This window comes from Stegostoma tigrinum, chromosome 1 (assembly GCF_030684315.1).
Source record: "Stegostoma tigrinum isolate sSteTig4 chromosome 1, sSteTig4.hap1, whole genome shotgun sequence".
In the NCBI taxonomy this organism is placed as follows: Eukaryota; Metazoa; Chordata; class Chondrichthyes; order Orectolobiformes; family Stegostomatidae; genus Stegostoma; species Stegostoma tigrinum.
In genome coordinates this window covers 38,408,639-38,480,727 of record NC_081354.1, presented here as the reverse complement: position 1 = coordinate 38,480,727, position 72,089 = coordinate 38,408,639, and the positions used below count along the sequence as shown (strand labels likewise).

At 42.7% G+C, this 72,089-nt stretch overlaps 1 protein-coding gene across 1 annotated transcript; it reads right to left on the bottom strand.

Annotated features, from left to right (window-relative positions):
* Positions 1 to 16,559: 16,559 nt before the first annotated feature.
* On the bottom strand, positions 16,560 to 45,406 carry LOC125460055 (uncharacterized protein C4orf45). The gene is made up of 5 exons (XM_048547136.2): positions 45,301 to 45,406; positions 39,587 to 39,819; positions 28,033 to 28,091; positions 23,247 to 23,406; positions 16,560 to 16,674 (listed from the first exon to the last, which is right to left on the bottom strand). The coding sequence occupies exons 1-5, from the start codon at positions 45,371 to 45,373 to the stop codon at positions 16,588 to 16,590; spliced, it is 612 nt and encodes a 203-aa protein (XP_048403093.1). The 5' UTR covers positions 45,374 to 45,406; the 3' UTR covers positions 16,560 to 16,587.
* Between the last annotated feature and the right edge of the window lie 26,683 nt (positions 45,407 to 72,089).

Below are 72,089 nucleotides of genomic sequence, written 5' to 3'. Positions count from 1 at the left end.
GTTCAATAGTGAAACAGTATAAATGCCCTCGTATTGAATATTATAGATGTTGAAATATTGCCTTTAGAGCCAGACTAAATTCCATTTGGTCACCAATTTAACTGTCTCCTCATCACTAACTGAGGCTGGCCTTGCAACTCATTGAACTTGAGCTCAATTTCTGATTTTTGTGCCCTTTTTCATCACCAGGGTCACCTGCCTTGACTATAGTAACATTACCTGATACTGTTTATCTGCTGAAACTTTTTTTTTGATGCCCTTTTCACCCCCTTGACTGTCATGATCCTGGACCCAACCACCAAATTTGTTCAGGTCTAACTAAACCAGTGTCTTTTCCAAAAGTGGACAAAGTTTGAAATCCCAGGTACCTAAGAGAATAAAGCCACAGTGTTTTAAGTTTTGAAACCAGCAGTAATGAACTTCCTAAATTTTTAACAGTAATGCAATCTATAACTTGTATGGAATTTTTATACTAGCAGCTCATTAAAATTAACCGTAGGAAAACGTAATAGACAAACTGCTTGAACAACACACATAATAATAGAAGCATTCTTAACAGATCCCATGGATTTTCCAGCAATCATTTTTTGCCCAAGTTAGTAACATGGTGCACTGTCAAATATTAAAACTTCAGGGGATTTCAGTTCGTGTTTGATCATTCGTTTGTTCTTGAAGCTTCCTCCAAAAGGCACTTTATCCTTGCTGATTTGTGTTCTGCCATTTTGCCTTCCTTCTCTGCATTTATATTTTCCTGAAAATTGGGCTCTAACATACATTTAGAGATATGGCTGTAGCTTTTCAGAATGCTGGCTGTACCAAGCTAGTTTTTCTGCTGTCTTTTCCTGAATTATGACCTTGCTCACCTGTACCAACTGTCTACTCAATCTTTCCAAAATATTGGATCAGATCAGACCAAACCACCACAAATTATTTTAAGAAGGTAACTTATATCCTGACTTTTCTTATTTTAAAGGTAGATGTGAAGTGAATGTTCCAAATGTGATGTCATTGGTCAAACTACTCAATGTTAAGCAAAACACATTTAACTGCTATTCTTAAAATACAAACAAAAAGTGAAATGTAGAATAACTATTGGAAAAATTAACTGAATGATTAACTTTTCTAATATTGCAGCATTCCATAAACACACCCCTTGGTAAAAGGTAAATTTGGACACAAATTCTTACAGGTACTTCTCTTCCAGAATGAAACAGCATTGAGAGATTTCAGAGCAAAGAGCAGTTACTGAATCGTTTACTGAAGCTGTAACCCTTCTGAGACCCAAACAACTTCTGACTGCTACAGCTTTTAAAAAAAATAGAAAGCTTGATCTGAGAGAGCTGATTAATCCCTTTCCATCGTTATAAATGTTTCAAAATTAAACTTAAAAGGCCTTCTAAACTATTGACTAAGGCTGTGTTGGTAGCTACATCTGTACCTCTGCCTTTCAACTCTCTTCCAAAAGACCCAGGACAAAATAATCTTTTTAAATTGACAGCATCATCTCTCTCACCTTCTGTTTTTAAAAAAAACATCAATAAACAAAGATGTGTCAATTTTACCATCCTTAGCCCAACTGTATTAGAGTATTACATTACATATACATTACATTGACGCTAAGCATGCAAACATTTACCATTCCCTTCTATTCCAGTTCACTTACTCCTGCCATTGAATGCCGCCGTCTTTCTTCATCCAAGTTGTGTTACTGTGTTGGCAATTATATTTATATCATTCTGCCGCATGTATAATTTTCAAATTGAATGGCAATAATAAGGTCCATTGAAACAGTAGAATTTTTGATCCTAACTTTCACAACCTTAATTAGTTATGATTAGTATATACAATTGTCTCAGACATTACTGGCAATATAAAAGTTGTAATGTTGTAACGTGAACACCAAGCTCAATGTCTCCTTCCCAATCGTGGAATATTTCTGTTGATTGAGTATGCGGTTTTCTGCAGAAAAGCAGCACAGTGGCTCAGTGGTTAGCACTGCATTCTCACAGCACCAGGCACCCGGTTTCAATTCCAGCCTCGGGCAACTGTCTGCGGAGTTTTCACATTCTCCCAGTGTCTGTGTGGGTTTCCTCCATGTGTTCCGGTTTCCTCCCACAGTCTAAAGATGTGCAGGCTAGGTGAATCGACCATGCTAAATCACCCGTAGTGTTCAGGGGTGTGTGAATTTAAGCAGCTGTTAGATAGGCATATGGGTGATAGTAGACGGTAGAGATTAGATAGACCTGAGGATTAGGATAAAAGTTTGGCACAACATCGTGGGCCGAAAGGCCTGCACTGTGTTGTACTGTTCTATGTTTTATCTTCAATGAATGGGTTTGCATTATTAGGTGTAAATAATACTGGGGAAGTGGTTAAGACTGTCAGGCTGTCAAATGCCTTCTGACGGTCTGCCATTCACTAAAATATTCTGCTCTTCTTCAGTAAGTCAGTCAGAGGAGCAACCATACTGCGAAAATTTGACACAGACTGCTGATAACACCCACTCAACCCCAGGAATTGTAGAATTGCTCTCTTTGTCGATGGTGTGGGAATCTCCCTAATAACCTTTGTTTTCACATTGAATGGGGTCTCTGATAACAGGGCCCAGGAATGTGAATTGGCATTTTGTGAATTCACTGTTAGTCAGATTTATCACCAAGCCTGTTTCCCCACCAAAATCAATCAAATAATTCCAATAAATACTGCAAATGTTCCTTTTCTGTATGACAAATCAGCAGTCGTCAATGTGTAATCCACACAATGGGTTCATTGGTTAGTTTGAAATGTGGCTGGTGTATTTCTCATACCAAGTAGCACGACTTAAAATTGATATTTTGACACCATGCGGTATCATGAAAGGCAAAATTGTCTTGTCCTTTCAAATAAAGGTACCTGCCAAGATTCCTGAGCATGTTCAACTTAGAAATATAATTTGCTTGTCCCAGCTTCTCCATACAATCTTCCAAATGTGGACCAGAATATGAATCAGTCTTTGTAACTGCATTGACTTTGTGGGAGTCCATACAATCTTTGGGTACCATCTGGTTTTGGCACCATTACTATGGGTGAGTTCCAGTTGCTGCAACTTACTTAATTACTTCAAATTTGCTTCAACTTTAGAGGGTCAAATTCTACTGTTTTCAATTCATGACGTATTAAAATGAATTTTAAATTCCACTAGCTGCTGCAGTGGGATTTCAACCAGTGTCCTGAAGCATTACCTGAGATGTTTTGATTTAGTCATCCAGTGACGTTATCACTACGCTACTGTCTGCAGTCTAGAGGTCTTGGCATTTCTTTGTCAGCTGTGGCTCAGCAGTAACTCTCTCTTCCTCTGAGTCAGAAAGTTTGTGAATTTTATTTCCACTTCATGTCTTAACATATTTAGGCTGACACTCCTGGCGATCTGAGGAAGTATTGCACTGGAGGTGGTGTTTTGGATGTGTTGTTCATTCACCATTTTATAAAGCATTCACTTCCCTCACCAGCTGTAGTACTTACCACCTGCAAAATGCACTACAGCAATTTGACTTGGCTCTTTTAACAGCACCCACTGGTGGAAAGATTGTTAGCAAGTGGTTTCAGACTTGAGGTTTCTGAACAAGGGTCCTGACCCGAAATGTCAGCTTTCCTGCTCCTTTGATGCTGCCTGTGTTCCTCCAGCTCCACACTGTTATCACAGGCTTGAGGTAGTTTGCAAAAGTAGAAGTGAACTCTTTCAAACGTAGCAAGGGTTTGTGAATGTTCTGTCTGAGTGAGTGGTGGAGGCAGATATAATTGAGGTATTAATGTTGGATTATTATCTAAGAAGGCACTAGGTGAGAAGCAGTACAAACACAATGACTGCCTTCTGTAATGTAACCATTTTTGATTCTGACCTCTATCATCTAGAAGCACCGTGATGTAAAGATGATGGTGTTGCACTTGGGTGGACAAGGTCCAAATTCTCGTGACACCAGGTTATAATCCTATAGGAACCTGAGGAAGGAGTTAAGCTTTAAAGCTTGCATTTTCAAATAAACCTGTTGGACAATAACCTGGTGTTGTGATTTTTAGATCTAGAAGTACAAGAACCAACAGGTTCTAGGGAACACCACAATCCTTAGGTTACCCCAACTTTCTCAATCACTTGATCAAAATCCAGGAGCACACATCTAATAACGCAATGGAGTATCTTCACTGCACAGACCAAAGCGATTTAAGAAAATCCAATTAAAATGCTGTAATGTGCAAGGACTACTTATCAAGAACCAAAGGTGGGATTAACCAGTACTACATAGCTCTTTTTATTTGAACAGAGGTTGCATATTTAACTAAATGGCCTCCCCCTTTGATGTAAATCTTTGTGAGGTTGACCCACTACCAGTCAGTGATAACTCGGAATGAACATTGATGCCAAGCTTGCTAGGGCACTTGTTTCCCGTAAATAGATATTTTAACAAATGATTATATTCTTATGACTAATCGGTTGGTGTTAGAGTGCAAACTGTCAGAAGTTAAAGCAATTGGATATAGGTTGAAAGAGGCCTTAAACCCTTGGGACAATTATAGTTTCTAATTGACTTTGATAAACTATTAACATATCCACACAATGATAAACCAGAGTTGGTATGTTTGTTTAAACATAAACTCAAAACAAAAATAAAATCTCTCACAGGTAGTTTGGGATTAAGAATGCAATTGTGATGTTTACTTTGTTTTCATTCCAAGTTAAACAATGCAAGGGATGTAGAATTTTTAAAAGTACTTTTTAATTGTGTGTTTAGCTATTTAATATTTCAAGGGATCTGGCAAGCTGTGAAAGCCCGTGAATCATTATTTCCTTCCTGGATCAGTGAGTATGTATCTATAACTGGTTGTTCGCAGGCCTTCTGATCTGCCTTTTAATATATGAAAACTTGTTTTTCATCACCTATGTTGCAGTAGGGATCCTGAAAAACAGAATATTAATTTTTTTCCACTTTAGTTCTCCGCACGGACATAAGACTATAGACGTTACTTTCCAGCTCCTAACTGAAGATCAGACAACAGACTTAACAATGTGAAAATAAAATTGCCCCTCAAAAATTAGAAGTTACTTTATGATACAATCATGCTGAGTGGTTGTAATCTGTGTTGATATGAAGGAGTCAATTATTTAGATTATTAACCTTATCTATGCCTTTCTAATGTCAGGTTTTGACATTTTTAAGATCCAGCAAAATAATGAATAGCAATGCAATCAAAAATAGTGACACTTGTGTATTCTGAATTTGATAAATTCTTTGGATTGAGTTGTGATGTGATGTTGGATGACTGATCAGTATTGTCTAATGTTCTGCTCTATGCTTTGCATAGCATCATGGGACCTTTTTTGATTCACCTGATGAGGCAGATGGACCTGAAAAAAACCATCAATTCAATCATTTAGTAGAACTGTACAGTTTGAAGCGTTGTCCTGCAGAATCAGATGTTCTCCTAGGCCCTAAACTACTGTTCTGTTGAAAGCATTAAATAAAGTCAATTCTCAGTGAAGAATCTCAATTAAGTATTAACTTGAGCTCAATCTTTCTTAAAAAAGGAAAAAAACCTAATAGAGCATGTCTGCGTATTTTGATCTTACTGACAATGTGGTCTGCAGGTTATTTAATTATCAGTCTCCAGAAGATTATTTTTTTTACACCTTTTATTAAACTTGCCATAAAGAGAAGTTACAGAAAGAGTGCAATCAACCCTTAGGAGATGCCCTTCATAATCATTATGCCCTCCTGGTATTATTGCAAGCATTTCCAGAATTGAATGCCCAGAGCAAAGTGTTAAATATCAAGATCTATATAAACATGACTGAGTTCTGAAAAAGTCCCTTGCTCACCCTTTGCCTCCATCATGCTACATGACCTTGTATAATGCTTCCGTGGCGTTGAACCATCAAATTTCAAGGTGGGGTCAGCAATGGGTACAAAACAGGCAGCCAGCCAGTGAAATTCTCAGTGAGACTGAGATGTGAGATGGGGGCAGGTGGAGATTTCTGCAGCCAGTGCAAGTTTTTGAATTCCCAAAGTGTAAGGAAAATTTGCCAATGTTTAAAATGGGCCTCAGGCCACAATTCCCTGTGTCCCTGCCTGTTTGCCTCCAGATCTGTAGAGTACAATTTAGAATGGAGTTTGTCTGAAAACTACACGAGGCCCATTCATTTGAATATACAGGTAAGAACACACAATTACTTCTGTAGACTGCTGATATTTATCCAGAGTGATATCTACAAGTCTTCCCTTTTTCTCAGTAGTGTACAAAAAGGCACCATTGTATTCTAACCACAGCCCCTCTTGGATAATACTGACATTTTCCACCTCAAAGACTTGGAATCCCTTTTTGATATGGTGTTATGTTCAAGATCTACAAGACTATCCCCACAACCTTGCCTATGGTCCCCTTGCAATTTTTGTTAAACCTTACCTTAGTCAGTTGTTATAATTGACAATTTGAAATATTGGGGTGCCTCTCCTTGCATTTCTGTCTGTGCAGAACTCCCACCAGTCACCCGTGGTGTATGTGCTTAGGTAGCAATAACCACCACTTCACTTGTCTTCCTATGCACAACCTGCTGGTTGTTATACCCAAACATCATGGATTTGTTGGGATGGACCCACGAAACATCAACATCACGTTCACCTGCTTCCAACGGGACAAACCAGGATATTTGTATTCTTGTTTAATTAATACTTCCGGTGATGGCATTCTGGCAATCCTCCTGGTGATGGAAACCAACAGGCTGTGCATCATCATCCTGGCAAGAGTATCAAGGTGGCATTTCTTTCTCACTGTCTACTCTTGACAATGCTTGGCTAAACTTCTCCCAAAATTTGTTTTAATTCCTCCAATTTCCTTTTTGTCAGTCAAGTGTGTGTCTCTCAGGCCTCACTTTAAGTCTTACACTTGTTAATCTAAATTAAAGGTCAGAAGCATATTGGCACTGTCAGATGTCTGGATGATTCAAATTTAAACTATCATACTGTATGGTCCTGTAGCTTCATATGATCAGAATAGACTGGTAGGTTCAGGTTAGTGTTAGCAGAGGTTTATGACAATGTTCTTCAATGGCCAGGATAGACTAGAGGAGCACCAGATTCGTGGTGGTGGCAGGGGTGCCTGTGTGTGTGTGTGTGTGTGTGTGTGTGTGTGTGTGTGTGTGTGTGTGTGTGTGTGTGAGAGAGAGGGAGGAAGTGAGAGAGAAAGAATCATGCTCCCTGCATAAGTGGGAGAGCTCTGCCAGCCAGGGATTTGCTTTTCCACAATGTCTGGGTGGAAGTATCTGCCTTTGTAAACAGATTGCTTCTGTCTCTGAGCTAGACCACCGTTAGGACACTTCCTTGGGTGGACTATCTCTAACTATCCTTTTCATTTCAGGGCTGCTGTTCACCAAGCTCTGCTTCTTCTGACTGGATTTGGTGAGGCTGGCTGTGGTTCAGTTCCTGAGGTTGAAGCCTCAGGAGGGATAATGTCTAGGGGTGGTCTAGGATCCTAGCTTGGATCAGTGACTGGGACTGGTCCTGGATCAATATTCGGAGCTTGGATTGGGTCTGGATCAACGACTCCTCCCAGGGTCTGCATCAGGACTCCAGTTAGGGCCTGTTTACCCCAGCTCCCCTGAAAGCTCGTGGAGTTGGAGCTTGTTGTTTTAGGCTCACAATCATACAACAGAGAAACTGACCTTGCAGACCAACTCATCTATGTTGACCAAGTATCCCAAACTAAACCAGTCCAACTTACCTGTGTTTAGCTAAAACTCCTCAAAACCATTCCTATTTACATACCTGTCCAAATGTGTTTTAAATGTTGTAACTGTACTTCCAACTACCGCTATTTCTGGCAGTTCATTCCACATATGAACAACTGCCTGTGTGATAAGGTTGCCCCACACATCCCTTTTTAAATCTTTCTCCTCTCACCTTAAAAATATGCTCCCTAGTTTTGAACTTTCCCACCCTAGGGAAAAGACTTTTGGTATTCACTTTATCTATGCATCTCTTGTTTCTATAAACCTCTAAGGTTACCCCTCTACCTCCTATGCTCCGGTGAAAAGAAATAAGTCCCTTATAACTCAAACCCTCCAGTGCTGGCCACATCCTAGTAAATCTTTTCTGAACCATCTCCAATAAATAATATCCTTCCTACAGCAATGTGAACAGAGCTGTACTCAGCACTCCAAAAGTGACCTCACCAGTCTTCTGTACAACCTCAACATGACATCCCAACTCCTATATTCAATGGTTTGAGCAATAAAAGCAAGCATGTTAAATACCTTAACTATCTTGACTACCTGTGATTCAACTTCCAAAGAACTATGGACCTGAACCCCCAGGTTCCTCTGTTTTCCAACATTCCCCAGAGCCCCCTACTATGTAAGTCTATAACTATACAAGCCCTGCCTTTGTTTGTTTTACCAAAATACAACAAGTTGCATTTATCCAAATTAAAGTCCTTAGGCCTGTCCTCAGCATATTGGCCCAATTGATCAAGATTCCCTTTGTAATCTTAGCCTTCTTTACTGTTGACTATACGCTGAAAACTCTTTTGAGGATGTGACAAAGTTGATTGAGGGAAACGCTGTAGACGTCATATGCATGGACGTCAGTAACGCATTTGATAAGGTTCCCCATGGCAGGCTGATGGAGAAAGTGAAGTCACATGGGGTCCAGGGTGTGCTAGCTAGATGGATAAAAAAACTGGCTAGGCAACAAGAGACAGTAGTAGTAGTAGAAGGATGCTTCTCAAATTGGAGACCTGTGACCAGTGGTGTTTCACAGGGATCTGTGCTGGGACCACTGTTGTTTGTGATATATGTAAATGAGTTGGAGGGAGGTGTAGGTGGTCTGATCAGCAAGTTTGCAGATGACACTAAGATTGGTGGAGTAGCTGATAGTGAAGGGGATTGTCAGATTACAGCAGAATATAGACAGACTGGGGAGTTGGGCGAATAAATGGCAGATGGAGTTCAATCTGGGCAAATGCACGGTGATGCATTTTGGAAGATCAAATTCAAGGGCGAACTATACAATAAATGGAAAAGTCCTAGGTAAAATTGATGAACAGAGAGATCTGGGTGTTCAGGTCCATTGTTCCCTGAAGGTGACAATGCAGGTCAATAGGGTGGTCAAGAAGGCATATGGCATGCTTTCCTTCATTGGATGAGATTGGCAAGAGTTGGCAGGTCATGTTGCAGTTGTATAGGACTTTGGTTTGGCCACATTTGGAGTACTGTGTACAGTTCTGGTCACCACATTACCAAAAAGATGTGGATGCTTTGGAGAGGGTGCAGAGGTGGTTCACCAGGATGTTGCCTGGTATGGAGGGTGCTAGCTATGAAGAGAGGTTGAGTAGATTAGGATTATTTTCATTAGAAAGACTGAGATTGAGGGGGGCGCCTGATTGAGGTCTACAAAATCATGAGGGGTATAGACAGGGTGGATAGCAAGAAGCTTTTTCCCAGAATAGGGGCTCAATTATTAGGGGTCATGAGCTCAAAGTGAGAGGAGGAAAGTTTAAGGGAGATATGCGTGGAAAGTTCTTTACACAGAGAGGGTGGTGGGTGCCTGGAACGCATTGCCAGCGGAGGTGGTAGACGCAGACACGTTAGCGTCTTTTAAAATATATTTGGGCAGGGAGCAAACGGACACAGATCCTTAGAAAATAGATGACAGGTTAGACAGAGGATCTCAATCGGTGCAAGCTTGGAGGCCGAAGGGCCTGTTCCTGTGCTGTAATTTTCTTTGTTCTTTGTTATACCATCAGTTTTGGTGTTATCTGCAAACCTACCAACAATGCCTCTTAAATTCTCATTCGAATCGTTTAAATAAATGACAAATAACAGTGGATCCAGCACAAATCCCTGTGGAGCACTTTTGGTCACATGCTTGCAGACTGAAAAACATCTCTCTACACTAGTGTGGCACAATGGCTCAGTGGTTAGCACTGTAGCCTCACAGTGCCAGGGACCCAGGTTCAATTCCAGCCTTGGGCAACTGTCTGTGTGGAGTTTGCACACTTTTCCTGTGTCTGCATGGGTTTCCTCTGGGTTGTCCAGTTTCCTCCCACAGTCCAAAGATGTGCAGGCTAGGTGGATTGGCCATGCTATATTGCCTGTAGTGTTCAGGGATGTGTTATCAGGGGATGGGTCTGGGTGGGATGCTTAGAGGGGCGGTGTGGACTTGTTGGGCAGAAGGACCTGTCCCCACACTGTAGGGAATCTAATCTAATCATGTGATCTAACTTTACTCATCAGTACCGACGTCAAACCTTATCAAGGGCTTTACTAAAATGCAAGTAAACAATGTCCAGTACTCTGCCCTCATCAATCTTTTTGACTGTATCCTCAAATCAAGTTTGTGAGACATGGTTTCCTGTGCACAAAGCCATGCTGACTATCCCTATTCAGTCCTTGCCTCTTCAAATGCAGGTAAATCCTATCTCCCAGAATCCCCTCCAACAAGTCACCCACCAATGATGTCAGACTCACTGGTCTATAGACCCCAGACTTCTTGTAGCCTTTCTTAAATAAAGGCACAATTTTAACCACTCGCTAGTCCTCTGCCACCTCACCAATGGCTGTAAATGATACAAATATCTGTGCAAGGGGGCCTTGTAATTTCCTTAGGCCTTGAACTGATTATCATGAAACCACCCACATTTTCCTGTAATTTGTAAGATTCTATACATGGATGGGCTGGCCTTGTTTACCACTAAGTGGGAACCTGAGTAAATCCAGGACAGGAATGTTCCTCTGATGAAGGGTCTAGGCCCGAAACGTCAGCTTTTGTGCTCCTGAGATGCTGCTGGGCCTGCTGTGTTCATCCAGCCTCATTTTATTATCCAGGAATGTTCCTGGCTGGAAAGACCTGCTGCCATATCTCATACTCTACTGGGTTCACATTCCCATCAAGGTAAACCTTACTCTGCTTTTTCTTTTTTGCCATTCTGATGGTGGCTGCTTTGTGTGCAGTTGGTACATCTTCTAATAGAATTTTCTCACTTTTTCGTGGCCTCGGTTCTCCTTCATGGGCACCCTGCTTAGCCAATTGATCTTAGGGATTCGTCTCTGTGGTTTTACATAAACCCCAACCTCTCTTTGAATGACCATCCCCTACTGTCAGTATTCTGCTCACTAAGTTCCCTTGAATCTTCCCCATTTATTCTGGATCAAATAGTCCAATAGTGACATTTGTTGCTGCTACATGACAGTCATAGCTCAAATTGCTGGGCCAAAAGCTGGGCACGTTGGTACATTTGACCACAATGTAACGACCCTGTAAAATTAGAGTCCAGCACACTGCAGCTTTGGCTGACCATCCTGACTTTAATCCTGCCATTCAGCAGAAGTTGAAAGGGGGCGTGCTCCCTCAGAATGCTTAGCGGATTGAAGCCGACAATACAGGCAAAATGTTGTACTGCCCAGAACACGGCAAACAAGTGTTTTTCATGTGTAAACAAATTCCACCATACTGGTGAAAGAGATCAGGAGGCATAGGCTGCTTGTACGCATTTTATTGTGTCATTCTTGGAGAAAGGAGGTAAATGGGCAAGTGTCATGCCCTTGCCGGTTGCAGAGGAAGATGCTGTGGGGATGTCAGGGGTGTTAGGAGTGAAGGAAGAGTGGACTAGGGTGTCCTGGAAGAATGGTCCCTGAGAAAGGCAGACAAGGGAGGGGAGGGGAATGTGTCTCGTCGTGGTATCTTGCTGGAGGTGGCGGAAATAGTGGCTGATTATCTTCTGGATATGGATGTTGGTGGGATGGTAGGTGAGGATAATGGGAACCCTATTGCTGTTGCAGGAGTGAAGAGAGGCGTTCAGGGCAGAAGTGTGGGGAATGGGTTGGACCTGATGAGGGCCCTGTCAACAAAAGCATTGGGGAATCCTCAGCTGAGGAAGATGATGGACATTTCAGAGGCCCCCTTTTCGAAGTTGGCCTCACTGGGATATTTGCAATGGAGTTGGATGAACTGAGATAATGGAATGGAGTATTTGCAGGAAGCAGGGTGTGAGGATGTATAGTCCAGTTAGCTGTGAGAATCAGTGGGTTTATAGGGGATATTAGTGGCCAGTCTATCCTCGGAAATTGAAACAGAGATGTCAAGGAAGGGAAGGGAGGAATCAGAGATGGACGTGGTGAAGGTGAGGGCTGTGTGGAAATTGGAAGTACAATCGATGAACTTTTAAAATTCCAGATGAGAGAAGTAAGCAGCACCAATGATATCACCCATATGTTGGAGAGAGAATTGGGGGTTGATGTTGGAATAGGACTCAAACAAGGAATGTTCCATGTATCCAATGAAGACTCGGGTATAACTGGGGCCCATGCGGGTACCCATGGCCACCTCTCTGACTGGAAGAAAATGAGAGGCGTTAAAAGAGAATTTGTTGAGGGTGAGGATGAGCTCAGCCAAGCAGAGGAGGGTGGTGGTGGTGCATGGGGACATTTAAGGCCTTTGCTTCAGGAAGAAGCAGACAGCCCTGAGATCATCCTGTTGGGGGATGGACATGTAAAGGGATTGCACGTCTATGGTTAGGAGGAGGCACCTGGAGCCTACAAACTAGAAAGTTTGAAACTGGCGTAAAGTGTCAGAGGAATCACAGATGTAATTGGGCAGGAACTGAACCAGGTGAGGGGGGAAAAAATACTGAGTCTTTAGGAAGAGATGAGTTCTGTGAGGTAGGAGCAGGCTGTGAATTTTCAGAAGGATGTAGAAGCGCAGTATGCGACACTGGGGGTGATCTACTTCGAGGCAGTGGGGAGGAGATCACCAGATGAAATAAGTTAGCAACTGTAGTTGATACAATGGCCTGAAGTGCCATGGTGGGGTCAATCTGAGGGCTGGTGCTCAGCTTCCGCAATGCAGACGTCAGTATGCCAGATTACAACAGCACCACCCTTGTCGGAAGGCTTCATAACAAAGTGATGGTTGGATCTGAGCGCACAGAGTGCACTCAGTTCAGAGGGCGATTAGGCTGGATTGGGTGAATTGAGCAGAGAAATTGAGCCAACCAATGTCACATGCATAGTTCTCAATCTGTTCATTGAGACCAGGTAAAAGGCCAGGTCTAAAAGAGTGTTAGACTTGGCTGAAGGGCTCTGTGGGGTGGGGTAAGGACTCCAAAGAAATGGAGACAGAGGCAAAGACAACAGAAGGAGAATTCAAAGTCATGTCATGCCTGAGGCAGGGGCCCAGAGGGATAAGGTTGAGACCTTTGCTGAGTACAGAATGTTTAGCATCTGGAAGTGTAAGGCTAGGAGGGATAGTGAATACATGACAGGAGGTGGAGTTGGGGGAGGATATGGAGTCAGAGCTAAGGGAAAGGGAGGAAAGTTCCAGAGGGCTATGTGTATCTCTGAGTTGTTGCATCTTGTGTGCCTTGATATGTGAAAGGAAAAGAAAAAGTTTCTTGTTAGCACAGCAAAATAGCTGAAGGATGAAATGGAACTGTAGGATGGTGCAACCCTGAACCAGCATGAAACTACTGTTGTAGAAAGAGGTCAAGAGTACTCATATGGTGCCGCATGGCACTGAGTGTGGATCTGAGGATGGGATGAAATCAGCTGTCTGTGGAACATTAAACAATGCGGAGATACCTGCGACCCTGAGTGGATTCAAAGCATGAGATGAAAATTGAGTTGGAATCATGTGGAGTGAGTCCAAGCAGTTGGGTTGGGAAAATCTCAGTTGTCCTTTAACAACCTCTGACAAAACATTGATGGGATTGTGAAAGCCCTGGGGCAAGTGGGACCATGTGTATTGCTGATTCTGAAATGGGAAGGTGTTTTTATATTGGCAATGTTGGTGGGGAGCAAGGGTGGACAAAAGTCCATGACTACTGTCTACTATGGTGAAATGTACTGCCTGTGTGGCCTGCCTCATCATGGTTTCAGGGCTAGCTGCTACTGTTGGTATCATGATTGGAGCAGTTTTATTTAGTTCCCTGTAATCGATGGTGAGCAGCCACATCAGTAAGTTATTGGTAAATACTACAGGGTACAGGACTCCTTGCTTTAACAAGCTGCCAGTAATCTTGGCTACCTCTCCCTCTGTTGGATTATGGAAAATGTACTTTTCTTTATGGTTTTTGGTCATGTCTATCCATCGCTACCCTACCCTCTATACAACTGCAGTCAAGTCTGTGACTGGCAAACACACTTCTTCTGTGCTCTGTGAGAATTGCCTGTGCTGCTGAGTCCTCAGTCATTTGGGTGGGTCTAATCCAGATCTCCCCTGCGATAAAAATTCTGAGTGCGCCTGTCACATTCTCCACTGGGGCCTCATTGACATCAGGCATTTGCCAAATACAGCAATTGGCCAGGTCAAAAGATAAATAACACTTCCTCATAAGGTTGGATCTGAAAATGTGCTTGGCATTTGTTTGGAGACTAACTGACACTGCTGGGTGCAGACTGTCTCCCAGTTTAAATTCTACAGGCTCTGTCTCCCCCAACTCCTATAGGCATCCATCCCATAGGAATCTGCTCAGAAGAATTTCCTATGGGTGTGCCATTTGTTATAAAAAAAAAACTCAATGTGTTAAGTTTCGTTGTGGAACACACACCACCCCCCCCCCCCCACTATCCACACCCCTCCCCCTGCCCCTCCATGTTCCATAAAAACTCAGTCAGGCAGCCTTCAACCTTGTCATCTACCAGTGGTTATCTCAGACTGTCCCATCTGATGCTGCACACCCACAGAGGAGGGACACGGTTCAATCACACTTTGGGGACTGTATCCAACGAATGGGGGAGAGGAAGGATACAAGGAGTTAGATGGTGGAATTTTCTCCATTAAATTTGGCTGTGTGATCTCCCCCACCAAATTATCTGCTGCTTGTCTCTCCAGACCTTCCAGCAGCATGGATCAGGGCATTGAGCCTGGTTCCTGCCAGCACAGTCTGATCTAACTTATGGAGCAATTCCATGTAGATGCCTGGCAAAGCAGTTGGCCCCACTCTCTTTCATTGCCTTTTCTTATTTAATCTCTCCATGGGGTCTCCCCTATTGTATCCTGCAGCAATTAGATTTGCCAATTTCATAGCCTGCAGGTTCCCCCTTGTTCTTCCATTTCCTCCCAGTCTCTCCATATTTACTGTCCCTTTCTGATTCTATTTTCCCAAATACACATCATTCCATTTCCTACCAAAAGTTGGGACTTTAATTTTTCAATCTAGTGCTGGTATTTCAAATGGTCCACAGCACAGGCTGTTGTTTTTTTTGTCTGTTTGGTGTTGGAATCTGAGTGCAACCTGTGAGTTTTGTATTTCTCGGTCAGTTTGTCCACAGCTTTTTGGGCCATGTCCCAAGTACTGACTGCATGCTACACCTTCCTGATCTCTTTATCACACACAAGTTCTCTTGTTGTGAGGCAGACAAAGGGACTTGGAATTTGGTTTGTGGTTCAACTCAATTTTATAAACAAAATATTCCTCATTAAAAATACCAAGTGTGCATTTCCCAAATTCTTTGAAACTCTTTAACTCTGCCTGTCTGAGAAAGGACATTATCCGCCATGATCCATGTGTTTGAGCTGGGCTGTTGGAATTGCCTTCCCCTTCAAGATAGGGCTGGCTCTCTTCCACAAAGGTGGATCTTGCAAATCAGGACAGATCATCTCCTGGGTGTTCTTTGGATGCTGCACAGTCTTCTGCTATGAGTCTTGCTCCAAGTCCTCATTGAGCAAGTGGCTTTGTCACCCCAAAATTTCCTGAATGTTCTGTGGCCTTGGCCAATGGGATCATGACTTGGGTTCAAAGCATCCAATGGGGTTGTGCCAACATCCTTCACTGTTGCCATGCTGGGGAGGTGTAAAGTGCATGTTCTCAAGTACTCGCTGGAAGTCAAGGTACCAGAAAGTTTGTTTGCTATTTCCCCAATACACAACTCTCGGACTGATTGTAGCTGGCTCCCCCTGAATCTTTCTGATCACTTTGACCATGGTATCCATTGTTCTCTGTAACTAATAACTGCTGGCTTCAAAATTTGCTATCATACCCAACTTCTCGTGCTGTGGGTCAATTTAGAATGTTCAACATTGGGCCCATGGTTATTTGTTCTTAAGTTGATTTAGTTCAGTTTGAATCTTGTGCCGGAGGAACTTTGTAAAGAACTGTTACCTCATTGGATTGATTTTGAATGTTAATATTTGCCACTTGTGTTGTTTAAGAATTAATGGAATTGTTGATTTAAACTTAGTGTTTAGCTTACAAGGCACTTATGTACACCTCAGAGAAAAAGAACCTGAGCGCTCTTGACCTGCCTGCAACTGTGAATAATGCAAGCTTATTAACCTTAGCAATGGAAAAAAAAATTCTACCACTGAAGATTTGATAAACCTAGCTTTATTGTTTTTGCCAGAAATGACTCACCTCTGATAATTTTCTAGTGGAATTTGAGATACAAATTTGCTTCCAACAAGATTTCTAAATACCAATGACTTCAAATTAAATCATTTCAAAATTTACATAAGCTAACTTCCACTTGAATCAAAATGAAGTCATTAATGTTGCGGAACATAGAATTTGGCTGGATTTCCAGCCATATTTGTGGAAAGAAATAATGAGGTGGGAAATCCTGAATTAAATATCATCAGAGATGAATCCTTGTTCTTCAAGATCAAGTGGATCTTTGTCTTCTTTTTTACAGATGTCTTGTTTCTCACCATCCTGATGAGAGAAAATTTTTAAATGTATTTGGTTACAAAAAAGTGAATTTAAAATGCAAAATAACATTTGAACATGGTCTGGCAATCATATGCAGATTGTCACTCCATTCCTTTTTAATGCAACAAAAGAACTCCACATTTTTGACGGGTGCTTCTGAGCAGGCTTTTTCAGAAATGCAGACCTCACTTTCATTCTGACAGGTCCCTCATTGCATGGAACAATCGGGTAAAGATAACCCCACCCTTTCCCACAGCAGTCAGTTGCCTTGTTCTATCATTGAAAGGTCCATTTCACACAGCCCGTTTTAAAGGTGCTGTGAAAAGCTAAGTACATAAAACAAGTGTGTAGTCAGGCTGCCAGGAGCGTAAGATGCCAGCTTAGCATGGTGACAATAGAGTAGGGAGTAATTACCATGTAGGTAAAATGCTTGGTGGAAAGGGATAGGATGCCAGGTCAGTAGGTTGCCATATAAGCAGCATTTCTTCTAGGCTGCACATGTGCCCACTGCTCCAGTATTCCACACATGGTAATTAGTGTTGGCAATCACAGCAGTCACTCCTGGTTCTAAGCATTGCTGCTGAATTAAAGGAAAAGTTGCAATTAAGTAGCAGTCATGGGGGAAGGATGCCAGAGATGGAGGCTGCATAGGGGTTGAGGATGTCAGGCGGGTAGGATCCCAAGTGGGTAGGGTACGAGGTAAATATGCTGCCAGTGGCAAGAGGGCTAGGTCAGTAATGGAATGTTTAGGGTAAGGTCAGAAGTCACATGACACCAGGTATAGTCCAATGGATTTATTTGAAATCACAAGCTTTGAGTGCTGCTTCTTTGTCAGGTGAAGCGATGGGTGGACAAGTCTAGTGAGGTAAGATGTGTTGGATCCCTGGGGTTATGGGAGAAGGCGGGAGCGAGGTTGGGGGGTGGGTGGGGGCGGTGTTGGGTGAGAGTCCCAGGGAATTGGAATTGAAGTGGTGAGCGTTAAACTCTTGAATTGTCATTCAGGATTTGGACCAGGTTTTTAATAGTCTAACATTTCCTGAGTAACTATTTAACTGCAGAGAAAACCTCCAAGTTCTCTGATTTAAATGGATACTTTCAGAGAGTTGCATGTAGAGGGGAAGTGCCGAGCAGAATCTTCAATTTCCAGAGCAATCTTTTTGGAGTCTTCCATAATGGAAATTCTGTGGATTGCCCATATGCCACTGCCATCTACCCTTCAGAAACTATTACCTGGGCATCAGAAAATCTGTGTCAATATTTCTTTTCACTTCTGCACACATATTTGCAAAATAATTGGTTGAGGGACAACAAACAGAGAACGAATGGTAAAGGATAACTTGTCGGTGGAAATTTTATCAGAGAAATGCGCAACATAACGCACAGTAAGAATAAAATTAACCATAGAAATATTGGAACTTCCCATCCGGATTCTAAGAAAACAATCCATCCAGTTTTTTGATAACTTTAAATTACTGTTTTGCATATTTCTCAAGCTTTTAACAAACTTCAGTTGTTACGTATTGATGTTCAGAAATAATCTTAACATATATCAAGCTGTGGTGAATACTTCCAATAAGGCTTTGGAATACAGAGTTTTTGTTGTGTGCCATTTTGATTCTTAGCCTCAACAAAAATTGTTCTTGCACAGGTCAAGGTACATAAGTTTGTTATAACAAGGTGTAGAGTTGGATGAACACAGCAGGCCAAGCAGCATCAGAGGAGCAGGAAAGCTGACGTTTCGGCCTAGACCCCCCCCCCCCCCCCTTCAGCAATGGGGGAGGAGAAGGGGATTCTGAAATAAATAGGGAGAGAGGGGGAGGCGGATAGAAAGTGGATAGAGGAGACAGACAAGTCAAAGAGGCAGGGGTGGAGCCAGTAAAGGTGAGTTTAGGTGGGCAGTTAGAGAGGGGGGTCAGTCCCAAGGGGGTGGGATGAGGCTAGTAGGTAAGAGATGGGAGTGGGGCTTGAGGTGGGAGGAGGGGATAGGCGGGAAGAAGGGCAGGTTAGGGAGGTGGGGACAAGCTGGGCTGGTTTTGGGATACAGTTGGGGGAGGGGAGATTTTGCAGCTTGTGAAGTCCACATTGATACCTTCGGGCTACAGGGTTCCCAAGCAAAATATGAGGTGATGTTCCTGCAATCTTTGGGTGGCATCGTGGTGCTGCAGGAGGCCCAGGATGGACATGTCGTCTAAGGAGTGGGAGAGGGAGTTGAAATGGTTAGTGACTGGGAGGTGCAGTTGCTTGTTGTGAACCGAGCGTAGGTGTTCCACAAAGCGGTCCCCAAGCCTCTGCTTGGTTTCCCTGAAGTAGAGCGGGTCATATATGGAACAGCAGATACAGTATACCACATTAGCAGATGTGCAAGTGAACATCTGCTTGATGTGGAAGGTCTTCCTGGGGCCTGGGATGGGGGTGAGGGGGAGCTATAGAGCCAGGTGTAGCACTTCCTGCTGTTGCAGGGAAAAGTGCCAGGACTGGTGGGGCTGGAGGGGAGTGTGGCGTGGACAAGGGAGTCAGGGAGACAGTGGTCCCTCTGGAAAGCAGATAAGAGTGGGAAGGGAAAAATGTCTTTGGGGTCAGATTGCAGATGGCAGAAGTGTTGGGAGATGATGCGTTGGATCCTGAGGTTGGTGGGGTGGTACGTGAGGACGAGGGGGGATCCTGTTTTGGTTGCTATTGCGGGGAGGGGGTGTGAGGGATGAGTTGCGGGAAATGTGAGAGACACAGTTAAGGGCATTCTTGGCCACTGAGGGAGGATGTTGCGGTCCTTGAAAAACGAGGACATCTGAGAGGTTCGGGAGTGGAATGCCTCACCCTGGGAGCAGGTGCGGCGGAGGCAAAGCTATTGGGAATAGGGGATGTCATTTTTGCAGGAAAGTGGGTGGGAGGAGGTGTATTCTAGGTAGCTTTGGGAGTCAGTGAGCTTGAAATGGATTTCGGTTTCCAAGTGCTTGCCAGAGATGGAAACAGAGGGGTCCAGGAACAAGACAGAGGTATCACAGATGGTCCAGGTGAACTTGAGATTGGGGTGGAAGGTGTTGAAGTGGATGAACTGTTTGAGCTCCTCATGGGAGCACACAGCGGCGCCTATACAGGCATCGATATAACGGAGGAAGAGGTGGGGTTTAGAGCCAGTGTAGCTACTGAAGAGGGATTATTCCACATAGCCTACAAAGAGGCAGGCATAGCTTGGGCCCATGCGGGTACCCATGGCCACCCCCTTTGTCTGTAGGAAGTGGGAGGAATTGAAAGAGAAGTTGTTGAGGGTGAGGACGAGTTCAGCTAAGCGGATGAGATTGTCAGTGGAGGGGGGCTGGTCGGGCCTGCGGGACAGGAAGAAGCGGAGGGCCTTTAGGCCATCTGCATGGGAAACATGTGGATAAGGACTGGACGTCCATGGTAAAGATGAAGTGTTGCGGACTGTGGAATCAAAAGTTTTAGAGGAGGTGGAAGGCATGGGTCCATGACACCACCCACTTGTATTCCCCATGCAGTACAGAAAGTGAGAAGAACTGCTTTCAGCGATTCAATTACTTTCCCAACCAGGATCAAATGATCACACCTCAGCAAATATTTTGGAAAGCTAATAGAATATTGTTACTTACTGAGAGAAGAATTAAATGTCAAAGTAGGAAGGTCATATTTCATTTATAGTGGATATGATGAAACTATATCTGGAAATCTCTATGGTACTGGTCTCTGACTTAAGAAGGAAGGATGTAAATAAGTTGGAAGTAGTTTGAAGAATATCTTTTAGATTACTATCTGAAATGAACAGTTTGTCTTATGCAAAAATATTGGACAGGTGGTCATACATCCACTAGAGTTTGAACGAATAAGAGTCAATATGATTTGAAACAAAAAAAGTCCAGACTGGTCCTGACAAGCTGCAAGTGGAAAAGGATCTTCCTCTTGCAAGAGAATCTAAATGAGGGTCACTGTTTAGAAAAAAAAATTCTCCTTGTAAGATTTAGGATAAGGAGAATATTTTTTCACTGTCACTTGTCTTTAGAACTCAAAAGACTTTGGGAACAGAGTCTTTGAATATTTTTAAGGGAGAGTTAGGCAGATTTTTGAGAAACGATACGTCAAATTGTTATCAGAAATCTGAAGTTATTGAATTGCACAGTATACTTGAGAGACCAAGTGGCCTAATCACACTGCTATTTTGTATGTTCATAGGTTTATTTATATGCTTTTGTGTTTCCTGATCAGCCTGGAGTTTAAGTGATACATTCTTTAGGCTTGATTTAGTGCATTGCACTGCAGCAGGAAACACGGCAACTAGGCCAGCTAAATTATGGGAGAATTGCTAAATCAGTCCCCATTGGTAGCAAAATGTCCCCAGCACAGTAGAAGGATGCAAGGGTCAGATGCAGGTTTCCAACTGTTAGTGGTAGGGTGTTAATTATTCTTGTTTAATGAACCGATTCATAACCATTATTTCAAAGTACACATCAGTTTAGTGGTGGTTCAGATATACAATAGGGATTGCATGGCTTTCCTTTGAGGACCATCTAACAAACTCCATCATTTGTCATGACCCCCTAGGAATGGGAGAGGGCATGCCTGGCTATCGGGGAGCCTGTGTGCAATTGGTGGTTCTGACATTGGAACGCAGGTCACGTTGCACTAGAGATGATCGGGGCTGAGGATCTCCTGCAGAGGTGTCCTGGCACCAAGGTGAATGACCTACAACAACTCAACCATCTCCCTTTGTGTCAGTTATGATTCCAACTAAGAGAATCAGAAGCAGTACACGCATGGAAAAATAAAAGTTGAATCAGCAAGACTGATAATGATGTACACCTTGACTACAGACATGTAGATCTTTGTGATGAGATCTTTGCACACTTTAGTAATCACAAACAAATACTAAATGGGTATAGTACAATAAGCATAGTCAAGAATACTGGATCGACCACTTCGATTTTTGTAAGTGAGCAGGTTAATTGAGGGTAAAGAGTTCATTAAATGTGCTTATAATGTTGAATCCTGTTCATTACATAATCCACATAGATTAAGGCAAAAGTCTCCTGAGATTCTCTGCCTTGATCATGCAATATTCCTTGACTAAGAAAGGGTATAAGCAACCTATTTATAGACTATTGCCTATTTATTTATTTATTATAGACAATTACCATCATTAGTGTTGACAATGGATCAGACCTCAAAATATTTGTGGGCAGTTTCTTGCTTGTATTTCCAAAATGTATTGTTTTTAGTGGGTGGACTGCGACAGAAATACTGCAGATTTAAACTCAGTGTCTGGCAAATCCTGTATGAAGCCAACACGTAAGTTGACAGGGAATCACCAAACAAGAAGAGAAAACAAGGGTGGCAGTGCTGACTATCTCTGTCTTCTCAACTGAAAACCACCATGTCTATTTTATGCTCCAGGGATAAACAAAGATATTGGTGAAAAAGCCAGTTTAAACTCTAGTAGTGGACTAGTGGGGCTGGAAGCTACCAAGTGTACCATCCTGGGTCTGAGCATTAACTTTAGCATGCTGTGAAGATCACAATCAATGAATTATGTCCTCGTTACCCCTGTGTTGCAGGTAAAGGAAGACCTCTCACTCCATGCTACAAACAGTTAGGAAATTGGAACTAGGTTAAAGGACAGTCAATTATCATACAGTATCAGGAATCACAAAAAAACTGTTCAACTATCAACATCACAGTGCTGGTCACCTTCATTTCAACAGGTGCAAAGTTCAACTACTTACTCTGCACCAATGTTTCAGAGACTGGTCCATATATCTGTTTATTTTTAAATATTTTGGAGTGACTTCTTAATTCTACTCTTGATATGTTGTGTTGCTATTTTTTCTAATGCTAATTATTAAAATCATTCTTTGGTAACTCAAAAAGCCTGGTTGGAACATAACTCTGGTTAGAACATCCTCTCTGATGAAGGGTCTAGGCCCGAAACGTCAGCTTTTGTGCTCCTGAGATGCTGCTTGGCCTGCTGTGTTCATCCAGCTTCACACTTTATTATCTTGGTTAGAACATAAGTTAATTTGGGTCTAAAAGAAAGGTATCCATGAGTGAAAGGAACTTTTCTAAATTAATGTGTTCCAACCGACCTAGGGAATGAGTGAATAAAGAAGAGGAGGCAATTTATCCCTCCTCACCTAGGAGCTTAAGCATTTTGGAAAACCCATCCTGAATCATAATGAATGGGGGAAATCACCATTATAATGCCAGAAGCAAAAAATTATACTACTTTTCTCACTGACCTACTTCCCTGTCCCCATAATCTTTTCTCTCCTTTCTTCTTTCTTTATCAGTCTAGCTGTCACAATACTAATGAAATACTTCTGGTCAGTGAATAACTGATAAATTCTTTTACTCTTTTCAAGCAAAATCAGGGTCATAGATTAATGGTGATTAAATTAATCAATTCTTTTTTATTTTAAAGGTATTTGGGGTGTTTTGCCACGTATTTTGTGATCATGTACTGAAATTCCATCCAACACAATCAGAAATAAATCAAACATTATATATTAATTACAGTCATAAATTAACAGATTTGATAAGCAATTGGTAAATTAAATTTAACCGATACATACTTGACTTGCATAAAGTGTATCGATGCCACTCTCGCAAAATGGGCTCACTGCAGCTTTTTTAGGCCGTGTGCATTCTCCAGGCTTTCTAAATTTCTTAAGTGGCCATGCCAGAAAAGCTCTGCCAAGACTTTGCTGATCAAGAACAGCTGGAGGTTGTTGCCTGACAATGTAGAGAATAAGTTAGTTTGTTAAACTAACAGTTAAATCAAAAAGAATTGGCAACCCAATCTCAAACTGGATCTTCTACACCAAAATTAGATCATGACATATTATTGTAAGTTAGACAATTGTCAATTTTCATTTTATTTAATGGGATATCATGTATAGTGCACACTGAAGATTTGGGTTTTGATTATGCACATTTAAAATGTGAAGGGAGGTGAGTAATTATAATAGCACTGATTTTATGCATATACATAAATGAACGTGTGAAGGATAGATATGCATTTCTTCAGATGTTCCTAAAGCAATGAAATTGCTGAGTCATAGACATGTAGGTTGCACTTGATATATGTGAAAGTGTCCATTTAATCTTCCCACGTGCACTCCATCCTAATTGAAAGATGTAACCAATTTTAATTATTTATTATTTTTCACTTGAGCATTGATTTAATAATGAACAAAAGTGACAGCTTAAAGTTTTTAACGTGTTATGCTCTGGAAAAGTTATCATCAAACTCCTGATAAACAGCATATGAGCAAGGAGGAAAAGAGGATTTCTCTTCTGTCAATGTCTTTCTTGGATGTCAAAGCCATGAGCCACCCAACCCTGCCAAGTCCTAGGTTATCATTTCACTGGATGGATCCAAGATCCCTTTGGATGAAGGTTAGGATCCTGGCAGTAGGATCCTGTTGGCCAAATAAGAGACTCTGATAGGACTGTCATTTTTAAATTTCATTCCCAGGATGTGGGCATTGTTGGCTAGAAACATTTATCTGGGTTTCTGGATTAACAGTGTGGGGATTAATACCACTATGTCATCGCCATCTCTGTTTGTAGCAAGAAAAAGTATACACTCAGGTGAGGAAACACACAACTGGACATAAAGGACAAGAAGCCATGACATGTATGGAACCCTACAGAATAAAGACCCAGTTCCATATGGTTTGACATCATTGTGACATGCCTCCTCAAACATGTTCAATAGCTACTAGAGTAAAGGTATAATTAACCCTTGACTCCACATCTCATTTCTCATCTCCTCCTCATTTCTGCCTTAAATAGGCAACTTCTTACTCCAACATTATGTCCTCTGGTCTTCAATATCAAAACTTTTACCCTGTAAATCCCCCTAAAAGTATTCGGTCTCCACTCACTCTCCTGAAGTCTCACTACACCAAGTTATAGTCCATCAAGTTTATTTAAGAAAACAAGCTTTTGGAGCCTCACTCCTTTTTCAGGTGTTAGAGAGAGAGGTAATCAAACACACAATTTATAATTTAAAGATCAAAGGCTCTACTCCACTGATGAGGATGCATTAAACAAACCTAAGCTGCTGTTAAATCTTTAATCAGTTAGAAGGTTTTGATTGATTAATGTGTATGTAAATCCCCAAATTCCTTTCAAATCATGACCTGATAGAACTATCACTGATATTTTAGGTCAGACAATGTATGTTAAGTGTGTGGCCTTGTTTAAAATCTGTGTGTTTTAGTTTGGAGTCAGACACTAGTTTATTTATAAAGTAGGAATTTATAAAACACCGCATTGACTGTCTATAAATTGTGTGCTTTTTGAACATAATAAAATGTATCTGCAAATACAAATTCTTTTGAACAAAATAAAATGTAGATTTAACAGCATCTTTAGGTTTGTTTACTCCATCCTCATCAATGGTGTCAACCTTTGAACATTTATTTATAAATTGTGTCTGATAACACTTCTCTCGCCAGCACATGAATGGACTGCCTCCAACACCAGTATATCTTTCCTTAGATAAGGGGCTAAAAACGGTTCACAGTATTCTAGCTGTGGTCGGGCCTCTGTCTTTGTATATGTTTAGCAAAACCCCTTACTTTTATATTCCACTCCCTGTGAAATAAAGACCAATATTCTATTTGCCTTCTCTATAAATCTGTGTGCTGCAACTTTTTGCAATCGTTTCACATTTAAATAATATTTATACTTTCTATTCTGCCTGCAATAGTGCAAACCTCATTTTCTGACATTATATACTCCATATGCCAACTTTAAGCTCTTTCACTTAACTATGTGGCTCTATAGACTATTTGTGTCATCCTCACTACTTGCCTTCTCACCTATTTTTATGCTATTCTCAAAGTTAGCAATAGTACATTCACTACCATCATTCCAGGTCATTAGTATATATTGTAAATAGTTGTGGTCACAGCACTAATTTGTGTGGCAGTTAACTCAGCCACATGAGGGGCATTTAAACAGCCCTTGGATAAGCATATGGTTGGTGATGGGATAGCGCAGGGGAATGGGCTTAGATTAGTTCACAGCTCGGCGCAACATCGAGGGCCGAAGGGCCTGTTTTGTGCTGTGTTGTTCTATGTTCTATTTCACTTATTGCAGTTTACCATCCTAAAGATATCCTCTTTATCCCATCTCTCAGATTTCCATTAGTTAGCAATCCTATCTGTGCTAATATGCTACCCCCAACAGCATAGGCTTTTACAAACACAGGAACAAAAACAAAGTTTTGAGCTTCTGGGAAAGGGTCACCAGACCCGAAATGTTAACTCTATTTTCCTTCACAGATGCTACAAGACCTGCTGAGCTTTTCCAGCAACTTTGTTTTTGTTCCCGATTTACAGCATCTGCAGTTCTTTCGGTGTTTATTTGGCATAGGGTCTTACCTTATTAAGTAACCTTATGTGCCGTATCTTATCAAATGCCTTTTCAAATTCCAAATACAAAATTCTTCTATTGGTTCCCCTTTATCTAACCCACTTATTACTTCCTCAATATACTTTAATAAATTTCTAAGGGATGATGTCACATTCTTGAAGCTATGCTGACACTGTTTGATTATAGAATGTTTCAAAATGCTCTGCAATGACACCCTTTATGATAGACTCTTCCATTTTCTCAATCTCCGGTATTAAGCTAGCTGGCCTATGGTTACCTATTTTTTCTCTCCATCTGTTATATTGACAGTTTTCTGATCCTCTGGGAATTTTCCAGAAGCGAAGGATTATTGGGAGACTACTAACAGTGCATCAACTATATCTGCAGCCAATGTTCTCTCTGAAACACACAGCTGCTCCAGTGTTCAGCACATGCGAATGGAATCACTACATCAATTGCTGTTTTGACATCCCATTCCAGAACCTGCTGCCACACACAAGACTCGGGGGCCTGAGTCAGTAAGAAAATTAGAGGGTAAGCTAACGGTATCTTCTTCCTTCGAGATCCTGGGATGCGACATATTAGGCCCAGGGGACTTACTGCTTTTTAGTTACATCAGTTTCCCTTGTACTTTTTCTCTAGTGATAGCCATTGTTTTTCTCACCAACTCCCTTCCCCTGAGTCCCTTGATGTAATGCTATTAGTAGCCTCTACTGTGAAGACCTTTCAAATGCCTTCTGTAAATCTGAGTAATGTTAGCTGCTGGTTTGGCTTTAAACACACTGCATGTTAAGTTCTTTGGGCAACAGCGATCTTTCCCTGTGCATTTGCACAAATAAAATCGATGCTTCCTTACTTGTGTACATTCTAGAGTAATTTTTTTTACTGCATTAGAGTTAAAGGTTCCACTTTCCCCAGATAGCTTTTCATCAGCTTCTGGCAGTGTTGGTGTATCTCATCGGTGGGCTCAGTGGAGCAGCAGCTAAATTTACCAATCATATTATTCAACGTAGGATTTAATTTTTATTCCCTGAATATGGGCATTGCAAGCTGGCCAGCAACTTTATTGCCCATCTGCAGTCCTCCATGAGAAGGTGGTGGTGAGCTGCTTTCTTGAACCATTGCGGTCCATATTCTATAGGTAGACCCACAATACCATTAGGGAAGGAATTCCAGGATGTTGACTCAGTGACAGTAAATTAATGGAAATATATTTTTCAAGTCATGACTATGGTGAGCTGCTTGGAGGGAAACTTGACTGGTGGTTTTCCCATGTATCTCTCCCCTATCTCACTAGATCAAAGTGGTCGCAGGCTTTGAAGGTTCCGTCTGAGGATCTTTGGTGAATTTCTACAGTGCAGCTTGTTGATAGCTCACACTGCTGCTACTGAGCATCAGTGGTGGAGGGAGTGGATGCTTGTGGATATAGAGCCAATCAAGAAGGTTGGTTTGAGGGCCAGGATCTGGATGAGATGCTCTTTGTAGTATCAGAGCAGGCTGAATGGGCCAAATGGCTTCATTGCACACTGTAGGGATACTAATAAGTCTAATAACAAGCCTTAACTGGTTGGATTGACAATCCATCTCTAATTAGGGCAAAGGTTTGCCACCAATCCCTCCACTGAAAATGTAATGTGGTTGTTCCACTCGTCTCTTGTTACCATTTTGCAAGGCTTCCCACCTCCAGCCAGTCTCCAGGACAGCTCAAAATAAGTTTATAAATTTAGTGAATTATTTCCTGCAGTTTCCTTAACAAATAGCTACAATTGATGGGAATATTTGACTCTGTCAATGCAAAATGAGTGATATTCACAGACATTATAAAAGCAAACATTTTCCCTGAGAAAGTGATTAGAACACAGATTGTGTGATGCAAGTCACGAGCATCAAAATCATTCCAGTAATACCTGATTTTAAAATTACCTCATTCAAGTTCCTAGGTATTTTTATGTCTTGTCCACAATTACATACCATGGATTTTGATAGCGATGAGTTATTTTGTCTGCAGCCCGCTGTCGGAACTCTCCTTGCTATAAATCAAAAATATAAAGAAAATTGATGAAAGCTGAGCTAATAATTATTATATTTTCAAACTGATTGGAGTCAGCAATAGCTATCTCACAAATATAAAACAAAAATAAAGTTCTGAGAACGTTTTCATTAGAACTATCTCTTGTTTCTAATCTAATTATAATGCAAGTCATATAGGGGCAGTATTTTCATCTCTGCCACCAGAAGAGTTGGCAGGAAGACAATTCTCAGCAATAACACTCTGTGCTGTCTTGATCAGTTGGAAACAGGACATGTAATCTGTAATCACCCTGCCCTAGAGAGAAGCCAGCTAATCTGAATGGGCAGCAGTTCTATAGCTGCAGCTAGATTCTCAAATTGGTCATTGCTGGGACGACAGTAGGTTCCAGAAGATGAACCAGTTTATTCTCAGTCATCAGTTAAGTGATGGAAAGTGATGGCGACAGTGCTATCAAGCAGCACCTGCTCAGCCATAACTTTGACCAGTAACACCCAGATTGAATTCTGCCAGGGCCACTCAGCTCCTGACCTGATTGCAGCCTTGGCTCAAACATGAACAAAGGAGCCGAATTCCAGAGGTAAAGTGAAATTGACAGCCCTTGACCTCAAAGTTGTATTTGGTTGACTGTGGCATCAAGGAACCCTAGCAAAACAAACTCTCTATTGGTTGGAATCATACCTGGTACATAGGGGAGGCCAGTTATCTCAGCTCCAAGACATTTCTGCAGGAGTTCCTCAGGGTAGTGCCCTATTCTCAACAATCTTCAGCTGCTTCACCAATGACCTTCCCTTCATTATAAGGTCAGAAGTAGGGATGTTTGCTGATGACTGCATGATGTTCAGCATCATTCACAACTCTTCAGATTCTGAAAAGGTCCGTGTTCAAATGCAACAAGATCTGGGCAATATCCAGGACTGGTCTGACAAATAGCAAGTAAGATTTGTACCACACAAATGCCAGACAACGACCATCGCCAATAGCAGACAATCTGACCACCACCCTTGACATTCAATGGCGTTACCATCACTGATTCTCCCACTATCAACATCCTTGAGGTTACCATTGACGAGAAATTCGGTTTGACTCATCACATAAACACAGTGGCTCCAACAGCAGACCAGAAGCTAGGAATACTGTAGTGGGTAACTCACCTCTTAACTCCCTAAAGCCTCCCCACCATCTACAAGGCACAAGTCAGGAGTGTGATGGAATACTCTCCACTTGCTTGGATGGGTGCAGCTCCAACTGCACTCAAGAAGCTTGACACCATTGGTTCAAAGCAACCCGCTTGATTGGCACTATATCCACAAGTATCCACTCCCTCCCATACTGAAGCTGAGGAGCAGCAGTGTGTGCTATCAACAAGATGCATTGTAGAAATTCATCAAAGATCCTCAGAAAGCCCCTTCAAAACCCCCAACCACAACTTCTGACCTGCTCTTGCAGCCACTGTGTTTATGTGATGAGTCAAATTGAGTTCCTCAATGGTAACCCCAAGGATGTTGATATTGAGGGATTTAGTGATGCTAACACCATTGAATGTCAAGGGGTGGTGGTTAGATTGTCTGTTATTGGTGACGGTCATTGCCTGGCATGAGGATGAGGGCAGCAGATACATGGCAACAACACCACCTTCAAGTTCCTTGACAAGTAACTCACCATCTTGATTTGAAAAATGTATCTCCATTCATTCACTATCATTGAGTCAACATCCCCTCCGGTGACTTTATGGGTCCACCTGCAAAATATGGTCTGCAGCAATTTAAGAAGACAGATCACCACTGCCATTTTGAGAGCAACTGGGATGGACAATAAATGCAGGCAAGCCAGCATCACCTACTTCGCACAATTGGGAAAAAAAAATTGAGCATTGCCTACTTCCTGGCCTGAACCGGGAAAGATCCCCTGATGGTAATTGTTCACAATGAATGACTGACAGTGGCCAAGTCCCTGGACTGTACCCCTGACTGACGGCCACGACCTCGCACCACCCCCAACAACCCCACCCCCACCACTGCACAGGAAGTGAGGGCATCCTTAATGAGTACTTTGTATTGGTGTTCACCAGGGAGAAGGACATGACTGATAATAGGAACACCAATACAAAGTACTCACTAAGAATGCCCTCACTGCCTGTGCGTCCACGTATAACTTCCCTCCTTTGTGCTTCAGCAGGCCTACTCTTTCACTTGCTACCCTCTTGTTCTAAAATATGCATAACAAGCTTCAGGATTCTTCTTGATTCTGTTTGCTAAAGACATTTCATAGTCCCTTTTAGCCTTCCTAATTCTGTGTTTAAGTTCCTTCCCAATTTCTCTATGCTCCTCAATGCCTTTGTCACTTTGTAGCTGCTTAGGCCTATCATATGCTTCCCTTTTTCTTTGGACTAGCCTTATAATTTCCCCTGTCATCCATGGTTCCCGAATCCTGCCATTCCTATCCTCCAGTTTTGTAGTAACGTGCATGTCCTGCACTTTAATTAACCGGCCTTTAAAAAGCCTCCCACATCAAGCAGATGTTCACCTACACATCTGTTAATGTGGTATACTGCATCTGCTGTTCCCATTGTGGCCTCCTCTACATCAGGGAAACCAAGCAGAGGCTTGGGGACCGCTTTGCAGAACACCTATGCTTTGTTTGCAATAACCAACTGCACCTCCCAGTCACGAAAAATTTCACTTGCCCCGCCCCATTCCTCAGATGACATGCCCATCCTGGGCCTCCTGCAGTGCCACAACGATGCCACCCGAAGGTTGCAGGAACGGCAACTCATATTCTGCTTGGGAACCCTGCAGCCCAATGGTATCAATGTCGATTTCACAAGCTTCAAAATCTCTCGCTCCCCCACTGCATCCCAACACCACCCCGGCTCATCCCCACCTCCCTAACCTGTTCTTCTTCTCACCCATCCCCTCCTCCCACCTCAAGCAGCACCCCCATTTTCTACCTACTAACCTCATCCTGCCCCCTTTGACCTGTCCATCCTCCCTGGACTGACCTATCTCCTCCTTACCTCCCCACTTACACTCACCTTTACTGACTCCATCCCTCCCTCTTTAACTTGCCTGTCTCCTCTCCACCTATCTTCTCCTCTATCCATCTTCAATCCACCTTCCCTTCTCTCCCTATTTATTTCAGAACCCTCTTCCCCTCCCTCATTTCTGATCAAGGGTCTAGGCCTGAAACGTCAGCTTTCCTGCTCCTAAGATGCTGCTTGGCCTGCTGTGTTCATCCAGCTCTACACCTTGTCATCTAGAACGTGACTGATGTTGAGGTCAGGGATGAGTGTGTGAATACTCTAAAGAATGTCAATATATTGAAGGAGGAAGTTTTGGGTATCCTAAGTTGTACTATGGTAGACTAGTCCCTGGGACCAAATGGAATCTATCTCAGGTTCTGCAAGAGGCAAGGGATTTCGGGCATTAGCAGAAATCTTCACCACATCTTTGACCACAGATGAAGTTCCAGAGGACTGGAGATTAGCCAACATTGTTCCCTTGTTTAAGAAAGGAAGCATGGATAATCCAGGAAATTATAGGCTGGTGAGTCTGACATCTGTGGTGGGGAAACTCTTAAAGAAGATACTGAGGAACAAGTTACATGCACATTTGGAAGAAAACAGACTGGTTAGTGACTGACAGCGTGGTTTTGATGGGGAAGGTCATGTCTCGTTAACCAGATTGAAGTTTTTGAAGAGGTGACAAAGATAATTGATGAAGGAAGGGCTGTGGGTGTTGTTTATATGGACTTTAGTAAAGTATTTGATAAAGTCCCACATAGCAGATTGGTACAAAAAACTAAAAACACATGGGATTCAAGTGGCAGGATGGATACAAGTGGCTAGATGGATACAAACTGGCTTGGTTATTGAAGACGCAGGGTAATGGTGGAAGGGTATTTTTCAGAATGGAGACCAGTAACTGGTGGTGTCCCACAGGAATCAGTCTTAAGTCTCTGTCATTTGTGGTATATATAAATGATCTGGAGGAAAATGTGGGTGGTCTGATTAGCAAGTTTGCAGATGACATGAAGATTGATGGAGTTGTTGACAGTGCTGACAATTTTGAAAGGATATAACAGGATATAGATAGATTGGCGACTTGGGCATTGAAATTGCAGATGGAGTTTAATCCAGACAAATGCAAGGTGATACATTTTGGAGGATCAGGTTTAGGTGAGAATTATACTGTTAATGCCAGAACCCTTAGAAACACTAACATCAAATGGATCCAGGTGTGCAGGTCCACAATTCCATACAAGCGGCAATACAGGTGGCCAAGGTGAATAAGAAGGCATATGGCATGCTTGCCTTCGTCGGCCAGGGCATGGAGTATAAGATTTGGAAAACCATATTGCAGCTTTATAAAACCTATATTAGGCCACATTTGAAGTATTGAGTGCAGTTTTGGTTTTCACGTTACCAGAAAAACGTGGAAAGAGTATAGAGAAAGTTCACCAGACGTTGCCTGCTCTTGAGGGCACTGGCTATGAAGAAAGGCTACAAAGATTGTTATTGTTTTCACTGGAAAATCGGTGGCTAAGAGGGTATCTGATAGAGGTCTACAAAATTATGAGAGCTATAGATAGGGTGGATAGTCAGAAGCTTTCTCCCAGGGTTGAAGTTCCAATTACAAGGGGACACAGGTTCAAGGTGAGAGAGGAAAAGTTTACAGGAGATGTGTGAAGCAAGTTTTTTTCCATGTGAGTGGTAGGAGCCTGGAATACACTGCCAGAGGAGATGGTGGAAGTAGGCACATTTAACAAGTACCTGGATGGTTCCATGAATAGGGAGGGAATAGAGGGACATGTATCAATCAAGAGCAGAAGGTTTGTTTTTAGATTAGTTAGGGCATGATGATCGGCACAGTTTTGGAGGGCTGAATGGCCTGTTCCTGATTTGTACTCCTCTTTTGTTCTTTATGTTCTTTTGGATATGAGGGGCTGACACGTGTCCGATGCTAATGTCAATGGATGAGGGGTACTGGTCCTCAATGATCATTTTCCAAGTTGCACTTTGGACATACACAACATATAAGTCATTCAAATGTGGTTAAATCTTTAAGATACCTGGTCTGTTTTTCATGTCGAGTTCTCTCAATGTCTAGCTGTTTAGCAAGTTTCTTAAGATTGATATTTAGACTTCTATGAAGCAAGTTGGACATCAACAAGGCATTTGACAAGCAATAATTCCTCTTAAGTGGCAACCTGCTGCTGCCTAGTGAGAAAATCAATACACTGTTTGTAAAAAGCATAAAACATGGAGTAAGATACACCCAATGTCAAGACAGATCTTGCTGGAATTCTCATCCGATTCTGCCATAAATTTCATCATAGTCTAAGTCACTCATACCCCTTTAAGATTACTGGTAATTTTATATTTTTGTGCATTTTAGTATTTGATTTAGCATGTCATTGGATGAGTTTGCACGTACAAGAATAGGGAAGATTGTTGTTCGTTAACAGCAGCATTGAGCATGGTCTCATTATTTCTGTTACTCACAGAACTCCCAAACGGGTCAACACCAGGAAAAGCCCAACAGAAGCATGCATTTAATCAGAATTGAACAGAATTACTGCATTTAAGCAGGAAGTGGACATGAAAGATATAGGAGAAAAAGACCGCACTGATCTCACAGTACATGGAAGGATGATGCATAAGCAATATTTAACCTCCCTCTGATGAGATTAGTAAGAGTATAAATTGGTACCTTACATGCATGTAGAGGTATTATAATAGGGAATGGCAGACATATTAAATAAACACTTCAATTATGTCTTCGAGTTAGAAGATATAAAAAGCATTCTGTAAGTAATGAAGAATCAAACTACAAAACTGACACTTAGCCAACAATGCAGAAAATTGCCCATAAATGCTCTGGCCTCAAAAAGTGGGACAAATCCAATCTGGATAACTACTATTGCAATAGTTCACTCTCAATCATCACCAACTTGATGGAAAATGTCATCAGCAAGCCTATCAAGCAGCAATTGCTTAACAATAACCTTCTCACTGATGCTCAAGTCAGGTCCATCCTGAGCTATGGGCTCCTGATCTCATTACAGCCTTGATCCATACATGGATAAATGAGTTGACCTGAATGGGTATCAAGGCAGCATTTGACAATTGGTGAAAAGTTTTCAGCTAGTTATGTCATTCCTAGCGCCAAAAATTGGTTATGGTTGTTGGATGACAATCATCTCAGATATTGAACATAACTACAGGAGCTCGTCAGGGTAATATCATAGACTTAATCAATTCCGCTTGCCTCGTCAATGGCCTTTCCTCTATCTTTAGGTCAGAAATCAAGATATTGGCTAGATAAGTTCAGCTCCATTCATGATCTTTCAGTAAATGAAGTAGTCCAGGTCCATGTGCAGACAAACATGCTGATAAATGATCACTAACATTCTTGCCACACAAGTGTAAGGCAAGTACCATTTCTAACAAGAGAAAATTTAACTATTTTCATTTGACATTTAAAAACATTACTATTGCTGAATTCTCACCATCTATACCCTGTTGATTACCATTGATCAAAAACTGAATGGGACTAACCAAACAAACACTGGCTACTATAGCAGGTTAAATGCTAGGAATTCTAAAATGCGTAGCCTATCTCCTGACTCTGCAAACCTATGCGCCTTCTACAAGGTACTGGTCAGGAGTGTGATAAAAATGGAATATTCTTCATTTGCCTAAATGAGGGTCGCTGCAACAAGCACTCAAAAAACTTGACACTGTCCAATTCAAAGCACCCCACTTGATTGGCATCTCATCCACCAACTTAAACATTAGTTCCCTCCACTAGTGATGCACATTGGCAGAAGTGTGACCCATATACAAGATCATCTGAAACTTCTCAAGTCTCCTTCAAAGGCACCTTCCAAACTTGTGACATCTGCAACCTAGGACAGGAAAGCAGACACTATCACTTATTCCTTTCCCTCTAAGCTATGCAATTCCTGACATGCAACAATATCAGCATTCCTTCACTGTCACAGAGACACAGCCTGGAAGTCATTTTCCAACATCAATGTGTTGCTACACAAGATGAACTTTGGCAGTTCAAGAATATGGTTTATTACCACCTTCTCGAGGACAATTATGGTTGGGCAAAGAATGCTGAGCTTGCCAACCATGTTCAAAAAGCTTTTTTTTAAAAAATGGTCTAGTGAAAGTGAAGAACTTTGAGGTATTAAGTGATGCAATCCAAAGAGTTTGGAAGGACTACACAAATAGATCAGTGTCCAACATGTATACAGTTGGTAGGGATTCTCAACTAAATTAAAGTTACCCCTTTTTAAAATGTCATACATGTTTCTTTACTATTTTAATCATAGTTTATGCAAAATCTTGATTATACTGTGCTTGCAATATGTTATTATTTGTCTGGGTGAGGGGGAGAGTTTGAGAGGCCAGGTGGATGATAAGGAGAGTATGATACTGCAGAAAGATGGAATTACATTGGAATACAGGAACGGAAAGTTGGACAAAGAAAGGTAAAAAAGTAAGGTAATGCAGGGAGATTGAAGGGACATGGGATGAAAACAGGATGAACAATCCTGGAAGGAGGAAATAAGGGAAGAGTTCTAGAATTCCAATGTCATTTTGTGTCTAGACCAGCATCAATGAAACAGTAAGCCTTTATTCTTAGTCTGGATAAAATCAACATCACATCTGAGGAAAAGAGTAGGATTTTCACAGAAAATGGTGAAAGGGTAGGCATAGTGGTAATGGCAAAATCCCAAGTTAATGTTCGGTGGACATGGGTTCAAAGCCCTCCAAGGCAGATGGTGAAATTTAATTTATAAAACACCTGTAAGTCTAATGGCAACCACATATTCAACTGTCATTTAAAAATTCATGTTTTACGAATGCCCTTTAGGGAACAAAATTTGCCTTCCTTACAAGCTCTGGCTTGTAGCAGGTGGATCTCCTATAGGAATACTGAAACATCCTCGTCCTGCCAACTAAGTAAGTAATGTTCTTTATTCCGCTGAAACTCTCACATTAACTCCACTTTCAGTGTCATTCATTGCACATCACTTCTAATCAGAGGGCCACACTTGACTGAATGTGGCACCAAGCAGCCCTGGCAAAACTGGAGTCAATGGGAGTTGTAGAATTCTCTCCAATGATTAGAGTCATAGTTGACACATAGGATGATGGTTGTGATCATTGGAGATCAGCCTCTCAGCTCCAGAACAGCTCTATAACATTTCCTCAAGGTAGTGTCTTCGGCCCAACCATCTTCGGCAAAAATTTCACTCCATCATAAGGTCAAAAGTGGGGATGTTCACCAATGTTTGCACAATGTTCAGCACCATTTATGATTCCTCAGATATCATGACAATATCCAGGCTTCAGCTGAAAAGTGGTAAGCACCATTTGTGCCACACAATTGCCAGATGATGACTATCTCCAATAAGAGACAAAATAACCACAGTCACTTGACATTCAAAGACGTTACCATCGCCAATACCCTACTATCAACATCAGTGGGTTCCCATTGACCAGAAACTCAATTGGACTCATCATATAAATGCAATAGCTACATGAGCAGGTCAGAGGTGAGGAACACTGCAGTGAGCAACTCACCTTCTGACTCCACAAAGCCTGTCCATCGTCTACAAAACACAGGTCAGGAGTGTGATGGAATACTTGCCCAGGTGGGTGCAGCTCCAACAACACTTAAGAAGCTCCATACCATCCAGAACAGCAGCCTGCTTGATGGGCACCACATCCACAAGCTTCCATGCTCTCCACCACCGACATTCAGGAGAATCAGCGTGTACCATCTACAAGTTACACTGTAGAAATTCATCAAAGATCCTTAGACAACACCTTCCAAACCCAAGACCACTTACATCTGGAAGGACAAAGGCAGCAGATATGGGAACACCACCACCAGCAAACTCCCCTCCAAGCCACTCACCATCCCGACTTGGAAATATATTGCCATTTCTCCACTGTCGCTGGGTCAAAATCCTGGAATTCTCTCCCTACTGGCACTGTATATCCGCCTACAACACATGAACTGCAGCAGTTCAAGAAGGCAGCTCATCACCATCTTCTCAAGGGATGGGCAATAAATGCTGACCCAGTCAGTAATCCTTATCCCATGAGTGAATGACAAATAGAAATAAAACTCTCAGGCCGCAAAGCCTTCTCTGTCTTTTGCCTTGCAGGTATCACTATATCCATATGAAATGGACAGCTCCTCCAGAAGACAACTTCTTGACTTCTGAGGACAAAAGTACAGAGCTGCCTTCAAGCTGCCCCCTGAATTTCTGTGTAGATGACACACGCAGCGCTGCTACTGTGTATCTGTGATGGAGGGAGTGTTTGAGGATGTGGCACCAATCAAGTTGGCTGCTTTGTCCTGGATGGTGTCAAGATTCTTGAATGTTATTGGAGCTACACTCATCCGGGTAGGTGGGGAGCATTCTATTACACTCCTGAACTGTACCTTGTAGATGGTGAACAAGGTTTGGGGAGTCAAGAGGAGTGTTACTCTCAACAGGATTCCTAGCTCTTTCTTGCTCTTGTTACCACAGTTAGAAGTCAGAGATACTAGAGTCATCAAGTTGTTATAACACAGAAGGAGGTTTTCCACAGAGCATTTCAGTCAATTCTACTCCGCTGCTTTCCTTGGGTAGACATTTATTCTCTAATGTGTATTTAATTACATTTTCTCCATCAGGCCATTATCTAGGTACCCTCATGAAACGGAAAAGGTAAGTGAGAGGTGTATAGAAGATAGAGAGGAAGGAAACCCCAGCAAGATCTTTTCAGAAGAAAAGAATATAAAAATGTCAGAAAAATTCAGATTATACTAAGGAAGATAAATGAGGGTTATCGGGAAAATCAAATGGAAAGACAAAACTGAATTCTACATTTAGCAACAAACAAAGGAATGTGATGATAACTAAAGGAACTAGAAATACACAAATGCAAGCTTAACTTATAATCCTACTCCTGTAGAAAATACAAACAATTAACTGGCAATACTTAAAAGCATGAAGGATAATGGTTTGTTGTAAATAAATGATTGGATGATGATTATAAATCATTAGAACAATAAAGTCTGGATTTGCTTACTGCCTGGTTATGTCCTAAATTACCATTTACATACTTAAACTTTTGTTCAAGCTGTTCATTTCTGCACATAGTCTCTGCCACACCATTATGGAAGGAAATTTACTTGCAGTGTATTTTCACCTTCTGGACCCAAGTTTATTCCACTTGACATGCTTGTAGGTTGACAGTCTACTCTTTCTATCAATTGTAACAATTCTAATTGATTTGAGTTGAATCTTCACTGAATTCTGAATAAATGCAGGTTGACAATTATATTTCATAATTGACAACAAGGTGACAGAATCCCCTCCAACAACTTACTCACCACTGACATCAGGGTCACCAGTCTGTACTTCTCTGGCTTTTCCTCAGTCTTTCTTAAATAATGGCACAACATTAGCAACCCACCAGACTTCTCACACCTTACCCATGGCTGCCTATGATACAAATATCTCTACTTGAGGCTGTTCAATTTCTTCCCTAGTTTCCACAATGTCCTGAGTTGATTAGGTCCCAGGGATTTATCTATCTTTGTGTTTTAAGGCCTCCAGCATCTCCTCTTCTGTAATGTGGACTCTTTTCAAGCCATCACTATTTATTTCCCCTGGTTTCTATGTCTTCCTCCACAGTCAACTGATGAGAAACTTTTTTTTGGATCTTACCCATTTCTTGTTGCTCCACACATGACCTCTACTGATCTGACCCTCTCCCTTGTTACTCTTTTGCCCTTAATATACTTGTAGAATCTCTTTTTGGATTCACCTTTACCTTACCTGCCAAGGCTATCTCATGTCCCCTTTTTGTGCCCCTGATTTCCCTCTTAAGTGTACTCCTGCACCCCTCTTCTTCTCAATGGATTCACTTGATCTTAAGCTTTCCACACCTGACACATGTCTCCTTCCTTTTCTTGATCAGCGCCTCAATTATCTCTGTCATCCAGCGTTCCCACTCATGCTGGCCTTGCCCTTCACACTAGCAGAAACCTGCTGGCCTTAAATTCTTGTATTCTCACTTTGAAAGCCTCCCACTTGCCAGACATCCATTTAACTGCAAACAGCCTCCCCAGTCAACTTTAGAAAGTTCCTGTATAATACCATCAAAACTGGCCAGCATATTCGTAAATGTTAATTTTCCTTTGAAATTAACATTTCTTACAAATTGTCCTGAGGAGTGCAAGATGAAAAGCTTTGACAAATTAAAAACTGAAAGAACTGCAGATGCTGTAAATCAGGAATAAAAACCGATGTTGCTGGAAATGCTCAGCAAGTCTGGCAGCATCTGTGAAGAAAAAGTCAGTGTTAACATTTCAGGTCCGGTGACACTTCAAAGCTTTGACAAAATGCTGTTTTTCAACAATACTCAAGTTTTGTGCTACCAAATAACAATGATGTTTTAAGAAATAAGTTTAGTACCTTGAATTGCATGCCACTTAAGAGATTGGATTTGTTTAGTTTCAGGCCTAAACACCATCCCCAGCCAATCTCTCCCACGTATTGTTGCTTGGGTATCTGATATGAACCATAAGGTGCAGCACGATATAAGTAGTTTAGATTTCCAGTACTTTCAGCAGATACATGTTGACTCTCACCAATGTAATAAGGAAAGTCAGAGAATTTTGGTCTGAAATCTCTTGAAGCATCTGGTCCTAAAAAAAGTAAAATTGCATTGTGCTGACAATTACTTATCATGCAAACATAGAATGGCTACAAGGGCTTTCAGCTCAACATGTCTGCAGCAGTCCTTGCAAAAACAATTCACCTTGTGCTATTTTTACTACCTTTTAATAAAAAAGTTAATATAATTGTGGCCTCATTGAAAGACTATCTGATCTATTTCATCATTCAGTTGCCTCATAGTTGCTGTGTGTCCTGACTCTACCCTACTCACCTTGTAATGATTGTAATAAGGCCAGCCAGGTGGACCTCATTGAATATCAGTCTCCTGATTTGACCAGATTAAAGCCCCAGTTATGGAGCCCTGGCTGACAGGAGTGTCAGAGGAAGTCAGATCAGTGTTAAGGACTTTCCACGTGTAAATAAATGATGACTTGGTGACAGAATATTGTCCTCTTGGACGTTTTTTCCCACCTGCCATGGCTCTATATCCTTTGTTAGTAAAAATATTTTGATCCAAATATAAAATATTACTTAAGCTGAAGAAAGTTCCACACTTTTATCATAATGTGTGTAAAGAAGTATTTCCTAACTTTCTCCTGAATGGGCTGATTCTGATATCTATTCTCCCATTTTGACTGTGTTAGCTGAAAAGCATTCAGAGCCATTAAGTTTACTCTCACTTTCTAGCTCTTGGTCTACAGCCCTTTAGTTTACAACATCTCGTGTGCAAGTCCAAGTTTTCTTTTTCAATGCTACCTTTTCAGGCAATGTGTTTCCTGACCCCCTAGTTTATCTAAGTCATCAATACAGCAAACAACTGGGACTCCAGCAGAGATCCTTGCAGAATGTCACTTTCAAGCCAATTTGAATAGATGCCCTTATCCCGACTCTGACTTCTTTCAAATAGCTAGGTCATTAATTGTCTTTACTTGCATAATCTTTAAATTTCACTCATTGTCTCTTTATTGAATGCCTTCTGGAAGTCTGTGTAAGTATTCCACTGTCTACCATTTTAGTTACTTCATCAAAATCTTCAATGCAATTCATTAAATATGACACGCTATTTATAAATACACAAGAAAATTATGTCAGATGCTGGAAATCTAAAATATAAGCTGAAAATGTGAGAAATATTCAGCAGGTCTAGCAGCAACTATGCAGAGAAAAATAATTTTAAATTGGTGCACCAATGCTGCAAGATCAGCTGAGCATTTCCAGCATAATCTCTTCTTACTTTACAAATTCATGTTGGCTGTCTAATCAGCTCAAATTTCTCTAAGTGCTCAATTACTGCCCTTAATTATAGATTCCATTATGTTCCTCAAAACTAACAAGTCAATAATTTCCTGTTTCTTTTTTAACTGGCTCACCTTATATAAATAACTGAGTTACAATTATAATTTTCTCATCTCAAGTTACAGTTCCTGAATCAAATTATCTTTCAAAGATTATGTCTAAAACATCTGCAACTAATTCTTCCAAAACACTGAGACAGAAATTGTCAGAACCTAAAAATTTGTTAGCCTCTTCTTCTCATACTGTTTTCTTGCTTATGTTATGCTTATGTCTAATCTTTCATTCATTATTACTTTCCCTGGGACATCAGATATATAGGCCTGTATCTACTGATTGCCACAAAATAATTATTCAACAAGCCTTCAGTCTCCTTATTTTTATTTTATAATATTTTCAAAGGATTCGCCTTACTATTTACTATTTCTTCCTAGTATAATTGTCCAAATATTGTGTGTAAAATTAAAAGGGCTTCTAAAGTTGAGAAGCATGTGGAACCACGTGGTCAAGGAGATGGTCACCTCAGCTGCTACCTAGGGATCTAGGAAATATAAAGTGCATGGAAATCCACCATGGTAGGAATAGGTGGACAGTGCAGGAATCTTTTGGCAGAGTGTCATTTTCAACCTGGTTCTCAGTGCGGTTCAGAGCACATCCATGGCATATTTGGACAATATAATAGAAGTAAAATGTAGGAATTCAGAGTCATTGAATATTTCACTGTTAGGAAAACAAAGATATTTCAGCAAAGTTTGACATTTGTCCTGCACCCGAAGTCGAGAGAGAAAAATAGAGGTAATATTTGAAGTCTGTGATCTTTTTATGAAGCTAAGAAAATTGAGAAATGTAGTATATTTTGAGCAATTGAAGTGGACAAATGTGGACAAAAGAACAAAAAGGAAGGTCTGTGATACAATGGAAGGCAGGCCAAATTAAATGATGAAGGGATACACACAGCGCCTTGAAATGGAGTGGTAATCGGACAAATATATAAACAAAATATTTGCCTGGAAGAGGTGTGAATGGCAGAATGATGAACAGATACCATCATAGCCAAAGAAAGAGAAAGACAAGACAGAAAAACCAAACCTTGCCAAGAGAAAGGAAACAAATTGGAGGCAGAAATAACAATATAAATTTATTGAATTCAATGTTGGCAAAAGAAAGCTGTGAAGTGCCCAGTGAAAACACAAGGTGTTGTTCCTCAAGTCTAGGCTGGACTTCATATTGCAACATCTCAGGAGGCCACAGACAGAAAATCCTAAGTGAGAGCAAGATGAAGAATTGAAATGATGGGGTCTTGGGATCTTAGGGTCTTACTTGAAGGCTGAACAAAGGTAATGTACAACATTGCATTTTGTCTTTCCAGTACGGAGAAGACAATACCATAAGCAATAAATGTAAGATATTAAATGGAAAGTATATGTTTGGGACTTTGGGTAGTGAGGAAGGAGGTTATGAACAGACAGGTGTTGCATCTCTTGCATTTGTATGGAAAGGTACTGCAGCAAATGAAGGGAATTTATGGTTTCTGAGAAATCATAGAAGGAATGGTCCATTTGGAATGCTGAAAGGGGAGGAGAGAGGAAGGGAAGATGTGTTTGATAGGTACTGGATTTTACAGGGAATTTTAACTATGAATGATGGTGGGACTGAAGGAAAGAACATGGCAAACCCACACTTTGGCTCTAGTAAGGAAAGGAAGATTTGAGAGCAGAAGTTCAAGGTGTTGGAGCACAGCTCTCAAAATGTCCTAGTGAAGGATGGAGGTTTAGAGAAATTAGGTATCCATTGTGGAAAGGGGTCAGTCAAGGTCAGGAAACTGGAAACTTTTAAAGTGACACAGAGGATTGGAAGAGTCATGAGTGTGGGCAGGAGGAGAAAATTGGAGAAAAAAAAAGAGTTGAGATATCAGGTCAGAAGGGCAGGAACAGGCTTAAATAATGGGTATAGATAGAAGTTGTACGGATTTTGGGAAGGAAGTCATGGCCTTCTATTCAGAATTTGGAGGGGGTTGGAGCTATGAGGTTGGAAACCACAGAAGAAAATTCTTGAGGAGTTCATTGACAATCCTGGAAGTAATAATCTGAAGTTAGGTGATGGGGTCATTGTCTGGCAGGGGTTAAGGGAAAGTATTGGGACAGTTGATATTCAGTCTCTTGTAGCCATGATGTGGAGATGCTGATGTGCTGATGGGGCTGGACATTGTCAGAAGGCACATGACACCAGGTATATTTGAAATCATAAACTTTCAGATGCTGGTCCTTCATCAGATGAAGTGGCAAAAGAGCAGTACTCCAAAAGTTTGTGATTTCAAATAAATGTGTTGGACGACAACCTGCTGTTGTGTGACTTCTAACTAGGTAAAGGCTGATACATCAGACAATAGAACCAACCTTGTCAGCAGGTTTGAAGGCAATGTGAGATATTAGAAAATGAGGCCAGTTCAGAGTCCACCACATTGCCACAGGTCTGGAGTCACGTTTAGGTCAGACTAGATAAGGATGACAGATTTACTTCCCTATGGCTCAGTGGTTAGCACGGCAGCCGCACAGCACCAGGGACCCAGGTTTGTTTCCAGCCTCGGGCAACGGTCTGTGTGGAGTTTGCACATTCTCCCTGTGTCTGTGTGGGTTTCCTCTGGGTGCGCCGGTTTCCTCCCACAGCCCAAAGATGTGCAGGCTAGGTGGATTGGCAATGCTAAATTGCCTGTAGTGTTCAGGGATGTGTGGGTTATAGGGGTTGGGTTTGGGTGGGGTGCTTCAAGGGGCGGTGTGGACTTGTCAGGCCGAAGGGCCTGCTTCCACACTGTAGCGAATCTAATCTAAAGGGATTAGTAAACCAGATGGGTTACTTAAAACAATAACTGCATAGTTGCCATTAGATTAGCTTTTTATTGAACTCAAACGTGCCACCTGCCATCCTGGGATTTGAACCCATGTCCTCAGAGGATTAGCTTTGATTACTAGGTAAACAATATATATACATATGTTATATATGATATATATAAAATTCTAACAATGCTAGGTAGACTATATGCAGGGAGGATGGTTCCCTTGGCTGTGGAGGTTAGAACCAGGTGTCAAGGTCACAAGATGTGGAGTAGGTCATTTAGGACTGAGATGAGAAATGATTTCTTTACTCAGTGAGTGGTCCAAATGGGGAATTTGCGACCACAGAAGGCTTTTGAGACTGGGTCACTGAGTATGTTCAAGAAAAGGATTTATAATTTTTTAGATATTAAAGGCACCAAGGGGTATGGTGGGAAAGCATGAATACAGCATAGAGATAGAGCATTTTGAATGATGGAACAGGTCTAAAGGACCGAATGGTCTATTCCTGCTCTTAGTGATCTCTTCAAAGAAACATTAAAAACTAACTGACAAGAGCTGAAGGGGACTTTCTTGCACAGGTTCCACCTCCAACTCCTCCACTCTCCAAAAGTGAACAGGATGAAGAAAATATTCCTGGGCCATTAACCATTTCTATAGACTGTGAAAAAATTCCTTAAAAATACATTTGGACAGCACATTTTAAAGATCTGAGTCAGTAGAGGGGCAGATGCCAACCTACATCATGTGCTGTAAATGCATTTGGTGGAGTGGGGTGACCAGGATGGTGCAACTGATTTACATATATATAGACCACAATGGTTTTACCATGGTCCAATGCCTCCACCACTACCTCGCAGTCCTTACCTACTCTACACCCACCCCCTCTAGTTTATAGGACTTCATCATTAAAGACCATGTCTTTAATTGCCTCGAATTCTCTTTCTCATCCACTTCTCTACCTAAAATCTTAAAACCACCTGTTATATTTCGATATGACTTTGTGCCCATTGTCTCGTTAAGTAAAGCAGTCTTAGACATTGAGGCAGGTTTAAATTGCTGTACAAATGTAAATATGTGAATAGTTGCAAACTGAATAAACTGTGGAACAGCTCATCATGAAATTTATAAATCTAGTAATTCCAACTGAGGTCAGTTTAATCATTACTGAAAAGTATAAATACCCAGTCTTTTAGTTATATGTATTCTACATATAAAACCTACCTTGATTGTTATATATATTGTTAAACGTTTTTCAAATAATTACCTCGGAGAATAACCTACATATAAAGTCCAAACTACGTTGAAACGGGAGAATTCAAGAAATTTATCGTTTCCGTTTATTTGTGTGAACGTTAAGTAGAACGTACGGAGCTAATTAAATACCTGTGAATACAACTGCTCCTCTAAGCTCAGCAGGTGCCGGAAAGTGATTGTTTTTGCCAGTACGGAGTGACATTTGCTTCCAATTAGTTTTATAACAATCGTTCAGGACATGTATTGCCGAAATACTGACACCGAGTTGCGCAGCCCTTGGCTAAATGAGGACACTCTACAGTGACGTTGACACCAGCGTTGCTATAGATGCCTGATTCGTTGCAATGACAGTTCAGTGACGAAGGCCCAAGGTAAAGAGCTTGAAAGGCTGAGAAAGAGCGGAAGGAACAAGGGGAAAAGGGGTAGAAAGCGAGCAGGGGGAACAGGGAAAAGGAACAGGATGAGAGCAGAGGGAACAGGGAAAGAGAGACCATAGGGAACAGGGATAGGGAGATAACAGCGAAAACAGAGCACAGGGAAAAGTCGCAGTCACAAACAGAGGGAATAGGGACAGGGAGAGAGCAAATGGAACAAAGGACAGAGAGCAAAAGGAGCAGGGACAGGGAGTGCAGTGGGAAAAGGGTCAGGGAGACAGCAGAGCTGACGGGCATATGGCAGGGCGTGAAACAAGGAGAAAGAAGAAGGAACAGCAATGGAGAAACAGCAGAGGGAACAGGGACAGGGAGAGAGCAAATGGAACAAAGGACAGAGAGCAAAAGGAGCAGGGACAGGGAGTGCAGTGGGAAAAGGGTCAGGGAGACAGCAGAGCTGACGGGCATATGGCAGGGCGTGAAACAAGGAGAAAGAAGAAGGAACAGCAATGGAGAAAGAGCAGAGGGAACAGGGACAGGGAAATAGCAGAGTGATTGGGGCAGGGATTTCAAGGGAACGCGGGCGGGGAGAGCACTGGGAAGCAGAGGCAGAGCAAGCAGAGGGAAAAGGGATAGGGACAGCGCTGAGGGAATGGGGACAGGGAGACAGCAGTAGGTACAGGAATATGGAGACAGAAGAGGAAACAGGACCGGGAGAGAGCAAAGGGAACAGGGGCAGGGATCGAGCAGATGGAACGGGGACAGGCAGTGAGCAGAGGGAACAGGGAGAGGGCAACAGGACAGTGAACAAGGATAGACAGAAAGAGAAAAGGGAACAGGGAGATCGGAGAGAGCAGCGGGAACAGGGACATGGAGACAGCTGAGGGAATATGGACAGAGAGGAACAGAGCGAACAGGGACAGGAGAGCAGACTGAACAACTTCAGGGAGAGAGCTGAGGGAACAGCGATGGGAAGACAGCAGAAAGAACAGGGAGCGTGAAATAGCACAGGGAGTAGGGGAAGGGCAAGTGGTGGGGACAGGGAAAGGGCGAGCAGAGGGAAAAGGGACAGGGACACAACTAAGGAAAAAGGGTCAGTGAGGGAGCAGAGGGAACTGGGAGAGAGCGGAGGGAACGGGGCAGAGGCAACAGGGACAGGAGGAGGGCAGAGGGAACAGGTGCAGTGAGACAGGCGAGGGAGCTTGGACAGGGAGACAGCAGAGGTAACGCAGACTCGCAGAATAGACGGAATGGGGTAGTGAGAGACCAGAGAGAACAAGGACAGGCATTCAGCAGCAGGTATAGGGCCACGGAGACAGTAGAAGAAACAGCACAGGAAAGGGATTAGGGGGAACAGGTACAGGGAGAAAGCAGCGGGAACAGGGACCAAGAGAGAAAAGCAAGAACACTGACAGGGAGGCAGCAGAGGGAACATGGGCAATGGCGGTAGCAAAGGGAACGTGAGCAATGGAGGCAGCAGAGGAACATGAGCAAGCAGGGACGAGAGTGAGATAACAAAGTGTGGAGCTGGATGAACACAGCAGGCCAAACAGCATCTTAGGAGCAGGGAAGCTGACGTTTCGGGCCTAGACCCTTCATCAGAGCGAATAAAGGGTGTGAAAGCGAAGGGAGAACAGCGATAGGGAGAGCAGGGGGCGCAAGGGCGGGGAGAGAGCAGAGGAACAGTGAGCGTGAGAATGCAGAGGGAACAAGGGCAGGAAGATACCTGAAGGAACAGGGACAAGAAGAAAGCACAGGGAACTGGGACAGTGACAGGGAGAGAGCAGAGGGAACAGGGACAAGAACAGAGCACAGGGAATAGGGACTGAAAGATAGCTGAGGGAACAGGGACAGGGAAAGAGCAGAGGGAGCAGCGACAGGTAAAGAATAAGCAGGGACAGGGAGCGAGCCAAGGGAATAGGGACCAGTAGAGCAAAGCGAACGGGGAAAGGGAGACAGCAAAAGGAACAGTGACAGAGAGAGTAGAAGGAACAGAGCAGTAAGAGCGTAGAGGGAACAGGGGCAGCGGGAAAACAGCAGGAACTTGGATAGGGAAATAGAGGAGGGAACAGGTACAGGGAGAGACAGCAGAGGTAACAGGGAAGAAGGAGAGAGCAGATGGAACGGGGACAGGAGAAGACCACTGGGCACATGGACGGAGCAGCCGGAACAGGGTCAGGGACAAAGCAGAGGGAACAAAGCTGAGGGAAGAAAGACAGTGAGAGTGCACAGAGGCAGGGAGAGAGCCCAGCGTCAATTCTGTGAACTCTCCTCTCAAGAGCCTACTCTCCCTGATTCTGTCCTCTTCCCAGTTTCAATCTTCACTGATTCTGCCCAGTCCCTCTATCTACATGCGCTAATTTTGTTCTAACCCTGTCATTTCTTCGCAGATTTTGCTTTTACCCTGTTTAAGTGTTTTCTGGTTCTGCTCCATCTATCACCGTGCTCTCTGATGCTCTCAGACAGTGACAGGTCGATCAGAATCAGAAACAACACTGACGAGGCAGACGGCAGAACCAGAGACTATTGAGATGGAACAAAAACAGAAGTTGCTGGAAAAGCTCAGCAGGTCGAGGAGCATCTGTTAAGGAAAAAATCAGAATTAACGTTTCGGGTCCGGTGACTCTTCTCAGAACCGCGGAAGGGTCACTGGACCCGAAACATTAACTCTGATTTTTTTTTTCTTCACAGATGCCGCCAGACCTGCTGAACTTTTCCAGCAACTTCTGTTTTTGTTCCTGATTTACAGCATCGGCAGTTCTTTCGGCTTTTATCGTTGAAATGGACAAAGTCAGAAGTCACATGACGCCATGTTATAGTCCAACAAGTTTATTTGGAATGACACAAGCTTTTGGAGCGCGGCCCCTTCGTCAGGCACAGTCAAAGAGCGGAGCACAGACATAGAGTTTATACGCAGACTGAGATCAAGGGCAGGGAGATCATACAGTTGGTGTGAATGGAGTGTCAGATGATAAATCCCTGCAGGTGACCAAGAGTGTTAAACGGAGTGTAAAGTGTTTGTAAAGTCAACCTCAGTGCTGTGCTATTATAACAATCAGGCAGAGCTGTAGAAATGTACAAAATGTGACGTCTCAGTTCAGACACTGAATTGTAGGTATGAGGTTTCATTCAGAACCTGCCTCAGAGTTTTAACTTGGAATCAGGCCGGTTTTATTGCAAAAGTTGGAATTGTTAAGATGCCACACTGCCTGACTGTGACTACAAATTGTGCGCTTTTTGAACAAAATAGAATGTATCTGCAAATAAACAAACATCTTGTATGAAATGATTCACCCCATAGATTTATGTATGTGTGTGAGGCCGGGTGGGGTGGAGACGGGTGGGAGGGAGGGGAGAGGGCGAGAGAGAAAGAAGTGTCTGTGTCTGCTTGAGAGTGTGGGTGTGTGTGTATGAGGCAAGGATGCCCTGAGGCATGGTATATTGGGGAAACCATGCAGACGCTATAACAACGGATGAACAGTCACTGAGCAACAATCGCTAAACGGGAATGTTCCCTCCCAGTCAGGAACACTTCTGCGGTCAATGCCATTCAGCGTCCGATCTTAAGGTAAGCGTCACCCAAAGCGGACTCCAAGATACTCAACAACGCAGAATAGCCGAACAGAGTCTGATAGCCAAGTTTTGTACCCATGAAGACGGCCTCAACTGTGATCTTGCGTTCATGTTGCTCTACAGGTAACTCCACCACACCATTCTATATCTGTACAATCTTCCTTACTTCCCTGTTTTGACAGCATAACCTGGTAAATTGTATCAGGGATAATGGGAACTGCAGATGCTGGAGAATCCAAGATAATAAAATGTGAGGCTGGATGAACACAGCAGGCCCAGCAGCATCTCAGGAGCACAAAAGCTGATGTTTCGGGCCTAGATGAAGGGTCTAGGCCCGAAACGTCAGCTTTTGTGCTCCTGAGATGCTGCTGGGCCTGCTGTGTTCATCCAGCCTCACATTTTATTATCTAATAACCTGGTAAATTGTTATGAACTACCTTAATTAGTTTGTATTCTCTCTACCTCACACAGGCACTCTCAGACACAGTCTCACACACAACAGTCTTTCACACACGCACACTTTCCCTGGCACAAACACACTCTCACACTATCTTCGACCCCCCCCCACCCCTCCCTAACATACACACGCATCTATGGGGTGAATCATTTCATCTAAGTTTATTTGCAGATACATTCTGTTTTGTTAAAAAAACACACAATTTGTAGTCACAGATAATAAAATGTGAGACTGGATGAACACAGCAGGCCAAGCAGCATCTCAGGAGCACAAAAGCTGACGTTTCGGGCCGAGACCCTTCATCAGAGAGGGGGGATGGAGTGAGGGTTCTGGAATAAATAGGGAGAGGGGGGAGGCGGACCGAAGATGGAGAGAAAAGAAGATAGGTGGAGAGAGTATGGGTGGGGTGGTAGGGAGGGGATAGGTCAGTCCAGGGAAGACGGACAGGTCAAGGAGGTGGGATGAGGTTAGTAGGTAGATGGGGGTGCGGCTTGGGGTGGGAGGAAGGGATGGGTGAGAGGAAGAACCGGTTAGGGAGGCAGAGACAGGTTGGACTGGTTTTGGGATGCAGTGGGTGGAGGGGAAGAGCTGGGCTGGTTGTGTGGTGCAGTGGGGGGAGGGGACGAACTGGGCTGGTTTAGGAATGTGGTGGGGGAAGGGGAGATTTTGAAACTGGTAAAGTCCACATTGATACCATTAGGCTGCAGGGTTCCCAGGCAGAATATGAGTTGCTGTTCCTGCAACCTTCGGGTGGCATCATTGTGGCACTGCAGGAGGCCCATGATGGACATGTCATCTAAAGAATGGGAGGGGGAGTGGAAATGGTTTGCGACTGGGAGGTGCAGTTGTTTGTTGCGGACTGAGCGGAGGTGTTCTGCAAAGCGGTCCCCAAGCCTCCGCTTGGTTTCCCCAATGTAGAGGAAGCCACACCGTGTACAGTGGATGCAGTATACCACATTGGCAGATGTGCAGGTGAACCTCTTCTTAATGTGGAATGTCATCTTGGGGCCTGGGATAGGGGTGAGGGAGGAGGTGTGGGGGCAAGTGTAGCACTTCCTGCGGTTGCAGGGGAAGGTGCCGGGTGTGGTGGGTTGGAGGGCAGTGTGGAGCGAACAAGGGAGTCACGGAGAGAGTGGTCTCTCCGGAAAGCAGACAGGGGTGGGGATGGAAAAATGTGTTGGGTGGTGGGGTCGGATTGTAGATGGCGGAAGTGTCGGAGGATGATGCGTTGTATCTGGAGGTTGGTGGGGTGGTGTGTGAGAACGAGGGGGATCCTCTTTTGGCGGTTATGGCGGGGGCGGGGTGTGAGGGATGTGTTGCGGGAAATGCGGGAGACGTGGTCAAGGGTGTTCTCGATCACTGTAGGGGGAAAGTTGCAGTCCTTGAAGAACTTGGACATCTGGGATGTGCGGGAGTGGAATGTCTTGTCGTGGGAGCAGATGCGGCGGAGGCGGAGGAATTGGGAATAGGGGATGGAATTTTTGCAGGAGGGTGGGTGGGAGGAGGTGTATTCTAGGTAGCTGTGTGAGTCGGTGGGCTTGAAATGGACATCAGTTACAAGCTGGTTGCCTGAGATGGAGACTGAGAGGTCCAGGAAGGTGAGGGATGTGCTGGAGATGGCCCAGGTGAACTGAAGGTTCGGGTGGAAGGTGTTGGTGAAGTGGATGAACTGTTCGAGCTCCTCTGGGGAGCAAGAGGCGGCGCCGATACAGTCATCAATGTACCGGTGGAAGAGGTGGGGTTTGGGGCCTGTGTAGGTGCGGAAGAGGGACTGTTCCACATAACCTACAAAGAGGCAGGCATAGCTGGGGCCCATGCGGGTGTCCATGGCCACTCCCTTAGTCTGTAGTAAGTGGGAAGTACATCCCTCACCTTCCTGGACCTCTCAGTCTCCATCTCAGGCAACCAGCTTGTAACTGATGTCCATTTCAAGCCCACCGACTCACAGCTACCAAGAAAACACCTCCTCCCACCCACCCTCCTGCAAAAATTCCATCCCCTATTCCCAATTCCTCCGCCTCCGCCGCATCTGCTCCCACGACAAGACATTCCACTCCCGCACATCCCAGATGTCCAAGTTCTTCAAGGACCGCAACTTTCCCCCCACATTGATCGAGAACACCCTTGACCGCGTCTCCCGCATTTCCCGCAACACATCACTCACACCCCGCCCCCGCCATAACCGCCAAAAGAGGATCCCCCTCGTTCTCACACACCACCCCACCAATCTCCAGATACAACGCATCATCCTCCGACACTTCCGCCATCTACAATCTGACCCCACCACCCAAGACATTTTTCCATCCCCACCCCTGTCAGCTTTCCGGAGAGACCACTCTCTCCGTGACTCCCTTGTTCGCTCCGCACTGCCCTCCAACCCCACCACACCCGGCACCTTCCCCTGCAACCGCAGGAAATGCTACACTTGCCCCCACACCTCCTCCCTCACCCCTATCCCAGGCCCCAAGATGACATTCCACATTAAGCAGAGGTTCACCTGCACATCTGCCAATGTGGTATACTGCATCCACTGTACCCGGTGTGGCTTCCTCTACATTGGGGAAACCAAGCGGAGGCTTGGGGACCGCTTTGCAGAACACCTCCGCTCAGTCCGCAACAAACAACTGCACCTCCCAGTCGCAAACCATTTCCACTCCCCCTCCCATTCTTTAGATGACATGTCCATCATGGGCCTCCTGCAGTGCCACAATGATGCCACCCGAAGGTTGCAGGAACAGCAACTCATATTCCGCCTGGGAACCCTGCAGCCTAATGTTATCAATGTGGACTTCACCAGTTTCAAAATCTCCCCTTCCCCCACCGCATCCCATAACCAGCCCAGTTCGTCCCCTCCCCCCACTGCACCACACAACCAGCCCAGCTCTTCCCCTCCACCCACTGCATCCCAAAACCAGTCCAACCTGTCTCTGCCTCCCTAACCGGTTCTTCCTCTCACCCATCCCTTCCTCCCACCCCAAGCCGCACCTCCATCTCCTACCTACTAACCTCATCCCACCTCATTGACCTGTCCATCTTCCCTGGACTGACTTATCCCCTCCCTACCTCCCCACCTATACTCTCCTCTCCACCTATCTTCTTTTCTCTCCATCTTCGGTCCGCCTCCCCCTCTCTCCCTATTTATTCCAGAACCCTCACCCCATCCCCCCTCTCTGATGAAGCATCGAGGCCCGAAATGTCAGCTTTTGTGCTCCTGAGATGCTGCTTGGCCTGCTGTGTTCATCCAGCCTCACATTTTATTATCTTGGATTCTCCAGCATCTGCAGTTCCCATTATCTCTGATACAATTTGTAGTCACAGTCAGGCAGTGTATCATCAATTATCAATTCTAGCTTTTGGAATAAAGCTAGCCTGATTCCAGGTTAAAACTCTGAGATAGATTCTGAACAAAGCCTCACACCTATAAATCAGTGTCTGACTTGAGACTTTTGTATATTCCTATGGCTCTACCTGATTGTCATGACTGCACAATGCTGACATTGACAGTATAAAGTGTTTATAAAGCCAAACATGCTTGGTCACCTGTAGAGACTTGTCATCTGACACCTCACACATATCAGTTGTATGATCTTTTGATTTCTCTGCCTACAAACTCTGTGCCTGTGTGCCCTGCTCTCTCACTGCAACTGACGAAGGGGCTGTGCTCTGAAAGCTTATGTGATTCCAAATAACCCTGTTGGACTATAACCTGATGTCATGTGGCTTCTGGCTTAGTCCTCCCAGTCCACATTATTGAAATGAAGAAAGTGGATTCTGAGAGGGAGTGATGCGATTAGGACAAAATCAGTGTATACAGATACAAGGACTCAGCAGAATCAGTGAAGATCAAGACTGAGGGAGGGCAGAATTAAGTTGAGCTGACTCTTGAGAGGAAAATCACAGAATTGGTACAATTTAACAATACAATAGAGAATGCTTAGCACTCACACAGGGCATCCAGGCATGACAGAATGTAGCGATCATAACTGTGTAGAGACCTTGCCATGACATCCACCATTTGATAACAGGAAGGTACACAATAAAGTCAGAAGTGACAGCTGTTAAAGCAACAGCATTGTATTATAGATAACAAAGTGTGGAGCTGGATGAACACAGCAGGCCAAGCAGCATCTCAGGAGCACAAAAGCTGACGTTTCGGGCCTAGACCCTTCTCTGATGAAGGGTCTAGGCCAGAAACGTCAGCTTTTGTGTTCCTGAGATGCTGCTTGGCCTGTTATGTTCATCCAGCTCCACACTTTGTTATCTTGGATTCTCCAGCATCTGCAGTTCCCATTATCACCGATACAGTATTGTATTATAGAATGGCTTTAGACTTGCACGTGAAGGAACATTGAAATCAAGTCCACCTGCTTTCATTTGCTGTAGTTCTAATTGCTGAAGATTTTCTGTGAAGACAAAGTATGGAAGAAAGTACAACAAAATATGATGCATTAATTAAAGTAATTAGCAAGCACTTTAGTACCAAAAGAAACTGAATTCTATAATGTGCAAGATCTTTTCTGTGATCTTGTTTTTTTTGGGGAGATTATATAGAAGCCTTTCTAACAGATCATAGATCATAGAATCCTTACAGTGTGGAAACAGGACCTTTGGCCCAACAAGTCCACACTGACCCTTGGGGCATTCCATCCAGACCCATCCCCCATGACCCACCTAAGCTACACATCCCTGAACACTACGGGCAATTTAGCATAGCCAATCCACCTAGCCTGCACATCTCTGGACTGTGAGAGGAAACCAGAGCACCCAGAGGAAACCCGTACAGATACAGGAAGAACATGCAAACTCCACACAGCCAGTTGCCTGACAGTGAGAATCAAACCCAGGTCTCTGCTGCTGTGAGGCAGCGGTGCTAACCACTGTGCCACCGTGCCTCTCCTAGATTTATATAATCTAGCAACATGTTGTCGGTACAGAGCTATTAAGGATGCAATAACTGGAAACAATAGAATAGTTAGTGTGAGGGATGAGAAATCATCAGACTTTCTTCAATCAAAGAGGAGTTTAACACTGGAACAAGTAATTCATTTCACTGTGCAGCAGAAATCAAGACCCAAATCAGTTAGCACTGCAAGGAAACTTCTCATATAGTCGGATGGTTACGGCCCAAGATGTTTGCCACATAAATACCAGGCAATGGCCACCTTTAACAAGAGACAATCCAGTCATCTCCCCTTGATGTTTAATGGCATTACTTCATTGAGCCCTCACTGTCAAGACCCTCTGGGTTACCATTGACCAGAAACTGAAAGGACCAAACATGTAAATATTGTGTCTATAAAAACAGGTCAGAAGTTGGAGTTTTGCAACATTTCCTCCTCTCCTGGCTCCTAAATCTGTCCACATCTACAAGCCACATGTCAGGATATGATGGAATACTAAAACAAAGAACTGCTGAAGGACTGAAACAAAAGCAAAGGAAAGGTGATATATGTGCTAAAGACAGAAGGTGAGGGGAAAGGAGTGACTGGATAGGTTGAGATGGAGCCCAGAGGGAGAGAAAGAAAGTTAGCCCTACAAAAGAGAGGTCAATAGTAACATAGGGAAGGAGGAAAGCTGATAATAGGGACCATGAGTAGGTGAAAATGGTTTGCTGTGTTGAAAAAAGCCCATGACATAACAGAACCTCAGGTGTGGGGTTGAGTTTAGGATCAAAATACCAGAAGCTTCCAGTTGCCTGCCACTTTGACACACTACCACGTTCCCTGGCCAATGTTTCTGTCTAGGGTCTGCTGCAGTGCTACAGCAGGACTCAGCACAAGCTAAAAGAAAAGCATCTCATTTTCTGCTTGGTGACCCAGTAGCCTTCGAAACTCCATATTGAGGTCAATAATTTTAGAGTGTGAACAGCTCTTCTGTGTCTTTCACCAACACCCACGCCATCAACCATCCCCTTATCTGCCTAACTTTCTTTCTCTCCCCCGGACACTGTCTCTACCTGTCTGCTCATTTCCCATCCTGCCTCCCCCACCCCCATTCCTGTCATCAGTATTTATGTTACCTTTTCCGAGCTACAACAGTTCTGACAAAGAGTAACTGAACTCAAAACTTTAACTCTGCCGTCTTTCTGCAGATGCTGCCAGATCTGCTGAGGTTTTCCATAAACTTCTGTTTTTGTTGAGATGAAATACTATCCACTTACTTGGAAGAGTACAGCTCCAATAATACTCAAGAAGCTTGGTACAATCCAGAACAAAGCAGCTTGCTTTACTAATAACCCATCTGACAATATAAATATTCACCTCCCCTTCACCATCCTCACCACACTGACACATAGTGGCAACACTATGTAACTACATACAAGACGCATGCAACAACCACTTCTGAACCTTCTGAACTATGACATCAGTAACTGATGGGCAGGAACACCACTACTTGCAAGGTGTAGAGCTGGATGAACACAGCAGGCCAAGCAGCATCATAGGAGCAGGAAGGCTGACGATACGGGCCTAGACCCTTCATCGGAAATGGGGGAGGGGAAGGGGGTTCTGAAATAAATAGGGAGAGAGGGGGAGGCGGATAGAAGATAGAAGATGATGTCTCTGCAGTTTCTATTATCTCTGATACAATTTTAACCCCACCTTGAAGCCTCTTCTAAGGATGCTTACCCTGAAGAAGTTACCCTCCTCACGCTGGACAAACCTCAGGGGATCTCTCTCCCACTGCAACTCTTCCATACCGTCTTTTATCCACCTCCCCCTCTCCCTATTTATTTCAGAACCCTCTTCCCCTCCCCCATTTCTGATGAAGGGTCTAGGCCCGAAATGTCAGCCTTCCTGCTCCTCTGATGCTGCTTGGCCTGCTGTGTTCATCTAGCTCTACACCTTGTTATTGCGGATTCTCCAGCATCTGCAGTTCCTATTATCTCTGATACAATTTTAACCCCACTGTGAAGCCTCTTCTAAGGATGCTTACCCTGAAGAAGTTACCCTCCTCCCTCTGACAAACATCATGGGATCCCTCTCCCACTGCAACTCACCCGTACCATCTTCTACCCGCCTCTCCCTTTCTCCCTATTTATTTCAGAACCCCATTCCCCTCCCCCATTTCTGATGAAGGGTCTAGGCCCAAAATGTTAGCCCTCCTGCTCCTATGATGCTGCTTGGCCTGCTGTGTTCATCTAGCTCTACACCTTGTTATTGCGGATTCTCCAGCATCTGCAGTTCCTATTATCTCTGATACAATTTTAACCCCACTGTGAAGCCTCTTCTAAGGATGCTTACCCTGAAGAAGTTACCCTCCTCCCTCTGACAAACATCATGGGATCCCTCTCCCACTGCAACTCACCCGTACCATCTTCTACCCGCCTCTCCCTTTCTCCCTATTTATTTCAGAACCCCATTCCCCTCCCCCATTTCTGATGAAGGGTCTAGGCCCAAAATGTTAGCCCTCCTGCTCCTATGATGCTGCTTGGCCTGTTGTGTTCATCCAGCTCTACATCTTGTTATCTCGGATTCTCCAACATCTGCAGTTCCTATCAACACTACCTGCAAGTTCTCCTTCAAGTCACTCACCATCCTGACTTGAAATTATATCACTAGTTCTTCACTGGCACTAGGTCAAAACTCTGGAACTCCCTCCCTAACACCAATGTGAGTGTTTCTACACTACATGAACTTCAACAGCTCAAGAAGGCAGCTCATCACATCTGCTGCAGGGAAATTGTGGGTAAGCCAGCCTAGCCAATGATGACCACATCTCCTAAGTAAACAAAAAAAATTCATATAAGTTGGTGTAACATATCATGTGACTGTGACATCTAGCACCAGTCTGGAATGAGCATTGGAATGAGAAGAGAGAAGTCCTAGACACTACACTAGAGAGCTGTATTTAACAATTTTATAAGTATAGATATAAGTTAAGGAGTGTTTCAGCACATAGGGTGTTGAAAAAATTTTCTTAGAGATTATGAGTAAGCAGCCTCAGAGACAGTGCATGTGCTAAAATTCTCATCCCAGGATACTTCAGACTTGTACTTCAATGTGTACGAACCAGCATTGGCTTAAAGCACAAGGTAAAGCAGACAGGAGGCAGTGCAGATATCAATGCACACAAAGCTGGAAAATCGGACTGGATCAATTTAGGATATCTGGTCGGCATGGACAAGTTCGACCCATTTCTGTGCTTCCAACTCTATACTCTATGTAAGGCCTTTCCTTTTACGTCCTCCCCTCCCTCTCAGTATCCAAGCATTTCTTCCATGTGAAACAGTGGCTTTTGTGCATGTCTTTCAACAATACAGTTTTCATAGCTCAGGATGTGATCTCCTCCACTTTGGCAAGACAAAATACAGTTTTGACTACCACTTTATGGAGCATGTCCATTTAGCTCACAAGCATGATTCCTAAAATTGTTTTTGCCCATAATTTGAGTTCTCTGCCCCCACACATCCTGATCAGATGTCTTCAGCTTTTTCCACTTTTACAATAGAAATCAATGTAAGCTCAAGGATTAGCACATTATTTTTCAATTCATTACCTTTTAGCATGCCAGGCTTACTATTTGATAACAACAATTTCCAATTATAACTTTTATTTTCTTTCTGTGTGCTTTGGGGATTTTTTGTTCTTCTTGTTTTGATTTTTAAATCCGGTATTAGTAATGATTCTACTATTATAATTTACCTATCTTCTAGGCCCTTCCTTTGTTACTTATTCAATTGCGATCACTGTTTGCTTTGCACCAAGATGCCACTTGTTATTTAATCTCAGCTGCAACTCCTTATTGTCGGTATTCCTTTTTATTATTGCCTCCCACCTAGCCTCTTGTTTAAATTTTGTTACATTACCAATATTTTCCAATTCTAATCAAAGATCATTGTCTTTAAGTGCTAATTTTTTTTCTTCACAGATGCCCCGTTATAAGAGGGATGTCAGTAAGCTGGAGAGGGTTCAGAATAGATTTACCAGGATGTTGCCAAGAATTGAAGGTTTGAGATATGAGGAGAGGTTGGGTAGGCTGGGACATTTTTCATTGGAGCATAGGAGGTTAAGGAAGATTTTAAAATTAGGGAGTATTTTTTAAGGCGAGAGGAGAAAGATTTAAAAAAGACATGAGGGGCAATATTTTTACACAGTTTGTGTGTGGAGTGAACTTCCAGAGGGGGTGGTGGATGTGGGTACAGTTACAATGTTTAAAAAACATTTGGTAAGCGCATGAATAACAAAGATTTGGAGGGAAATTGGCCAAGTGCAGGCAGGTGGCAATATTTTAGTTTGTAATTATGGACGGCATGGACTGGTTGGACTGAAGGGTCTGTTTTCATGCTATATGGCTCAATAACTCTTCAATTTAAATATTTCCACCAATTTTTTGAGTTTATTTCATATTTTTAATAGTGTTTATAAACACCCACAGAGGGCAGCAGTGAGTGCAGAGCCCTCCAGTCTGAAGTGAGCACAGAGACATAAAAGAGTACAGCAATGGACGCAATTACAAGAGTTCGGAGAGCAGAGGCCTCAGAAAATATAGCGAACACAGCAGTTAGGTGAAGTTGCCATTGTGTAAGTGCAGAGGTAAGACAAGCACGTGAAATACATTCAAATTAACACAAAAACACTGTGGATGCTGGAGATCTGAAATGAAACAGAAAACAGAAGAGAAACACAAGTCTGGCAGGCAAGGGTTCTGAAAAAGAGTCGGTATTGGCCTTGAAATATGAACTTCGTCTCTCTCTGCACAGATGCTGCCAGGCCTGCTGAATTTCTCCAGTGCATTCCCTTTTTATTACAAGAGAAATACACATTAGGCTCAAAAGTAGAATGTTTAAGCTTCCATTTTAGGTTCTGTTGATTATCCATCTGGATGTTTATTACATTAGGACCTACTTTCTTGCATTTTTGGGACTGTCGTGTAGTTTGGTCTTTTGTCTCCTCTCCCAATACAGCCTAAACTTTTTGCCATAGTGTTATCCCAATCGATGTTATTACTGCAGTATGACCATAAACAAGTCAGCTCCCGGGCTTGATAAATCCTGTTTTGACTTGTTTTGGTTTTAACAAAATGGTCTCTCCCTGAAACAATTCTGCTGTTCCCCTTACTTGTAACTTTGAGATTAGCAAAAAAAAAACCCACCAATATCAGACACAACTGAACAAAGCTAAATTGGTAGATGCTGCCTTTAAACATATGTCAACCCGTTGTGACAAATCTTGTATGCTGTTGACTACTGACTTTATTTTGAAGGCGGGTCTTTAAAGTTCCATGTTAATAAATATTGATACCACACAGGTGGGAAACCACCATAAGCCAGCATAAGGCCAGATGCCACTTATGTAATCATAGCATCTCAACCCATGTCAGGAAATGAAAATTTCACATTCCATCTAATTCAGTCACCTGTACACCACATTTCCTTGTTTCATAGTTTGCATAAAATCCAAGTCTACTCACTTTCCACTATTAATTTTTATACATAAGATTGGGGTAAACCAAAGCTGGAAATCTGAAATAAAACCAGACCATACTCAGCAAGTTTGGCAGCAGCTGGGGAAGACAAAGAGAGTTAACACTTCATGCACCAATAACATCTGAATAGAACAGATACACACAGCTTTCATCCCACAGGTGTACTGATAAATTTTATGCAAAAGACTTTTATTAGACTTTCACCTTATTAATTTTTAAGAGAGTCATAGAGTCATACAGCATGGAAACAGACCCATCAGTCCAACTCCTCTGTGCTGACCATATGTCCCAATCTGACCTAGTCCTGTTTGCCAGCATTCAGCCATATCCATCTAAAGCCTTCCTGTTCATATACCCATCCAGATACCTTTTAAATGCTATCATTGTACCTGCCTCTGTCACTTCATCTGGCAGCTTGTTCCATACATGCACCACCTGCTGCATGATAAAATTACTCCTCAGGTCCTTTTTAAGTCTTCCCCTCTTACCATAAACCTCTAGTTTTGGACTATCCCACCCTAGGAAGAAGAACTTGGCTATTCAGCCTTTGCATGCTCCTCATGATTTTATATACCTCTATAAGGTCACCCATCAGCCTCAAAATTGCTAGGGAAAAAAGCCCCAGCCTACTCAGCTTCTACCTATAACTCAAACCCTTCAGTCCCAGCATCATCCTTGTAAATCTTTTCTGCACCCTCTCAAGTTTAACAATATCCTTCCCATAGAAGGGTGACCAGAAATGTATGCAGTACTCTAAAAGTGGTCTTACCAATGTCCTGTACAGGCGCAACATGAACTCAGTGTTCTGACCAATGAAAGCAAGCATGCCATACACCTCTTCACTACCCTGTCTACCTGAGATTTCACTTTCAAGGAACTATGCACCTGCACCTCTAGTCATCATAGTTCAGCAACACTCCCCAGGATACGACCATTAACTGATAGCTAGACATTACTGGATTAAGAACTCATGTGCTCTTGTATCCTAATGTGTATCAGTTTTAAAGATTATATTATCACAGAGTTATTAAGGCATTATAGCAAAGAAGGAAATGATTTGTTCTATCAGATCTATGTATGTTCATTATAGGAGAATCCATTTGGTCTCAATTATCCACACTCTTCTGCAGCCCTCTAGTCCCGAGGAAATTTCCTTTAGAAATCATTGGCTGTCTGCAACATCTTGCTTAGAAAGTTCCTGGTCATTACCAGTCATTGAATAGAAAAGGTGTCTTCTTTCTCACATTTCCACTGTATCCTCTGAAAGTTACTGTTATGCATGGATCTTGGAGGCCCACAAAGTCAGAAAGAAAATTAGAAGGAACACTGCAGTGGTGTACCACAAGGTTCGGGTGCTGGGTATAGTGTACATTAATGATCTAGGCATTAATGTATGGAGATATGATGAGTAAGTTCATAGAAGACACACAAATTGATGGTATAATAATAGGGAGAAGGAAAGCCATAGACATCAGGGTGAGATGGACAGGTTGGTCAGATGTGTTGAACAGTAGCAAATGAAAGCTAATCCTGAAAATAATGAGGCAGTTCATCACAGAGGACTAACAAGGGATTACACGATGAATGGTAGGACCTTAGGAGGTACAGAGGATCAAAGGAACATTGGTGTGCATGGTCATAGGTTCTTGAGGGCAGCAAGACAGGTAAACAATTTGGCTAATGTGGTCAGGCGGCACGTGACACAATGGTTAGTGCTACTGCCTCACAGCACCAGGGACCCAGGTTTAATTCCAGCCTTGGGTGACTGGGTGAAGCCTGCATGTTCTCCCTGTAACTGAATGGGTTTCCACCAGATGTTCTGGTTTCCTCCCACAATTAGGGGATGCACTGGCTAAGTGGATTAGTTATGGTAAGTGTGGGTTACAGGGATTTGGTCTGGATGGAATACTCTTCATATATCCCTTGCTACATTAGTCAAGGCATGGGATTTAACAGCTGGGAATTCCTGACATAAAAGTTAGAGCAGGTACTTGGCAACTCCAGCTCACCCTTTGTATCACTCGACTGCTATCTTGGACATCCAGCACCAACATTTCAGTACATGCTACAAGGCAGATGCCACACCCACATCCACATGGCATCTCAAATGTGGCATTGTGGCACATCTCTGATCAACTTACAATATGTGACTGCATTGTTGTGCTGCACTTTGGAGCACATCAGTATCTATCATTGATATGCTGCTGCAAGCACACTTTGCACATTTGGAGAGGCACTGAGCTCACAGATTCAACTGGTTGCATCTTACGGCTACTTGCTCTCTTAGAGTTTATTTGCTTTGCAACTAACTGGGTACTCATGGAATCCCTGTCTTTTACACTTTAGCCCTTTGCCAAAAGCTTAAAGAGACATAACACTGCTGAATTACCATATTATTCAGTACTGACATGAAACCAGGCAGTTTGCCATTATTAATGGTCAGCGCTTAAGGAAGTGGATGGTTGCTGTATAGTGCATTGACATGTTAGCCTCACTCCAACATCATGTACTACCAGACTGCATGTGAGTCAAGCATAATGCCATAACTCAAAGTGTTAGGAGCATAGTTCTCCAGGGAGGCATCTATCAGTCAGGAAGTGCAGGGGGTAGGGTAGGTCAAATGCATTATAATGGAAGGGAGGCTGGGGAACTTAATGTTGGGGCATGGAGGTAAACAGCTGGGAAGCTGTCAGAATTAGGATTCTAATAGTGATGGTGTGCAACTCCATATATAACGGTGGGGGGGAGACAAAAGTGCATGTTAGAATAAAGCGACATGTGGGAGGATATTTGTTGACAGTGATTAGCAGATTGGCTTCCATTCATGACAGTAAATTACATGACCTTGCATGTTCACCTCATATGCCTGGAGCTGGCGATGAAAAGTGGGCAGATGCAGTCTTAGATAACAAAATGTGAGGCTGGATGAACACAGCAGGCCAAGCAGCATCTCAGGAGCACAAAAGCTGATGTTTCGGGCCTAGACCCTTCATCAGAGAGGGGGATGGGGTGAGGGTTCTGGAATAAATAGGGAGAGAGGGGGAGGCGGACCGAAGATGGAGAGAAAAGAAGATAGGTGGAGAGGAGAGTATAGGTGGGGAGGTAGGGAGGGGATAGGTCAGTCCAGGGAAGATGGACAGGTCAATGAGGTGGGATGAGGTTAGTAGGTAGGAGATGGAGGTGCGGCTTGGGGTGGGAGGAAGGGATGGGTGAGAGGAAGAACAGGTTAGGGAGGCAGAGACAGGTTGGACTGGTTTTGGGATGCAGTGGGTGGAGGGGAAGAGCTGGGCTGGTTGTGTGGTGCAGTGGGGGGAGGGGACAAACTGGGCTGGTTTTGGGATGCGGTGGGGAAAGGGGAGATTTTGAAGCTGGTAAAGTCCACATTGATACCATTGGGCTGCAGGGTTCCCAAGCGGATTATGAGTTGCTGTTCCTGCAACCTTCGGGTGGCATCATTGTGGCACTGCAGGAGGCCCATGATGGACATGTCATCTAAAGAATGGGAGGGGGAGTGGAAATGGTTTACGACTGGGAGGTGCAGTTGTTTATTGCGAACCGAGCGGAGATGTTCTGCAAAGCGGTCCCCAAGCCTCCGCTTGGTTTTCCCAATGTAGAGGAAGCCACACCGTGTACAGTGGATGCAGTATACCACATTGGCAGATGTGCAGGTGAAAATCTGCTTAATGTGGAAAGTCATCTTGGGGCCTGGGATAGGGGTGAGGGAGGAGGTGTGGGGGCAGGTGTAGCATTTCCTGCGGTTGCAGGGGAAGGTGCCGGGTGTGGTGGGGTTGGAGGGCAGTGTGGAGCGAACAAGGGAGTCACGGAGAGAGTGGTCTCTCCGGAAAGCAGACAGGGGTGGGGATGGAAAAATGTCTTGGGTGGTGGGGTCGGATTGTAGATGGCAGAAGTGTCGGAGGATGATGCGTTGTATCTGGAGGTTGGTGGGGTGGTGTGTGAGAACGAGGGGGATCCTCTTGGGGCGGTTGTAGCGGGGGCGGGGTGTGAGGGATGTGTTGCGGGAAATGCGGGAGACGCGGTCAAGGGCGTTCTCGACCACTGTGGGGGGAAAGTTGCGGTCCTTGAAGAACTTGGACATCTGGGATGTGCGGGAGTGGAATGCCTCATCGTGGGAGACAGGCTGGTTTCAGACTTGAGGTGGTCCAATACCATGGGGTTGACTGGGAGGGCTACTATGCACAAGGGTTCTCCTATATGGCAAGAGGAAACCTGGAACTCACAGTATGAGGAGTGGCCACAGTTGCTCTTCATCATCCTGCAAATCACAAATATGCAATGGAAATAAAAATGGCCGTGATCACACCTGGTGTGGGTGGGCTAGGTGCCGCTCTCTGTGAGGAAAGGATCTGCAGTTATAATTGTGTGGGTCCCTTGAAAGGGTAACATCATTAGACACATATCATTTCAGAGATGGTCAAACTAGGTCAGCTTGCTCATCAGCATTCTTTGTGACCCTTAGGCATTAGCTTACTGTGTGCAGTCCAACTCCCTAACTGAAGCACTCATAGAAACCATAGAAATGATATAGCACAGAAAGAAACCGTTCAGCCTATCTTGTCTGACACAAATAACCCAGATGCCCTTTCAATCCCATCTTCCTGCACTTGATCCACAGTTTATAGCACGTAAGATGCAGATCCAGGTACTTTTCAAAAGAGTGTAGGGTCTCTGCCTCAATGACCTATCAGGCAGTGAATTCCAGGCAAGCCCCACCCTTTGTGTAAAGATGTTTTTCCATGCATCCTATTCCATCTAATCCACTCCTGACCACTTCATGCAAGGTTATGGCTATTCCCCACTAATGCCTGTAATGCAATAGCAATGTCTCCACATCTGGAGAGATAGAGCTTGGTTGCTGAAGTTACAGTTACCTGCAACTCATTCATTGCCTGTACATGATGCAGCAGCTGCTCACTTCACACTTCAGTCAATTGGACATCCTGTAAGAATAAGGGTGGGTAACACCCGTGCTTTCAAACTTGCCATTGTGTCTACATGGGGACTTGCACAAAGAGATAGTGAAAAGTAAACATATTTTTACAGTAGTGATAACTTATCAGAAAAAGATGTTATCCATGTCACTGAAGTGTCCTCAAGAGGTTTTGTTTTTTCTTTCCCTTTCATTATGTGTCATTGCAGTCCTCAGGTCTGTGGTTGGGGTGGAGGGAGCCTGCCCCATGGATTTCTTGTTATGATCTCTTAAATAGCAGAGAGGTATCCATTTTTTCAATTCAAGGGAACGATTTCTGAATTGAGAGAACTTTGGAAGGTTGCAGTTAGCACACCTCCAATGCTCTCATTTACCTGCTGCAACCTCTTGACTTAAAATGCCAGATCCCAGGGATCTGTCACTTTTAGCACCACCATTTTCTGCATTACTGTAATTTTGATTATGTGACTTTTGATGATACCCTGCATCTGCTTATTTTTGGTTTTACTGTAATATGTGTGATGCCTCCTCTCTTTCTGCTTTAAATACTGACAAAAAATAATTATTCGGTGCATCAATCATTTTTATATTTTTAATTACAAAATCACCATGATTAGTTTTCACGGGACCTACAATTGCTCTTGACTACCTGCTTTCTCTAATATAATTGTATAAGATTTTTGATTCAATTTGGTTTGATCATTGTCACATGTGCTGAGATACAGTGAAAAGTATTGTTTTGAGTGCTAGCCAGGCAAATCATACCATAGATAAATACATCAGAATATTGGAACAGAATGCAGAATATAGTGTTACAGGTGTGCACAGGGTGCAGAGAAAGATCAACTCTAATATGTGAGAGGTCCATTCATAAGTCTGATAACAGTGGAGAAGAAGTTCTTGAACCTGTTGGTATGTGTTTTCAGACTTTTGCATCTTCTGCCTGATGGAAGAGGTTGAAAGACAGTATAACTGGGATGGGAGGGGTCTTTGATTATGTTGGCTGCTTTCCTGAGGTAGCAAGAAGTATAGATGGAGTCAATGGATGGAAGGCTGGTTTGCATGTTTGACTGCACTGTGTTCGCAACTCTAATTTTTGGGGTCTTGGTTGTTGCCACATCAAGCTGTGATGCATCCAGATAGGATTATTTCTATGGTGTATCTATAACAGAGGGTTAGAGTCATTATGGACATGCCAAATTTCTTTAGCTTTCTGAAGAAGTAAAGGCATTGATGTGCTTTCTTGGCTATAGCATTGACATGGATGGATGAGGACAGATTGGTAGTGATCATTACTCCTTAGACTTTGAAGCTCTCGGTCATCTCCACCTCAACACCATTGATACCAACAGAAGCATGTCCTCCTCTATGCTTGCTGAAGTTGATGACCACCAGCTCCTTCATTTTGCTTACACTGAGTGACAGATTGTTGTCTTCATGCCATGCCACTAAGCTCTCTATCTGTTTCCTGTACTCTGTATTGTCATTGTTTGAGATCAAACCCCCTCAGCTGGTGTCATCAGCAAACTTGTAAATGCAGTTCAAGCAGAATTGGCCACATAGTCAGGAATGTATAAGGAATATAATAAGGGGCTGAGTTGCATGACATCAATTTGAGGATTAGCATGGAGGAGTAGTGTTGTCTATCCTTACTGATTGTGTTCTGTGGGTCAGGACATCGAGGATCCAGTTGCAGAGGAGGGGAGCAGAGTCTTACTTTTCAGAGTTTGAAGATGAGTTTGTGATTTTGTAATCCTTTTGGGTTTCTATACATACTTCCATGTAGCCCTCAGTACCTGTTTTGGTTTGTATCTTTCTCACTTCCTGCAATCCACTTTTCCTTACATTTTGGCTTGCTTTTTCTCTTAATCTTGCCGTGTCTTAACTCCTCAGCCAGCTATGGCTGATTTCCTTGATGAATCTTGCCTCTTCAAAGTATAAAATAGTTCCATCTCCTCTTAAATTCATTTTTTTCTTTTTAAGATACTTATCTCCTGTTGTTTACCCATTAACAGACTTACCAAAGTTGCTGACAGTCTCATCTCATCGTATCAAAGTAAGCCTTACCTAAATCTAGAACCTTAGTAGCTGTTTTGTATTTCTTCCTTTCAAACACTACGTTAAACAGATCATTCATGATAGCTATAATGTAAATATTCGTGCACACTTTTAACTAAATCTGACCCATTACTAAATTTAATATTCTTAATTGGTTCCAAAAAATGTTGAAGGAAATTGTCCTGGACACATTCAAAAAATTAACCTTCTGACGTGTTAGTATGCTTATCCCAGTAAACTGTTGGCTGAGACTCTCAAAATGAATTTCATGTCATTCCTTCCTTTAAATTCACATCATCATTATTTTAGAAACATCTTTTTGTAAAAGAATCAATGTTTACATCTTTAAAAAGTAAATATTTTATGGAAAATTTGATTATACTATGAAAACACAGAATGATGATGCAATGGTTAGTTCCTTATATGAGCAATCACAGCTGACCAATCAGAAAAATTATTTCTGCCATATCAGCTAGTCACAATCACTGTACTACAAAATAATCAAAAACAAACTCTTGTGGATGCTGGAAATAAAAACAAAAATGATTCACTCTGGCAGTGTCTGTGCATAGAGAAACAAAGGTAACATTCTAGGTCCAAAGCTTTTACTTTTGATTGTGCCAAAAAGAATGGGTTATTGTAAAAACGTTGCAAGAACCAAAGAGATTACGGCATCACTGGACAAAATCCTTCACTTGTGTTTATTAGTGGAAATTCATTGAAACAAGACAAGTTAAGATTAATGAAAATACTATTGAATGTTTAGATTTGTAGTTGGTTATTGCACAAGAAAGATTCATGTCAATCTCAAATACAATTGGATATCATCGGCAGTGCTACTTGTATTTAATTGAAGAATGCAAGATCAAAAGAGACAAATAACATTCATAACTCTAAACGTGAGTCCATATGATTTTACAGTGTTTCAAATGGAGCTATTTATTATTCATATTTCTTTTATATTCAAATTCACATTTTTATCTTTGTCTTCATAGTTGATATACCATGCGACTTAACATCCATTCCTCAGGCCGCTTTTAGCCCCATGTACTTGCGGTATGAATGAAGTGGGTTCTAAAATTTAAGAAGCATATTTTGGAAATAATGTTTATCACATTCATTTACTTTTGTTTAATCTCCCCGTTCCTATTTACACTCCATTTCTTAATTTATTTCCTTAAATTTTTATTTTTGTGCAGATGAAACAGCTACTTAACCACAGTGGAGCGGTGAGGAGTTAGGCCACAACCAAAATTAGGCTGCTTTGCTGAAAGAAGACACCATGCGACTTTTTGCAAGACTCACTGTCTTTTCTCAGTGCAGGATATTTTCTGCAACAAAAAGCACAGCATAGAGCAATGCAAGCAAAAGAGATGAAAATAAACAACAACAAAAACAAAGTTGCTGGAAAAGCTCAGTAGGTCTGGCAGCATCTGTGAAGGAGAACACAGAGTTAACGTTTTGGGTCCAGTGACCCTTCCTTAGAACAGCTCTGACAAGGAGTCACTGGATCCGAAACAATAACTCTGCTTTCTCCTTCATAGATGCTGCCAGACCTGCTGGGCTTTTCCAACAACTTTGTTTTTGTTCCTGATTTACAGCATTCACAGTTCTTTTGGTTGTTAGATGAAAATAAAGGCTGATAAAAAGTATAACCACAACAGTAGCTATTATGTAAATATTTGTGCACCTTTGGCTCTTCAAATTTATGGTACAAGGAAGAAAATTCAATTACTGTAATGGATTGGAAAACTATTGATCCTTAAAGCTAACAAGACATCTGTATCAGGTGAGATGCGTCCAAGGGTACTAAAAGAAGTGAGAGTGGAAATTGCAGAGGTACTGGCCATAATTTTTCAATCTTCTTTAGACTCAGGGGTGGTGTCACAGGACTGGAGAATTTCAATTTACATCCCTCTTCAAAAAAGGGCGTAAGGATAAGCCCTGCAGTAACAGACTTGTCTGTTTAACTTCATGATGGGGAAACTTCTAGAAACAATCATTCAGGATAAAACTGATAGTCACATGGACAAATATGAGTTAGTTAATAAGAGCCAGCATAGATTTCTTTAGAGAAAACCATGTTTAACTAACTTGCTGGAGGTTTTTGCAGAGATAATAGAAAGGCCTGATGCTGTTGATGTGCCATACAAGGACTTCCAAAAGGTCTTTGATACACAAATCTTTGAGGAAAATTAGAACTCATGGAATGAAAGGAACAATGGCAACATGGATACTTAATTGGTTGAGTGATTGGAAACCACAGAAGCGTAGTAGTTAGTTAATACTGTTTTAGTAAATTTGTACTGGGATTCCCCAGAAACTGGCATTTGTTCTCCTTATAGATATCAACGATCTAAGTCATGGTGTATTGGTGTACTTGGCATACAGGAAACAATTTCAAAGTTTGGGGACGCTAAAAAAATTAAGTATGTTAAACAATGAGGAAGAAATAAAAGTACATTAATAAATTAACAGAGTGGGTGATAAGTGGCAGATGGAGCTCAGTGTAGAGAAATGTGAAATGATATGTTTTGGGTAGAAAAAGAGTGGAGAGACAGTATAAAACAAAATGTATTATATATGCTAAAGGGTATGCGGAGCTTTGAAACTTATTTGTATGTACTCATAAGTCATTAAAGGTGACAAGATTGCTGGACAAAGCAATTAATAAAGCATGCAGTATCCTACACTTTATTAATATTGGCATGCAGTACAAAAGCAAAGAGATTATGCTAAAATGGGCTGGAGAAGTTGGAAATGTATTCCTTGAAGAGAAGAAGGCTAAGAGGAGATTCAATAATCGATGTTTTCAAAATTATGAGAAGTCTGGACCGAGTGAGGATGGAGAAATTATTATCAATTATTCAAGGATCAAGAACAAGATGGTGCAGATTTAAGGCATTCTACAAAAGAAGCAAATGCAAAGTATATAAATAACATTTTTGCACAGTGTGTAGTTTAGGTCTGTAAAGTACTACCTAAAAGTGTAATGAAGGCAAGTTCAATTGAGGCTTGTAAGAGGGCACTAATTGATTATTTGAATACAAATAGTGTGCATGGTATGTGGAAAAAGGAGGATAATGTCATGATGCTGTTATGGAGAGCCAGTGCAGATACAACAAACTGAATAGTCTCTCTCTGCACCACAACAATTTTGTGGTGCTGCGTGTAAGAGGAATTGTAAAGAATTATGAAGTCCTTAGAGTCACAAAGCTGAATTTTTTATTTAACAAATATATTTCTATGAGAAAGACAACATCCTAGTATCAGACCTTTAATCTCAAAAGAAGAATGACAAGAGCTTATCTCTTAATTTTTTTCTCAGATCATCTTGTTATGACAAGTGCCATCTTATCTTTCTTTGAGGACAAATTAACAAGTTAAGTTGGTTAGAAGGCAATTGGATACTGTCTTCAGAAACAAGTGTAGTAGATCCAAAATCTAAGGAAGGAGGTCCAGAAGACATTTACAAGAATGATCCTGGAAATGAAGGGCTTGCCATATGAGGAGCCATTGAGGACTCTGGGCCTATGCATAATGGAGTTTAGAAGGATGACGGGAGATCTCATTAACATTTACATAATACCAAAAGGTCTGAATAGGGTGGATGTGGAGAAGATCATTCCAGTGGTAGGAGAGACTACAAACTGAAGGCATAGCTTCAGCATGAAGAACTGAGAGAAGGAGGAATTTCTTCAGCCAGAGGGTGGTGACTCTGTGGAATTTATTGCCACAGAAAGCTGTAGAGACCAAGTCATTAAGTGTACTGAAAACAGAGATAGCTAGGGTCTTGATTGTAAGGGGATCAAGGGTTAAAGGGGAAAGCAGGAGAATGTGGTAGAAAAAATGCCAGCCAAAATCAAATGACAGAACATACTTGATGGGCCGAGTGGCCTAATTCTGTTCTTATATCTTACAGTCTCATGGTGCTACAGGCACACAGGCACCAATGTGAATCACAGAGCCACAGTCTTGTTGGAGCATCACATTCAAATTCTGATTTGTTGACCATTATATAGTGTTTCATTAGACTAAAGCACTCAATTCAAAAAGTGTCTGATGTCGTTCCCCAACATGGACATCCACCTACTGTCAAAGATGCAATGTTATGAATAGCAAAGAATTTGGTGTGTAATGAGTTGTTCAATTTCCTTGTATGAATGACAGGAATAACAACTGAACTGAGCCTCCTGGTGACAATTCAGAGTCCCTGTTGACGATATCAATAGCTGCAACATTATTATGACAAGATAACATGAACATGGGATTGAAGAGGAGGTGGCTCATGCCAAAACATTTGACTCTTGCAGTGTTTCTTGAATATATAGCTTCTTCAATGCAGTTAATCAGGCTGCTACACAATTTAGGGAACTACTCTTCAAACTCCGGCATTAAAGATGACATGAACAAAGCCAGCATTTGTTGCTCATTCCTAATTGTTCTTGAGAATGTGGTGAGCTGCCTTCTTGAAACACTGCAGTCCACGTGTTGTAGGTAGACCCACAATGCCCTTAGGGAGAGAATCCCAGGATTTTGACCCAGCAACACTGAATGAATAAAAATACCTTTCCAAGTCAGAATGGAAGAGTGGCTTGGAGAGGAACTTACAGGTGGTGGTAACCTCATTTAACTATTACTATTGTCCTTCTAAATGGAAGTGGGTTTGGAAGGCACTGTCTAAGGATCTTTAGCGAATTTTTGCAGTATATCTTGTAGCTGGTACACACTGCTGCTACCGAATGCCAGTGGAGGAGGGAGTGGATTTTGTGCCTGTAGTGTCAATCAAGCAGGCTGCTTTGTCCTGAATGGTGTTGAGCTTCTTGAGTGTTGTTGGAGTCACACTCATCCAGGCAAGCGGAAATATTTCATCACATTCTGCCTTGTATATGCTGGACAGGCTCGGGTGAGTCAGGAGATGAGTTCTTTGTTGCAGGATTTCTAGCGTTTGTCTTACCTTTGCAGCCACAGTATTTATGTTGGTAGTCCAGTTTAGTTTCTGGTCAATGTTGTTAATGGCAGATTCAGTGGAAGTAACACCATTTAAAATCAAGGGACAAGGGTTATATTTTCTCTTTTTGGAGAT

Bases quoted from the DNA above. Each gene is read 5' to 3' on its own strand.
- LOC125460055 (XM_048547136.2), bottom strand. From the start codon at position 45,373: ATGTCACTCCGTACTGGCAAAAACAATCACTTTCCGGCACCTGCTGAG. The intron at 23,407-28,032 runs GTATGTAATTGT...CTACATTGTCAG, and splicing joins CATCGCTATCAAAATCCATG to GCAACAACCTCCAGCTGTTC. The intron at 16,675-23,246 runs GTATGTATCGGT...TTCTCTCATCAG, and splicing joins ATACACTTTATGCAAGTCAA to GATGGTGAGAAACAAGACAT.